Source organism: Somniosus microcephalus, unplaced genomic scaffold, assembly GCF_052327205.1.
Source record: "Somniosus microcephalus isolate GS21.2 unplaced genomic scaffold, FLI_Smic_1.0 unresolved_chr3, whole genome shotgun sequence".
NCBI lineage: Eukaryota > Metazoa > Chordata > Chondrichthyes > Squaliformes > Somniosidae > Somniosus > Somniosus microcephalus.
In genome coordinates, this window is record NW_028225181.1 from 39,678,029 (window position 1) to 39,750,117 (window position 72,089).

A 72,089-nucleotide genomic window follows, 5' to 3' on the forward strand; every position below is an offset into this window, starting at 1 on the left:
TAAATTTTGTGATGAAAAATGAGGAGATGCAATATAAACTAAATGGTATAATTTTAAATGGAGTTCAGGTAAAGGACAAATTGATAAGACTGGTAAAAATGCGTACACGATCTATGGCTTTATAAATAGAGGCATAGAGTACAAAAGCGAAGAAGTAATGTTAAACCTTAATAAATGACCATTTAGGCCTGAGCTGCAATATTGTGTCCAACTCTTGGCATTGCACATTATGAAGGACGTTAAGGTCTTGGAGAAGATGCAGAGGAGATTTACCAGAATGGTACCAGAGATGAGACGTTCAGTAATATGGAGAGACTGAATGTTTCCCCTTCGAGCAGAGATAGCTAAGTGGGGAATTTAATGGATTTGCTCAAGGATTTGGATGGAGTAAATAATGAGAAAATGTTTCCAGATGCGGAAGGGTTGGTAACCAGAAGATACAGATTGAAGATTATGGGCAACAGATGAGTAGAAATTATTGGCTGCAGCCAGTGGTTATGATCTGGAATTCACTGCCTGAAAAGGTGATAGAAGCAGATTTAATAATCACTTTCAAAAGGGAACAGGATCAATACTGAAAGTGAGGGTTTTACAGAGCTATGGGAAAATAACAGGGGAGAGGGATGAATTGAAGAGTTCCTTCAAAGAGGCAGCAGAGGCTCGATGTCCTAAATGACCTCCATCTGTGCTGTTTGATTCTATGATTCTGCGATAATAGAAACTGTCGAGACTTGTATCATGTGGAGAATCGACACTCTGCAGCTTTTGTGCCAGATTCTAATCGTTACTTGTACTCGGATAAAAGTGTTAGTGGAAAAGCAAACACAATGTGCTGGTGAGACAAGTTGTGCTGACAATTCTTTAAATACTGTTTACAAAAACTGAAGTCATGAACTAATTGTGAGACCAAAAGTAGGGGCCATGAATATGAGATACTCCCCAATAAACCCCAATAAGGAGTTCATGAGAAACTTCTGCACCCAGAAAGTGGCAAGAATGTAGAACTCGCTACCACAAAGAGCAGTTGAGGTGAATAGCATTGATCCATTTAAGGGGAAGCGAGACAAAAGTATGAGGGAGAAAGGAATAGAACTATATGCTGATAGAGTGAGATAAAGAGGTGTGGGAGGAGGTTCATGAGCAGCATAAAAGTGGGCTTGTATCAGTTTGGCTGAATGGCCTGTTTCTGTTCAGTGCATTCTATGTAATTTGTTTAGTGGAGGATGAGGCCCCACTCTGATCACAGGGGATTTAACAGAGAAATAAAAATCATTGATGTTATTCATATTACATTACTTATATCTATTTCTGCTCAGAATATCGTGTCCAGAGATAACAAAGGCAGGATGAGGGATTCAGCAGCAGATGAGATCAGGCAGGTGCGGAGAAAGGTGATGTTATGGAAGCGGGAATCAAGATAGAACTGACCATGACGCATTCCGTGGTTCAATATCAACACTCAGCACTGACCCATGAAGGAACTGCCTGAGTAACTCAGACCCCACGAGAGGCAGAAGCTTCAAGAGTTACCAGAAGGAGTTTTGTAATTACAACACTGACCAACACAAACACTCTCTCTGAGATTAATGCTCAGGAATGTGAGGCGTGGGGAATGGCAACCATCTTACTGCAACTGCCAGAGGAGCTGTTTAAATTATGGGTTAGATACCATGTAAAGCTGGCTCAACATTTTCCCATCAAACACTCCCAGGGCAGGTACAGCACAGGTAACATACCGAGTGAAGCTCCCTCTAGACAGTCCCATTAAACACTCAAATGCAGTTACAGCGCGGGTTAGATACGGAATGAAGCTACCTCTACACTGTCCCATGAAATACTCCCAAGACAGGTTCATCACGGATTAGGCACAGAGTAAAGCTCTCTCTACACGGTCCCTTCAGAAACTCTTAGAGCAGGTACAACACGTGTTAGATACAGCATAAAGTTCCCTCTAAACTGCCGCATGAAACACTCCTAGGACAGGTAAAGCCCGGGTTAGATAAAGAATAAAGCTCCCCCTACATTGTCACATCAAAGACCACCAGGGCAGGTACAGCACGGTTTAGATACAGAGTACATTTCTCTCTACACTGCCACATCAAACGCTCCCAGGGCAGATACATCTTGGGTTGATATAACATATAGCTCCCTCTAAACTACTCCATCACACACTTCTAGTGCAGATAAAGCATAGGCTAGTTACAGCATAAAGATTCCCCTACACTGTCCCATTCCCTGAGAGTGTGGGGCTCAACCCACACCAGGTGAGGTCAGCAAATGCAGCACAGGCAGCAGATGGAACCTGGGCCTTTCCTCTCTGGCAGTGTGCTTGGGGCACAGTACCACACTAGGTGAGACCAGGATAGCTCAGCACATAGCGGCGAGAGAGACTGGGCCTTTTCTGCTGTGTGTGGTGGGGGGGTGCGTGGCTCAGTCCCACACCTGGTGTGAGATCAGGCTAACTCAGCACAGGCCGGGTATGGAGCCTTAGTCTATCCTGCTGTGTGTGTGTGTGGTGCTCAGTGTGATGAAATATTCCATTCACCACTGCCTGTGACTGAGATCGGTTTCAGTGTCATTTCCCTTCCCCCAGACCTCATTGTATTGTGTACTGGAATGTGCTGTATTGTATACTGGAATGTGCTGGAATGTGCTGTGTGTAGGGCTCCGCCCATACCTGGCCCCGTTTGTAAGCTAGCTTCAGTCTGGCCTCAGTCTCCAGAAGGAAGACATCTCTCTCTCTTACGTGTTACTTTCTAATTTAATAAAAGCCTTGTTTTTGTTCTGCTAACTTCGAGTCTCGGAATTATTGAGGCACATCAATTTTATTAACTTATTTTTCAACACTATGGATCAACTCCTGAAACCCGAACGTTTGGATTTGGATCAACATGCTCCGGACGCATCAGCACGCTTCGGACACTGGTTTGAGTGTATGGAATTCTTCCTGGACAATTCCGCAGCCGTCAAAAACGCTACGGACGCTGCGAGGATGAGACTCGGAATTCTGCGGAATTGGGTAAGCCACCGGGTTTACCCCCTCATCCAAGACGCCGAGACGTACCTGGCTGCCTGCGACATCTTAAAGGCGCATTACCAGCAGCCTACGAATGAGGTGTATGCTCGGCACCTGCTCGCTACCCGCGCACAGCGACCTGGGGAATCGGTGGAGGAGTTCCTAAGCACCCTGAAAATGCTTGGCAAAGACTGCAAGTGCCGAGATGTAAAAGCCGCAGTGTACACTGACGAGCTTGTTCGCGATGCCTTCATCACAGGCCTCAGCTCCACTTACATCCGCAAAGACTGCTGGAAAAAACGGGTTTGGACCTGAAACAGGCTGCGGACACCGCGCGATCCCTGGATGTGGCCCAGAGAAACTCGGACACCTACTCTTCAGCCCGAGCCGTCCACGCCGCCACGTGTGCACCGAGGGCGCCGCCATCTTGGAAGGCATCTTCCCCGCCCGACAGCCCGACACCGGCTGGGCCCCGCTCTCCCCCCAGAAGCCCTACGACAGCCGCGACGCATCAGGGACCCAACTGCTACTTCTGCGGGCAGCCAAAGCACACCAGAAACCTGTGCCCGGCGAAAGGCACCACCTGCTTTAAGTGCGGTAAGAAGGGGCACTTCGGGAAGGTGTGCAGAGGGAACCCCGCCGGAAAACCAACCGCCGGAAAACCCGCCACCGCTGCGTGTGCGCCGTGGGAGCGGCCATCTTGGACGCCATCTTGCCCGACCTCGTGGGGTCCGCCATCTTGTGAGCAGACAGCGTGGACGCCATCTTGTAGCGATCAGGGCCCTACAGTGGCATCGGTCACAGTGGACCAGACCAGGCCGCACCCGCTATCCAGATCAATGGTGGACATCGAGGTAAACGGGTGCCAGGTTAAATGCTTAATTGACAGTGGAAGCATGGAGAGCTTTATCCACCCAGAACTGGCACAACAACTCTCCCTAAAGGTGGTCCCTACTCAGGGTACCATCTCTATGGCTGATAAAACCCAGACATCGACCATTCTGGGTTACTGCATGGTGCAATTGTGCGTTAACGGAACTGTATATGATAATTTTAAAGTATTAATCATGAAGAACCTATGTGCGAGCGTGATCTTGGGCCTGGATTTCCAGTACAACCACCAAAGCATCACGCTCAAGTACGGTGGGTCACAGCCGCCCCTCACAGTGTGCGGTCTGGCTACCCTGAAGGTAAAGCCGCCTTCGCTATTCGCGAACCTTACCCCTAACTGCCGGCCAATAGCGACCAAAAGCAGGAGGTACAGCTGGGAGGACAGGCTCCTGAAAGAGCACATTATTGAATGCAGCAACAGCCCGTGGCGCGCCCAAGTGCTAGTGGTAAGGGGTAGCGAGAAGAAACGGATGGTGATCGACTATAGTCAAACAATCAACAGGTACACCCTACTAGACGCCTACCCGCTACCCCGCGTACCAGAAATGGTGAACCAAATCGCCCAATACCGGGTGTTCTCCACCATCGACCTCAAGTCAGCGTACCACCAGCTCCCTATCAGACCAGAGGACCGCCCGTACACCGCCTTCGAGGTGAACGGACGCCTCTACCAATTCCTCAGAGTCCCCTTTGGGGTGACGAATGGGGTCTCGGTCTTCCAGAGGGAGATGGACCGCATGGTCGATGACCACCACTTGCAGGCAACCTTCCCCTACCTCGACAACGTCACCATCTGCGGTCACAACCAGCAGGATCACGACTCGAACCTCGAGAGGTTCCTGAAAACCGCACAAAAACTCAACCTCACCTACAACGAGGACAGGTGCGTTTACAACACCACGCACCTCTGCATGCTAGGCAGCGTGGTGGAGAATGGGGAAATCGGGCCAGTCCCCGACCGATTGTGCCCCATATGGGAGCTGCCCCTGCCCAACACTCCCAAAGCCCTGAAAAGGTGCCTGGGGTTATTTTCTTATTATTCCCAATGGGTCCCCAACTACTCCGACAAAGCCCGCCCCCTCTTGAAAGCATCCTCTTTCCCGCTCTCTGCTGAGGCCCACGCCGCCTTCAAAAGCATTAAGCAGGATATTGAGCGGGCCACGCTACAGGCAGTGGACGAGAAGACTCCATTTCAAGTGGAAAGTGATGCCTCTGACTTCGCCTTGGCGGCCACCCTCAACCAGGTGGGGCGGCCCGTAGCTTTCTTCTCGAGGACCCTCCAAGGTCCCGAGATCAGACACTCCTCCGTGGAAAAGGAAACTCAAGCCATCGTGGAGGCAGTGCACCACTGGCGCCACTACCTAGCCGGCAAACGCTTCACCCTACTTACCGACCAGCGGTCGGTAGCGTTTATGTTCAATAATAAACAGAGGGGGAAGATTAAAAATGATAAGATTCTTAGGTGGCGGATTGAGCTCTCCACCTTCGAGTATGACATCATTTACCAGCCAGGGGCCCTTAACGAATCCCCTGAAGCCCTCTCACGAGGGATGTGTGCCAGCGCCACCGGGGATCGGCTACAGACCCTCCACAACGACCTCTGCCACCCAGGGGTCACGTGGCTGTTCCACTTCATAAAGTCCCGTAACTTACCCGACTCGATTGAGGAAGTTCGGTCCCTGACCAGGAACTGCCGCACTTGCGCTGAGTGCAAGCCTCGGTTCTACCGCCCAGATAGAGCCCACTTAATCAAAGCTACACGGCCCTTTGAGCGGCTCAGCTTAGATTTCAAGGGCCCCCTCCCATCCGTCGACCGCAATGTTTACTTCCTGAACATTGTGGACGAATACTCCCGGTTCCCATTCGCCTTCCCCTGCCCAGACATGACCAGCGCCACGGTCATTAAATGCCTCAACAGCCTGTTCTGCCTGTTCGGTATGCCGAGCTACATCCATACGGATAGGGGGGCGTCCTTCCTGAGTGAAGAGCTACGCCAGTACATGCTGTCCAAGGGGATCGCCACGAGCCGTACCACCAGCTACAACCCTCGGGGTAACGGCCAAGTGGAGCGAGAGAACGGGACAGTATGGAAAGCAGTCACTCTAGCTCTAAGGACCAAGGGCCTCCCTATCTCCCGCTGGCAGGAAGTCCTCTCGGATGTGCTCCATTCAATACAGTCGCTATTGTGTACGGCCACTAATACCATGCCTCATGAATGAATGTTTGTCTTTCCCCGGAAATCTACCTCGGGCGTATCCATGCCATCATGGCTCTCCACCCCAGGTCCGGTACTCGTGCGAAGGCATGTGAGGGGCCACAAGACGGACCCTCTCGTGGAGCCAGTACACCTACTCCACGCCAACCCCCAATACGCATATGTCCGGCACGCTGACGGAAGGGAGGACACCGTGTCCATAAAAGACGTCGCCCCAGCCGGCATCGACAACAACCACGGCAATAGCGGCAACGACGATCACAGCAACTCTTACCCACCCACTACCCTTTCATCACCCCCGGAAGAACACCGACCAACGGCACCCCCACCAACTACCCCTCCGACAACACTGGCAGCACCACCGGCAGAGACCCAGGAGGCTACCGGGGACACCCAGCTGACACCCGTGGCACCGCAACAGCCACGTCGGTCGCAGAGGACTGTCAAACCCCTGAACAGACTAAATCTATAGAAGGGGTGAATGTGATGAAATATTCCATTCACCACTGCCTGTGACTGAGATCGGTTTCAGTGTCATTCCCTTCCCCCAGACCTCATTGTATTGTGTACTGGAATGTGCTGTATTGTATACTGGAATGTGCTGGAATGTGCTGTGTGTCGGGCTCCGCACATACCTGGCCCCGTTTGTAAGCTAGCTTCAGTCTGGCCTCAGTCTCCAGAAGGAAGACATCTCTCTCTCTTACGTGGTACTTTCTAAGTTAATAAAAGCCTTGTTTTTGTTCTGCTAACTTCGAGTCTCGGAATTATTGAGGCACATCACTCATTCCCAAACTGGGTGTGAGATCACGGTAAGTCAGCTCAGGCCTGTTATGGAGCATGGGCATTAACTGCTCTGTGCATGTTGGGCTCAGTACCGTGTGAGAGTTCAGTCTAACTCAGCACAGGACGGGGATGGAGTCGAGGCCTTACCTGCTGTGTGTGAGGCGGAGTACCACACTGGGTGTAAGTTTAGGCTAACACAGCACTGGCCGGGGATGTAACCTGGGACTTTCCAGCTGTGTGCGGGAGTCAATCCCACACCGGGTGGAAGATCAGGCTAACTCTGCACAGGCCGGGGATGGAGCCTGCGAATTTCCAGCTGTGTGCGGGAGTCAGTCCCACACCGGGTGGAAGATCAGGCTAACACAGCACAGGCTGGGGATGGAGCCTGCGAATTTCCAGCTGTGTGCGGGAGTCAGTCCCGCACCGTGTGGAAGATCAGGCTAACTCTGCACAGGCTGGGGATGGAGCCATGACTTTCCAGCTGTGTGCGGGAGTCAGTCCCACACCGGGTGGAAGATCAGGCTAACTCTGCACAGGCCGGGGATGTAACCTGGGACATTACTGCTGTGTTTGGTGCTCAGTACCACTCCGGCTGTCATTTCAGGCTAACAAAGCACAGGCCGGGGATGGAGCCATGACTTTCCAGCTGTGTGCGGGAGTCAGTCCCACACCGGGTGGATGATCAGGCTAACTCTGTACAGGCCGGGGATGGAAGCTGGGACTTTCCTGCTGTGTTTGGGGCTCAGTACCACTCTGGGTGTAAGTTCAGGCTAACACAGCACAGGCCGGGGATGGAGCCATGACTTTCCAGCTGTGTGCAGGAGTCAGTCCCACACCGGGTGGAAGATCAGGCTAACTCTGCACAGGCCGGGGATGGAAGCTGGGACTTTCCTTCTGTGTTTGGGGCTCAGTACTACTCTGGGTGTAAGTTCAGGCTAACACAGCACAGGCCGGGGATGGAGCCATGACTTTCCAGCTGTGTGCGGGAGTCAGTCCCACATCGGGTGGAAGATCAGGCTAACTCTGCACAGGCCGGGGATGGAACCTGGGACATTACTACTGTGTTTGGGGCTCAGTACCACTCCGGGAGTCATTTCAGGCTAACACAGCACAGGCCGGGGATGGAGCCATGACTTTCCAGCTGTGTGCAGGAGTCAGTCCCACACCGGGTGGAAGATCAGGCTAACTCTGCACAGGCCGGGATGGAAGCTGGGACTTTCCTGCTGTGTTTGGGGCTCAGTACCACTCTGGGTGTAAGTTCAGGCTAACACAGCACAGGCCGGGGATGGAGCCATGACTTTCCAGCTGTGTGCGGGAGTCAGTCCCACACCGGGTGGAAGATCAGGCTAACTCTGCACAGGACGGGGATGGAAGCTGGGACTTTCCTGCTGTGTTTGGGGCTCAGTACCACTCTGGGTTTAAGTTCAGGCTAACACAGCACAGGCCGGGGATGGAGCCATGACTTTCCAGCTGTGTGCGGGAGTCAGTCCCACACCGTGTGGAAGATCAGGCTAACTCTGCACAGGCCGGGGATGGAACCTGGGACATTACTACTGTGTTTGGGGCTCAGTACCACTCTGGGTGTAAGTTCAGCCTAACACAGCACAGGCCGGGGATGGAGCCATGACTTTCCAGCTGTGTGCGGGAGTCAGTCCCACACCGGGTGGAAGATCAGGCTAACTCTGCACAGGCCGGGGATGGAAGCTGGGACTTTCCTGCTGTGTTTGGGGCTCAGTACCACTCTGGGTGTAAGTTCAGGCTAACACAGCACAGGCCGGGGATGGAGCCATGACTTTCCAGCTGTGTGCGTGAGTCAGTCCCACACCGGGTGGAAGATCAGGCTAACTCTGCACAGGCCGGGGATGGAACCTGGGACATTACTACTGTGTTTGTGGGTCAGTACCACTCCGGGTGTAAGTTCAGGCTAACTCAGCACAGGACTCTGTGGAGCCTGGGCCTTACCCAACGATCACTGCCTCCCCTCTTTCAGTGATACCCTCCCTGGGATTCGGTGCTCCTGTCTCCCTGCCGGATCAGTGCCGAGATATCATTTCCTGATTTTGTCTTCCCAATGTATTTAAGTTAATCTTCTTCCTTCTTGGAACAACTCTGTCGATCTTCCAAAATGCAGCTGCTGTTTAGCTGTCAACAGCTCAGCTCTGTGCCATTATTGGAGATAAAAGGTCTGCGATCACACACAGTATTAAAACATATTTTGTCAAGGCATTATTAACTGCTCAAAGGGTCCACAGTGCAGAGGAATTTAAAGACAAAGAGGGAAAGACATCTCCCTCTGTCTATAATCTGCTTCTCACTCCACTTTTGTCTGCTATCATCTATTTCTCCTCCATGTGTCACCCTCTCTCCCTCACATCTATATCTAATAATCTCTCTTCTCTCTCTGTTCCGTCTATCTCTCCTCTATGTCTGTCTCGCTCTTTCCCTCCCATCTATGTTTAATAATCTCTCCTCTCTCTCTATCTCCATCTATCTCTCCTCTATCTCTGTCACCACACGGAGTGCAGCTGTTAAAATTACAGCTCATCACGACCTTCTCAAGGGCAACTAGGGATGGACAATAAAGACAGTCTTGCCAGCGACGCCCACATCCCAAAGAGTCAGAGAGTCATAACGCCACAGAAGGAGGCCATTCAGCCAACCGAGTCGGTGCCGGCTCTCTGAAGAGCAATCCATTCAATCCTATTCCCCCGCTCCCTCCCAGAGCCCTGCACGTTTATTTCCTACAAGTGCCTATCCAGTCTCTCCTTGAAAACATTGAGTTGCTCCGCTTCCACCACTTCCAATGGCAGCGAGTTCCAGGTCCTCACCACTTGCTGCATAATAGGGTTTTTCCTCACATCGCCCCTGTATCTCTTTCCCAAAAGCTTAAATCTGTGTCCCCTAATCCTGGTACAATCAGCTACCTGGAACAGCCTTTCCAAGTCTTGCCGATCCAAACCCGTTATAATCTTGTACACCTCTATCAAATCACCCCTCAACCTCCTTTGTTCTATTGAAAACAACTGCATCTTGTCCTTGTAGGTAAGATGCCCTATCCCCACAACTTTTCTGGTAAATCTCCTCTGCACCCCATCAAGTGCCTTCATATCCTTCCTAAAGTGTAGTGAACAGAACTGGACTCAATACTCCAGTTGTGTCCTAACCAGCCCTTTATAATTGTTCAGCTTACCTTCTCTCAATACCTCTTTTTATGAAGCCCAAGATCCCATATGCTTTGCTGACCACTCTCTCAATATGACCCGCCATATTCAGGGACCATTGCACAATAACTCCCAGGTCACTTTGACCCTGCACATTCTTCAAAACTGTACCATTAAGTGTATATTGCCTATCCCTGTTCCTTCTATATGGTACTTTGTCAAACGCCTTCTGAATACCCCTGTAGACAAGATCCATTGCAATCCCTTCAAAAATCCTGCCTGTTACTACAGCAACAAATTAAATTCGATTAGTCAAACACGAAGTGCCTGTTACAAATTGGTGTTGGCTCGCCTTAATTAGCTTAAACCTCTCCAAATGCTCGTTGGTTTTTTCCTTGATTATTGTATCTAAAACTTTACCCACCACTGATGTTAAACTAACTGGCCTGTAGATACTAGGATTACTAGGATACTCAGCAGGTCAGGCTGCATCTGTGGAGAGCGAGAGAGAAATGGGGAGAGAGCGAGAGATAGAGAGATAAGCTTTCAGGTCTGTGGACTTTCGCTAGAGCTGGAAACATTTAAATATGTATCAGATGTTAACCGGGTGCAGCGACAGGACTTGACCACTCCTGTCTTCCACCATATTACAGACAGCCCCTTTTGTTCTTTCCTCCACTCCCGACTTTCACTGCCTCTGCATCTGGTGAAAATCTGATACATCTCCAACGTTTTCCAGTTCTGACGGAAGGACTCAGACCTGAAACGTTAACTGTATTTCGCTCTGCACAGATGCTGCCTGATGTGCTGAGCATTTCCAGCATTTTCTCTTTTTATATTATGTAAAATAAAATGGCTTGTGTTATTCCCCTTTCTTTGTTCTCTCCTCAAGTGTCTTAAAGATATTTTTATGCAGACAATAAAAATTAATATGTAACTCTTGCAAATCCTCCCCTGCCCTCGCCGAAATCAACAGCATGGATGCATGTTTGTGTAAAGCTACTCATTTCAGTCCATCCTTCAAAATCAAACATTGAGAAATTTGGGAAATAAAGGTCTAAATTGGGGGAAGGACGATTTTAATATGATAAGGCAGGTTCTGGCCAAAGTGGACTGGGATAAGCTACTTGTAGAAAAATACACATCAGAGGAGTGGGAGTCATTCCGAAAGGAACTAGAGAGAGTACAGCACCAACATGTTCCCGTGAAGGTCAAAGGTGGGAGCAACAATTCCAGGGAACACTGGATGTCAAAGGATATACAAGAATGGATTAAGAAAAAAAGGCAGGCTTTTGGCAGATACATAGGAGTATAAACAGTGGAAGCCCTAGAGGACTATAGAAAGTGCAGGGTGGTAATTAAAATAGAAATAAGGAGAGCGAAGAGAGGGCATGAAAAACACTAGCGAGCAAAATAAAGAAAAATCCCAAGGTGATTTAAAACTATATTAAGGGCAAGAGGATAGCCAGAGAAACAGTAGGGCCCATTAGGGATCAAAGTGGCAATCTGTGTGTAGAGCCGGAAGATGTTGCTGAGGTTTTAAATGAATATTTTGCATCTGTTTTCACGATGGAAAAGGAGGATTTAGGCATAGAAATCAGGCAGGGGGATTGTGATATATTTGAACAAATCAGCATTGAGAGGGAGGCGGAACCAGACGTTTTTGTGGGCTTAAAACTGGATAATCCACAGTCCCAGACGAGATTTTTCCCAGGCTGCTATGTGAGGCAAGGGAAGAGATTGCAGGGGCTCCGACACAAATTTTCAGAACCTCTCTGGCTACAGTGGAGGTGCCAGATGACTGGCGGACAGCTAACGTAGTCCCATTATTCAAGAAGTGTAGTAAGGATAAACCAGGGAATTACAGGCCAGTGAGCCTAACATCAGTGGTAGAGAAATTATTGGAAAACTTCGTGAGGGACAGAATCAGTCTCCACTTGGAGAGGCAAAGATTAATCAAGGAGAGTCAGCATTGCTTCGTCAGACGGAGATCATGTCCAACTCATTTGATTGCAATTTTCGAGGGTGTGACTAGGTGTGTGGATGAATGTACTGCAGTTGATGAAGTTTACATGGACTTCAGTAAGGCTTTTCCAAAAGTCCCGCATGGGAGAATGATCAAGAATGGAAGAGCCCATGGGGTCCAAGGCAATTTGGCATATAGTATCCAACATTGGCTTAGTGGCAGGAGGCAGTGTGTGATGGTCGAAGGTTGTTTTTGTGACTGGAAGCCTGTGTCCAGTGGTGTAGCGCAGGGATCGGTGCTGGGTCCCTTGCTGTTTGTAGTGTACATTAATGGTTTAGATATGAATGCAGGAGGTATGATCAGTAAGTTCGCAGATGACACAAAAATTGGTGGAGTGGTAAATAGCGAAGAGGGAAGCCTCAGGCTACAGGATGATATAGATGGGATGGTCAGATGGGCAGGTTAGTGGCAAATGGAATTTAACCCTAAAAAGTGTGAGTTGATGCAATTTGGGATAAATAACAAAGCAAGGGAATACACGATGAGTGGCAGCAGCCTAGGACGCACAGAGGATCAGAGGGACCTTGGTGTGCATGTACACAGATCCCTGAAGGCAGCAGGACAGGTAGCTAAGGTGGTTAAAAAGTCATATCAGATACTTGCCTTCATTAGCCGAGGCATAGAATATTAGAGCAGGGAGGTTATGATGAAACTGTACAAAATGCTACTTAGACCACAACTGGAATACTGTGTGCAGTTCTGATCGGACACTAGATGAAAGATGTGATTGCATTGGAGAGGGTGCAGAGGAGATTCACCAGGATGTTACCTGGGCTGGAGCGTTTCAGATATGAAGAGAGACTGCAGAGGCTGGGGTTGTTTCCCATAGAGCAGAGAAGTCTCAGGGGGACCTGATTGAGTTGTACAAAATTATGAGGGTTATAGATAGGGTAGAGAGAAAGGAACTTTTTCCCTTAGTAGATTTGTCACTAACCAGGGGGCATAGTTTCACGGTAATGGGCAGGAGGTTTAGATGGGATTTGAGGAAAAACCTTTTCACCCAGATGGTGGTTGGAATCTGGAATTCACTGCCTGAAAGGGTGGTAGAGGCAGGAACACTCACAACATCCAAGAATCGTTTAGAAGAGCACTTAAAATGCTATAGCTTGCAAGGCTATGGACCAAGTGCTAGAAAATGGAATTAGAATAGACAGGGCTTGATGACCGGCGCAGACCCGATGTCCGAAGAGCCTCATTCGGTGCTGTATAACTCTATGACTTTCAAAAGTTTTAAGCAATTCAGAGCCTCCTTAAAAACGTTTGGACTTCAAAACCAATTTGAAACGTGTTTAGATGAGTGGAAAATTGATTTTTGCTTGTTTCTTCCAAAATCATACCAGAAACTTAGGGGAATAAAAGTGTTTTTAAGGTTCATTTTTTTCGAAAGAGTTGGTGTAGGAGGGAAGGTTTTAGTTTCCTGGATCACTGGGCCTGCTTCTGGGAAAGGTGGGACTTGTACAAGTCGGATGGGTTGCACCTGAACCAGAGCGGGACAAATATCCTTGCGGGGAGGTTTGCTAGCACTGTTGGGGGGGGTTTAAACTAACTTGGCAGGGGGATGGGATACAGAGGGGAGCTGAAATAGGGGGTGATGTGCTGCTAATTATAGAGAAAAAAACAAGTCAGCTTGGTAGACAGGGCAAATATATAAGGGCAAGGCTGGATGGCATCTATTTTAATGCAAGGAGTCTTACAAATAAGGTGGATGAACTGAAGGTGTTGATAAACACATGGGAGTGTGATATTGTTGCTATCACGGAGACATGGTTGAGGGAGGGGCAAGACTGGCAGCTCAATATTCCGGGGTACAGAATCTTCAGGCGAGGCAGAGGGGGAGGTAAAAGAGGAGGGGGTGTCACAATATTAATTAAGGAGTCAATTACTGCAGTAAGGAGGGATGATATATTAGCAGGTTCCTCTAATGAGGCCATATGGGTGGAGCTTAAAAACAAAAAGGGGGCAAGCACTTTGCTGGGAGTGTACTATAGGCCTCCAAACAGTCAGGGGGAGATAGAGGAACAGATATGTAGGCAAATCTCAGAGAAATGTGCAAATAATAGGGTAATAATAATGGGGGATTTCAACTTCCCCAATATTAACTGGGATAGTCAAAGTATGAAAGGCTCAGAGGGTGTAGAATTCTTAAAGTGCATCCAGGAGAGCTTTTTGAGCCAGCATGTAGAAAGTCCTACAAGAGAGGGGGCAGTACTGGACCTAATTCTAGGGAATGTGGCCGGCCAAGTGGAAAAAGTGCTAGTAGGTGAGCACTTTGGTGACAGTGACCATAATATGGTGAGATTTAAGGTGGTCATGGAAAAGGACAGGGATGGGCCGGAAATAAAGGTTCTAAATTGGGGGAAGGCCGATTTTAATAGGATAAGGCAGGATCTGGCCAAAAGGGACTGGGATCAGCTACTTGTAGGAAAATCCGCATCGGAGCAATGGGAGGCTTTCAGAAGGGAGATTGAGATCATACAATGGCAACATGTTCCCGTAAAGGTCAAGGGTGGTTCCAAAAACCACAGGGAACCTTGGATGTCGGGATATACGAGAATGGATTGGGAAAAAAAGGAGGGCTTTTGGCAGATACAAAAGGCTAAAGACGGAGGAAGCCCTAGAGGAGTACAAAAAGTGCAGGGGGATACTTAAAAAAGAAATTAGGAGATCAAGGAGGGGCCATGAAATAGCACTGGTGAGCAAAATAAAGGAAAATCCTAAGATGTTTTATAAGTATATTAAGGGTAAGAGGATAACTAGGGAAAAAATAGGGCCCATCAGGGACAAAAGTGGCAATCTGTGTGTGGAGCCGGAAGATGTAGGAGGGGTTCTAAATGAATTTTTTGCATCTGTTATCACTATGGAGGAGGATGATGTAGACATAGAAATAGGGCGGGGGGACTGTGATATGCTCGAACATATTAACATCGAGAGGGAGGAGGTATTGGCGGTTTTAGCAGGCCTAAAAATGGATAAATCCCCAGGCCCGGATGAAATGTATCCCAGGCTGCTGTGTGAGGCAAAGGAAGAGATTGCGGGGGCTCTAACACATATATTCAGGACCTCTCTGGCCACAGGGGATGTGCCAGAGGACTGGAGAACCGCTAACATAGTACCATTATTCAAGAAGGGAAGTAGGGAAAAACCGGGGAACTACAGGCCAGTGAGCCTAACATCAGTGGTAGGAAAATTATTGGAAAAAATTCTGAGGGACAAAATTAGTCTCCACTTGGAGAGACAAGGATTAATCAGGGATAGTCAACATGGCTTTGTCAAGGGAAGATCATGTCTGACTAATTTGATTGAATTTTTTGAGGGGGTGACTAGGTGTGTGGATGAGGGTAACGCGGTGGATGTGGTATACATGGATTTCAGTAAGGCCTTCGATAAAGTCCCGCACAGGAGGCTGGTCAAGAAGGTAAGAGCGCATGGAATCCAGGGTGCCTTGGCACATTGGATACAAAACTGGCTTCGTGGCAGAAGGCAGAGGGTGATGGTCGAAGGTTGTTTTTGTGACTGGAAGCCTGTGGCCAGTGGGGTGCCACAGGGATCAGTGCTGGGTCCCTTGCTGTTTGTGGTCTACATTAATGACTTGGATATGAATGTAAAAGGTATGATCAGTAAGTTCGCGGATGATACAAAAATTGGTAGGGTGGTAAATAGCGAGGAGGGTAGTCTCAGCCTGCAGGACGACATAGATGGGTTGGTCAGATGGGCGGAACAGTGGCAAATGGAATTTAACCCAGAAAAGTGCGAGGTGATGCACTTTGGGGGGACTAACAAGGCAAGGGAATACACAATGAATGGTAAGACGGAGGTGCAGAGGGATCTGGGTGTGCAAGTACACAGGTCCCTGAAGGCGGCGGAACAGGTGGATAAGGTGGTAAAAAAGGCATATGGGATACTTGCCTTCATTAGCCAAGGCATAGAATATAAGAGCAAGGAGGTTATGATGGAGCTGTATAAAACACTGGTTAGGCCACAGCTGGAATACTGTATGCAGTTCTGGTCGCCACACTGCAGGAAGGATGTGATCACTTTGGAGAGGGTACAGAGGAGTTTCACCAGGATGTTACCAGGGCTGGAGCGCTTCAGCTATGAAGAAAGACTGGACAGATTGGGTTTGTTTTCCTTGGAGCAGAGGAGGCTGAGGGGGGACATGATTGAGGTGGACAAAATTATGAGGGGCATAGATAGGATGGATACTGAGGAGCTTTTTCCCTTAGTAGAGGGGTCAATAACTAGGGGGCATAGATTCAAGGTAAAGGGCGGGAGGTTTAGAGGGGATTTGAGAAAGAACTTTTTCACACAGAGGGTGGTTGGAGTCTGGAACTCACTGCCTGAAAGGGTTGTGGAGGCAGGAACCCTCACAACATTGAAGAAGCATTTGGATGAGCACTTGAAATGCCATAACATACAAGGCTACGGACCAAATGCTGGAATATGGGATTAGATTAGACAGGGCTTGATGGCCGGCACGGACACGATGGGCCGAAGGGCCTCTGTCCGTGCTGTATAACTCTATGACTCTATGACTCTATGAAACGTTCATTTAAAAACTTTAAATTCTTTCAAATGCCATTGCAAATTTGACAGAATAAGTTGCTCCACATTTCTGTTTCCCTATTCAATGCTGTCGTTAAACCTGCAAAAGCAAATTGAAATAAAATGTAATTCCAAACGAAGCGCAGCTTCCTAAGATGGCGGTGATGTTATCTTTCCCCAGCCTTGGCGATCAGTTGGGATCAGTTTTCGAGAAGCTGTTTCGTCTTTTTCTGCTGCCGTTCCCCTCCGTCTCTCACAGACACTGAGGTTCAAACGGGGCCACAAATACTTTCTCCTCTCGCCTAACATTATTTAAACAACCCAAATGAACTCTTTCAAAAAGGGGACACCATCTGTCAAAATTTAACTGAAACTTAGATGGGGCATTGACTATCACTTTGCTTTAATTTTACCGGATTTAAACGATTTTCTGAATATAAAAAACAAATTCAACGAAGGCCTAAACATGGTATGCTTTAGCCTCGTTCCAAAGGCAACTGTACATGTGCTGCTCCTCCACCTGTGTTGCTCGAAAGTGCGGACACTGCACAATCCCCGGGAACAGACTACATGCGCATGGACCCTCAACCCCCCTCTCTCCCTCTGTTTCTCTATCTATTGCCCTCTCTCCCTCTCTCTCTCTATCGCCATCTCTCCCTCGCTATTTCAATCTCCTTTGTCTTTCTCTATTTATCTTCCACTGACCCTCTCTCTCTCTAACTCTCTCTGTCCCTGTCTCTCTATATCTCTATCCCGCTCAACCCTGTCTCTTGCTATTTCTCCCTCTGACACTGTCTCTGACTCTTTCTATCTCCCTCGGTCAAACCTCTCTCTCTATCTCCCTTTGTCCCTGTCTCTTGCTCCATCTCACTCTGTCATTCTCTCTCTCTCTATTTCCCACGTACTCTGTCTCTCGCTCTGTCTTCCTCTGACTCTGTCTCTGTCACTGTCTCTCTCGCTCTATCTCCCGCAGACCCTGTCTCTCTCTCGCTATCTCCCTCTGTCCCTCTTTATCTATCTACATATCCCATTCTGACCCTGTCTCTCGCTCTCACTCCCTCTGACTCTCTCACTGTCTGTCTCTGTCTCTCACTCTATTTCACTCAGAACTTGTCTCTCTCTCTCTCTATCTCCTTCTGTCGCTTTCCCGTTCTCTCTACTGCCCTCAGAAACTGTATCTCGCTGTATCTCCCTCTGTCCCTGTCTGTCGCTCTCTCACTTTATCTGTCTCTGTCCCTGTCGCTCTCTCCCTCATCCTCTCTCTGTCATTCTCTCTCTCTATCTCTCAGTTTATAACTCTCCGTCTCTTTGTTTTGCTGTCTCTCTCTGCAAAGAACATCGGAGCAAAAGGAGAAGCAGATAACCAGTGTCGGTTCAGGAGAGTGCTTTCCTCTCTTTACTTAAACTTGAAATCCTGTCAATGCTGTGAAATGAGCAGAATTCTTTCCCTCTTCGAGGAAACGTTTCATGACAATGTTTTTCTATTCGTGCTCTTGTGACAATTAAAGTGCTGTCATCAAACTCCAGCTCCAGTAAACTGTTCACAATTAACTGAATGCCCATAGTGTCCCAGCTCAGTTTAATCCTGAGCAATAACTACCTGTAAGTTGAAAAATAGATGTTTAACGGATGCCCTGTCGATGGATGTTAAAGATTGTTTTAAAGCTATTATAACATAGAAACATAGAAGATAGGAGCAGGAGTAGGCCATTCAGCCCCTCGAGCCTGCTCTGCCATTCAATGCGATCATGGCTGATCATCCAAATTCAGTACCCGGTCCCTGCTTTCTCCCTATACACCTTGATTCCTTTAGCCTTAAGAAATATATCCAGCTCCTTCTTGAATATATTTAATGAATTGGCCTCTAATGCGTTCTGTGGTAAAGAGTTCCACAGGTTCACCACTCTCTGGGTGAATAAATTCCTTCTCATCTCTGTCCTAAATGGCTTACCCCTTATCCTTAGACTGTGACCATCGGGAACATCCTTCCTGCATCTAGTCTGTCCAGACCTGTCAGAATTTTAGAAGTTTCAATGAGATGACCTCTCATTCTTCTAAACTCCAGCGAGTATAAGCCCAATCGACCCAATCTCTCCTCATACGTCACTCCTGCCATCCCAGGTATCAGCCTGGTGAATCTTCGCTGAACTCCTTCCATGGCAAGAACATCCTTCTTTAGATAAGGTGACCAAAACTGCACACAATACTCAAGATGTGGTCTCACCAAGGCCCTGTACAACTGCAGCAAGACATCCTTGTTCCTGTACTCAAATTCTCTCGCTACGAAGGCCAACATACCATTTGCCTTCTCAAACGCATGCTGCACCTGCTTGCTTACCTTCAGCGACTGGTGCACAAGGACACCCAGGTCTCGTTGCACTTCCCCTTCTCCCAATCTATTGCCATTTAGATAATAATCTGCCTTCCTGTTTTTGCCACCAAAGTGGATAACCTCACATTTATCCACGTTATATTGCATCTGCCGTGTTTCTGCCCAATCACCCAACATGTCCAAATCATCCTGGAGTTTCTCGAGATTCTCCTCACAGCACACACGCCCACCCAGCTTTGTGCCGTCTGCTAATTTGCAGATATTACATCTAGTTCCCTTGTCCAGATCATTTCTATATATTGTGAATAGCTGGGGTCCAAGGACCGATCCCTGCGGTATCCCACTAGTCACTGCCTGTCATTCGGAAAAGACCCATTTTTTCCAACTCTTTGCTTTCTGTCTGCCAAGCAGATTTCTATTCACATCAATACCTTGCCCCCAATCGCATGTGCCTTAACTTTACACGCTAATCTCATATGCAGGACCTTATCGAAGGCCTTCTGAAAGTCCAGATACACGACATCCACTGGTTCTCCCTTATCTATATTACCAGTTAGTTACCTCTTCAAAAAATTCCAGTAGATTAGTCAAGCCCGATTTACCTTTTGTGAATCCATGTTGACTTTGTCCGATCCTGTCACTGTTTTCCAAGTGTTCTGCTATTACATCTTTTATAATGGACTCTAGCATTTTCCCCACTACCGTCTTCTCTCTACCACCTTTTTTAAATAGTGGGGTAACATTAGCTGCCCTCCAATCCATGGGTGCTCTTTCAGATTCCAGCAAATGTTGGAAGATGATCAGCAATGCATCCACTATGTCTAGGTCCACTTCCTTAAGTACCCTAGGATGTAGATTATCAGGCCCTGGGAATTTATCGGCCTTCAATCCCATCAATTTCCCTAACACCATTTCCCTACAAATACCGATTTCTTTCAGTTCCTCCCTTTCATCAGACCCTATGTTCCCCGGCATTTCTGGGAGGTTATTAGCGTCCTCTTTGTGAAGACAGAACCAAAATATGTATTTAGTTGTTCTGCCATCTCTTTGTTCCCCATTATAAATTTGCCTGATTCTGACTGCAAGGGACGTACGCTTGACTTCACCAATCATTTTCCCTTCACATATCTATAAAGGCTTTTACAGTCAGTTGTTATGTTCCCTGCAAGCTTACTCTCATATTCTCTTTTCCCCTTCTTAATTAATCCCTTTGTCCTCCTTTGTTGAAAACTAAAGTGCTTCCAATCCTCAGTATTATTTCTTTTTCTGGTCAATTTATATGTGCTCTCCTTGGATCTTATGCTGACCCTAATTTCCCTTGTTAGCCACGGCTGATTCACCTTTTTCATTTTATTTTTATGCCAAACTGGGATGAACAAATTTTGTAGTTCATCCATGTGGTCTTTGAATGTTTGCCATTGCCTATCCATCGTCAACCCTTTGAGTGACATTCCCCAATCAATCCTACCCAATTTGCACCTTGTAGTTGGTGGAAAGTCTTTGTGGATTGTGGAATTGTGACACTCGCTGCAGAATACCTTGTAACTGACCAGCTCTTTCAGGCACATTATTGTGGCTAGTCCAGTTAAGTTTCTGGTTAATGTTGATACCCAGGTGATTATACTGGGGGATTCGGCGATGGTAATGCCATTGAAAGTCAAGGGGAGGTGGTTAGACTCTCGCTTGTAGGAGATAGTCATTAGCTGGCATTACTATGGCGCGATTATTAGCAGCAATTTTTCAGCCCTAGCCTGAAATTCGTCCAGCTCTTGTTGCATGAGGGCATGGACTGCCTCTGGAATTCGTCTATCTATGGAACTTCTAATTCCCCTCTTGCTGGTTCTCCTAATTCCTCAGTAACTGGAGCTCCTAATTTCCTGTTTCTGGTGCGCCTAATTCCCCTATTTCTACGGCTCACAATTTCTCTGTTTCTAGTTCTCCTAATTACTCTGTTTCTTGTGCTCCTAATTCCTCTGTTTCCGGCGGCAGCAGCGAGGCCCGACCACAGCGGCTGGACCTGGGGTAGAGCAGCAGCGAGGCGGCAGTTTAAAAACCAGCGGCAGCAGCGAGGCCCGACCACAGTGAATGGACCTGGTGGAGAGCAGCAGCGATGCGCCAGTTTAAAAACCGGCGGCAGCAGCGAGGCCCGATCACAGCAGTTGGAACTGGGGGAGAGCTGCAGCGAGGTGGCAGTTTAAAAACCGGCGGCAGCAGTGAGGCCTGACCACAGCGGCTGGACCTGAGGGAGAGCAGCAGTGAGGCGGCAGTTTAAAAACCAGCGGCAGCAGCGAGGCCCGACCACAGCGGCTGGACCTGGGGGAGAGCAGCAGCGAGGCGGCATTTTAAAAACCGGCAGCAGCAGCGAGGCCCGACCACAGCGGCTGGACCTGGGGGAGAGCAGCGACCAGCGACAGTTAAAAGCGGCGGCAGCAGCGAGGCCCGACCACAGCGGCTGGACCTGGGGGAGAGCAGCAACCGGCGGCAGTTAAAAGCGGCGGCAGCAGCGAGGCCCGACCACAGCGGCTGGAAATGGGGGACAGCAGCAGCGAGGTGGCAGTTAAAAGCGGCGGCAGCAGCGAGGAATACCAACTCAGCAGCGGGGAGAGAGGTAAAATGTAATCAGAATGTGACATCACCAGGGAACAGGTAAGTGATTGGTTGGTGAGTATTTCTCGATTTTTTAAACTTTAACTCTGTGCTTTATAGTTCCTAACGTCTTTCTGGTGTAGCGGGGACTGTTGGTAAACCATACAAGCGCCCTAGTGTATAACTTTAATTGGTGGTATTGAATTAATTTAAATTAATTAAAGGGTAAGTCATGTCAGGACAGCTCAGCCCCGTGTTATGCACCTCTTGCACTATGTGGGAATTCAGGGATGCTGCCTGTGTCCCTGATGACCATGTGTGCCAGAAATGTATCCAGCTGCAGCTATTAGCAGACCGCATTGCGGCGCTGCAGCTGCAGATGGATGAGTTTTGGAGCATTCACGATGCTGAGAGGGTCATGGAGAACACGTTTAGTGAGTTGTTCACACCGCAGGTAAGGGCTGCACAGGCAGAAGAGAAATGGGTGACCATCATGCAGAGCAGTAGAGGCAGGCAGTTAGTGCAGGGGACCCCTGTGGCGATCCCCCTCTCAAACAGATATACCGATTTGGATACTGTTGAGGGGGATGACTTACCAGTGGAAGGCAGCAGCAGCCAACTTCCTGGCACCAGGGGTGCTTCTGCTGCTCAGGAAGGGAGGAAAAAGAGTGGGAGAGCAATAGCGGTAGGGGATTCTATCATAAGGCGTTTCTGTGACCGTAGACATGACTCCAGGATGGTTTGTTGCCTCCCTGGTGCCAGGGTCAAGGCTGTCACTGAACGGCTGCAGGCATTTTGAAGGGGGAGGGTGACCAGTCAAAGGTCGTGGTTCACATTGGGACCAATGACATGGGTAGGAAGAGGGATGAGGTCCTGCAGCAAGAATTTAGGGAGCTAGGTCGCAGATTAAAGGGCAGGACCTCCAAAGGTTGTAATCTCTGGATTACTCCCGGTGCCACGTGCTAGTGAGTATAGGAATAGGAGGCTAGAGCAGACGAATGCGTGGCCAAAGAGTTGGTGCAGGAGTGAGAGCTTTAGTTCCTGGATCACTGGGCCTGCTTCTGGGGAAGGTGGGACTTGTTCAAGTCGAACAGGTTGCACCTGAACCAGAACGGGACAAATACCTTTATGGGGAGGTTTGCTAGCGCTGTTCGGGGGGGGTTTAAACTAACTTGGAAGGGGGATGGGATACAGAGTTGAGCTATAAGTCAGAGTGGAAGGCAGAGCAAATATGTAATGGCACAAGGGAGTAGGGCACGGCTAAATGGCATTTATTTTAATGCAAGGAGTCTTACGAATAAGGTGGATGAACTGAAGTTGTTGATGAACACATGGGAGTATGATATTGTTGCTATCACGGAGACATGCTTGAGCGAGGGGCAAGACTGCCAGCTCAATATTCTGGGGTATAGAATCTTCAGGCGAGACAGAGGGGGGGTGGTAAAAGAGGAGGGGGCGTCGCAATATTAATAAAGGAGTCAATTACTGCTGCAAGTACGGATGGTATATATACAGGTTCCTCTAATGAGGCCATATGGGTTGAACTTAAAAACAAAAAGGGAGCTAGCACTTTGCTGGGAGTGCCCCCAAACAGCCAGGGGGAGTTAGACAAACAGACATGTAGGCAAATCTCAGAGAAGTGCGCAAAAAATAGGGTAATTATAGTGGGGGATTTCAACTTCCCCAATATTAACTGGGATAGTCAGAGTGTGAAAGGCTTAGAGGGTGCGGAATTCTTAAAGTGCCTCCAGGAGAGCTTTTTGAGCCAACATGTAGAAAGTCCGACAAGAGAGTGGGCGGTACTGGACCTAATTCTAGGGAATGTAGCTGGGCAAGTGGTAGAAGTGTTATTGGTGAGCATTTTGGTGACAGTGACCATAATTCGGTGAGATTTAAGGTAGTCATGGAAAAGGACAAGGATGGACTGGAAATAAAGGTTCTAAATTGGGGGAAGGCCGATTTTAACATGATAAGGCAGGATCTGGCCAATGTGGACTGGGATCAGCTACTTCAAGGAAAATCCACATCAGAGCAATGGGAGTCTTTCAGAAAGGAAATTGAGAGAGTACAATGGCAACATGTTCCCATAAAGCTCAAGGGTGGGACCTACAAGCCCAGGGAACCTTGGATGTCAAGGGATATACGAGAATGGATTAGGAATAAAAGGGGGGCTTTTGGCAGATACAAAGGATTAAAGACAGAGGAAGCCCCAGAGGAGTATAAAAAGTGCAGGGGGATAATTACAAAAGAAATTAGGAGAGTGAGGAGGGGCCATGAAATAACACTGGCGAGCAAAATAAAGGAAAATCCTAAGGTGTTTTATAAGTATACTAGATGGAGTGCCCGGCGGTGCTGAGGCTTTTTTGAGGGCATGTTGTTGTTGGAAGAGAAAGAGAGAGCGATTGGGGGGAAGAGAGAGAGCGATTGGGGGGAAGAGTGAGAGCGACTGGGGGGAAGAGAGAGAGCGACTGGGGGGAAGAGAGAGAGTGGCTGGGGGAAGAGTGAGAGCGACTGGGGGAAGAGAGAGAGAGACTGGGGGGAGAGAGAGAGAGGGGGAGAGAGAGAGAGAGGGGGGAGAGAGGGAGGGGGGAGAGAGAGGTGGGAGAGAGAGAGGGGGAGAGAGAGAGGGAGAGGGAGGGGGCAGAGAGAGAGAGGGGGAGGGAGGGGCAGAGAGAGAGAGGGGAAGGGAGGGGACAGAGAGAGAGGGGGAGGGAGGGGGCAGAGAGAGAGGGGGAGGGAGAGAGGGGGCAGAGAAAGATTGGGAGGGAGGGGGCAGAGAAAGCGGGGGAGAGAGGGGGAGAGAGAGGGAGGGAGGGAGGGGGAGAGTGAGATGGGGAGGGAGGGGGAGAGAGAGAGGGGGAGGGATGGGGAGAGATAGAGGGGGAGGGAGGGGGCAGAGAAAGAGGTTGAGGGAGGGGGCAGAGAGAGAGGGGGAGGGAGTGGGGAGAGATAGAGGGGTAGGGAGGGGGCAGAGAAAGAGGGGGAGGGAGGGGGGAGAGAGAGAGGGGGAGGGAGGGGGAAAGAAAGGGAGAGAGAGGGGGAGAGAGGGATGGGGAGGGAGGAGGGGGAGAGAGGGGGAGGGAGGGGGAGAGAGAGAGGGAGAGGGAGGGGTGATTGAGAGAGGGTGAGGGAGGGGATAGAGAGAGAGGGGGAGGGAGGGGGAGAGAGAGAGGGGCAGAGAAAGTGGGGGAGAGAGAGAGGGTGAGGCAGGTGATAGAGAGAGGGTGAGGCAGGGGGGAAAGAGAGGGGGGAGAGAGAGGGGGAGAGGGCAGAGGGGAGGGAGAAGGGAGGGGAAGGGAGGGGGCGAGAGAGAGTGGGAGGGAGGGGGAGAGAGAGAGGGGGAGGGAGGGGGAGAGAGAGAGGGGGAGGGAGGTGGGAGAGAGAGGGGGAGAGAGGGGGAGAGAGGGAGGTGGGAGAGAGAGGGGGAGAGAGAGAGGGGGAGAGGGGGAGAGGGAGGAGGGGGAGACAGGAGGAGGGAGGAGGGTGAGAGAGTGGAGGCAGAGGGAGGGAGCGGGGAGAGAGAGAGGGGGAGGGAGTAGAGAGTTGCTGTTGCTCCTAATTCCACTCTTTCTGGTGCTCCTATTTCCTCCATTCCTGGTGCTCCTATTTCCTCCATTTCTGGTGCTCCTAATCCACTGTTTCTGGTGCTCCTAATTCCTCTCTTTCTGTTGCGTCTAATTCCACTCTTTCTGGTGCTCCTATATCCTCCATCTCTGGTGCTCCTAATTCCTCTGTTTCTGGTGATCCTAATTTCCCTGATTCTGGTGTTCCAATTCCTCTGTTTCTGGTGCTCCTAATTCCTCTGTTTCTGGTGATCCTAATTTCCCTGATTCTGGTGCTCCAATTCCTCTGTTTCTGGTGCTCCTAATTCCTCTATTTCTGGTGTGTCTTATTCCTCTGTACCTGGTGCTCCAAGTCGCATGTTTCTGGTGCTCCAATTTACTCAGTTCCAGGTCCTCCTAGTTTCCCGTTCCGAGTGCTCGAAAATGCCCTGCATCTTGTGCTCCCAATACCCATATTTATGGTGCTCTTTCCTAATTCCCCCTCTTCTGGTACTCCTAATTACTCTGTTTCTGGTCTTCCTCTTCAATACCTGTTTTTGATGCGTTATTTCCTCATTTTCTGTTCCTGCTAATCCAACTGTTTCTGGAGCTCCTAATTCCTCTGTTTCTGGTGCTCCTAATTCCCCTGTTTCTGGAGCTCCTAATTCCTCTGTTTCTGGTGCTCCTAATTCCCTTCTTTCTGATGCTCCTAATTCCTCTGTTTCTGATGCTCCTAATTCCTCTTTTTCTGGTGCTCCTAATTCCCCTGTTTCTGGTGCTCCTAATTCCCCTCTTTCTCTGCTCCGAATTACCTCTGTTCCTGGTGCTCCTAATTCCCCTCTTTCTGGTGCTCCTAATTCCTTTGTTTCTGATGCTCCTAATTCCTCTGTTTCTGGTGCTCCTAATTCCTCTGTTTCTGGTGCTCCTAATACCTCTGTTTCTGGTGCTCCTAATTCCCCTGTTTCTGGTGCTCCTAATTCCCCTGTTTCTGGTGCTCCTAATTCCTCTGTTTCTGATGCTCCTAATTCCTCTGTATCTGATGCTCCTAATTCCTCTGTTTCTGGTGCTCCTAATTCCTCTGTATCTGGTGCTCCTAATTCCTCTGTATCTGGTGCTCCTAATTCCTCTGTTTCTGGTGCTCCTAATTCCTCTGTTTCTGGTGCTCCTAATTCCTCTGTTTCTGGTGCTCCTAATTCCTCTGTATCTGGTGTTCCTAATTCCTCTGTTTCTGGTGCTCCTAATTCCTCTGTATCTGATGCTCCTAATTCCTCTGTTTCTGGTGCTCCAATTCCTCTGTTTCTGGTGCTCCTAATTCCTCTATTTCTGGTGTGTCTTATTCCTCTGTACCTGGTGCTCCAAGTCGCATGTTTCTGGTGCTCCAATTTACTCAGTTCCAGGTCCTCCTAGTTTCCCGTTCCGAGTGCTCGAAAATGCCCTGCATCTTGTGCTCCCAATACCCATATTTATGGTGCTCTTTCCTAATTCCCCCTCTTCTGGTACTCCTAATTACTCTGTTTCTGGTCTTCCTCTTCAATACCTGTTTTTGATGCGTTATTTCCTCATTTTCTGTTCCTGCTAATCCAACTGTTTCTGGAGCTCCTAATTCCTCTGTTTCTGGTGCTCCTAATTCCCCTGTTTCTGGAGCTCCTAATTCCTCTGTTTCTGGTGCTCCTAATTCCCTTCTTTCTGATGCTCCTAATTCCTCTGTTTCTGATGCTCCTAATTCCTCTTTTTCTGGTGCTCCTAATTCCCCTGTTTCTGGTGCTCCTAATTCCCCTCTTTCTCTGCTCCGAATTACCTCTGTTCCTGGTGCTCCTAATTCCCCTCTTTCTGGTGCTCCTAATTCCTTTGTTTCTGATGCTCCTAATTCCTCTGTTTCTGGTGCTCCTAATTCCTCTGTTTCTGGTGCTCCTAATACCTCTGTTTCTGGTGCTCCTAATTCCCCTGTTTCTGGTGCTCCTAATTCCCCTGTTTCTGGTGCTCCTAATTCCTCTGTTTCTGATGCTCCTAATTCCTCTGTATCTGATGCTCCTAATTCCTCTGTTTCTGGTGCTCCTAATTCCTCTGTATCTGGTGCTCCTAATTCCTCTGTATCTGGTGCTCCTAATTCCTCTGTTTCTGGTGCTCCTAATTCCTCTGTTTCTGGTGCTCCTAATTCCTCTGTTTCTGGTGCTCCTAATTCCTCTGTATCTGGTGTTCCTAATTCCTCTGTTTCTGGTGCTCCTAATTCCTCTGTATCTGATGCTCCTAATTCCTCTGTTTCTGGTGCTCCTAATTCCTCTGTTTCTGATGCTCCTAATTCCTCTGTTTCTGGTGCTCCTAATTCCTCTGTATCTGGTGTTCCTAATTCCTCTGTTTCTGGTGCTCCTAATTCCTCTCTATCTGATGCTCCTATTTCCCCTGTTTCTGATGCTCCTATTTCCTTTGTTTCTGATGCTCCTAATTCCTCTGTTTCTGGTGCTCCTAATTCCTCTGTTTCTGGTGCTCCTAATTCAACTTTTCCTCGTGCTCCTAATTCCTCTGTTTCTGGTGCTCCTAATTCCTCTGTTTCTGGTGCTCCTAGTTCCCCTGTTTCTGGTGCTCCCAATTCAACTTTTCCTCGTGCTCCTAATTCCTCTGTTTCTGTTGCTCCTAATTCCTCTGTTTCCGGTGCTCCTAATTCCTCTGTTTCCGGTGCTCCTAATTCCTCTGTTTCTGGTGCTTCTAATTCCTCTGCTTCTGGTGCTTCTAATTCCTCTGTACATGTTGCTCCTAATTCCCATGTTTCTGGTGCTCCAAGTTACTTAGTTCCAGGTCCTCCTAATTCCCCGGTTCCGAGTGCTCGTGATTGCCCTGTTTCTTGTGCTTCCAATTCCCATATTTCTGGTGCTCTTGCCTAATTCCCCCTTTTCTGGTGCTCCTAATTCCTCTGTCTCTGGTCACTCTCTGCAATACCTGCTTATGATGCTGCTAATTCCTGTTTCTGCGCACTTTCTGCAATATCTGTTTCTGGTGCTCCTGATTCCTCAGTGTCTCCTGCTGCTAATTGCACAGTTTCTGGTGCTCCTGATTCCTCTGTTTCGGGCCACTCACTGCATTACATGCTTCTGGTGCCCTCAATTACTCTGTTTCTGTTGTTCCTTTTTCCAATGTTCCCGGTGCTCCAAAAACCTCAGAATCTGGTAACTCTCTTCAAAACCTGTTTCTTTTGCTCCTAATTCCACAGCTTCAGCTCACTGTCTGCAATTGCTTTTTCTGGTGCTCCTAATTCCGCAGTTTCAGTTACCTCTCCTAATTTCCCCTGTTTCTGGTACTCCTAGTTCCACTGTTTCTGCTGCTCCTAATTCCTCTTTTTCTGATGTTCCTTATTCCAATCTTTCTGGTGTTCCTAATTCCTCAGTTTAGTTTGCTCCGAATTCCTTTTTTCTGATGCTCCGAATATCCCTTTAGTTGCTGCTCCTAATTCCCCTGTTTCTGCTGCACCTAATTCCTGTTCCTGGTGCTCCTAATTCCTCTGTTTCTGGTGCTCCTAATTCCTCTGTTTCTGGAGCTCCTAATTCCTGTTCCTGGTGCTCCTAATTCCCCTGTTCCTGGTGCTCCTAATTCCCCTGTTCCTGGTGCTCCTAAATCCCCTCTATCTGCTGCTCCTAATTCCTCTGTTTCTGGTGCTCCTAATTCCTGTTCCTGGTGCTCCTAATTCCCCTCTTTCTGGTGCTCCTAATTTCCTCTGTTTCTGATGCTCCTAATTCCTCTGTTTCTGGTGCTCCTAATTCCTCTGTTTCTGGTGCTCCTAATTCCTCTGTTTCTGGTGCTCCTAATTCCTCTGTTTCTGATACTCCTAATTCCTCTGTATATGATGCTCCTAATTCCTCTGTATCTGTTGCTCCTAATTCCCCTGTTTCTGGTGCTCCTATTTCACTTGTTTCTTGTGCTCCTAATTCCCCTGTTTCTGGTGCTCCTAATTCAACTTTTCCTCATGCTCCTAATTCCTCTGTTTCCGGTGCTCCTAATTCCTCTGTTTCCGGTGCTCCTAATTCCTCTGTTTCTGTTGCTCCTAATTCCTCTGTTTCCGGTGCTCCTAATTCCTCTGTTTCTGGTGCTACTAATTCCTCTGTTTCTGTTGCTCCTAATTCCTCTGTTTCTGGTGCTCCTAATTCCTCTGTTTCTGGTGCTCCTAATTCAACTTTTCCTCGTGCTCCTAATTCCTCTGTTTCTGGTGCTCCTAATTCCTCTGTTTCTGGTGCTCCTAGTTCCCCTGTTTCTGGTGCTCCCAATTCAACTTTTCCTCGTGCTCCTAATTCCTCTGTTTCTGTTGCTCCTAATTCCTCTGTTTCTGTTGCTCCTAATTCCTCTGTTTCCGGTGCTCCTAATTCCTCTGTTTCCGGTGCTCCTAATTCCTCTGTTTCTGGTGCTTCTAATTCCTCTGCTTCTGGTGCTTCTAATTCCTCTGTACATGTTGCTCCTAATTCCCATGTTTCTGGTGCTCCAATTTACTTAGTTCCAGGTCCTCCTAATTCCCCGGTTCCGAGTGCTCGTAATTGCCCTGTTTCTTGTGCTTCCAATTCCCATATTTCTGGTGCTCTTGCCTAATTCCCCCTTTTCTGGTGCTCCTAATTCCTCTGTCTCTGGTCACTCTCTGCAATACCTGCTTATGATGCTGCTAATTCTTGTTTCTGCGCACTTTCTGCAATATCTGTTTCTGGTGCTCCTGATTCCTCAGTGTCTCCTGCTGCTAATTGCACAGTTTCTGGTGCTCCTGATTCCTCTGTTTCGGGCCACTCACTGCATTACATGCTTCTGGTGCCCCCAATTACTCTGTTTCTGTTGTTCCTTTTTCCAATGTTCCCGGTGCTCCAAAAACCTCAGAATCTGGTAACTCTCTTCAAAACCTGTTTCTTTTGCTCCTAATTCCACAGCTTCAGCTCACTGTCTGCAATTGCTTTTTCTGGTGCTCCTAATTCCGCAGTTTCAGTTACCTCTCCTAATTTCCCCTGTTTCTGGTACTCCTAGTTCCACTGTTTCTGCTGCTCCTAATTCCTCTTTTTCTGATGTTCCTTATTCCAATCTTTCTGGTGTTCCTAATTCCTCAGTTTAGTTTGCTCCGAATTCCTTTTTTCTGATGCTCCGAATATCCGTTTAGTTGCTGCTCCTAATTCCCCTGTTTCTGCTGCACCTAATTCCTGTTCCTGGTGCTCCTAATTCCTCTGTTTCTGGTGCTCCTAATTCCTCTGTTTCTGGAGCTCCTAATTCCTGTTCCTGGTGCTCCTAATTCCCCTGTTCCTGGTGCTCCTAATTCCCCTGTTCCTGGTGCTCCTAATTCCCCTCTATCTGCTGCTCCTAATTCCCCTGTTTCTGGTGCTCCTAATTCGTGTTCCTGGTGCTCCTAATTCCCCTCTTTCTGGTGCTCCTAATTTCCTCTGTTTCTGATGCTCCTAATTCCTCTGTTTCTGTTGCTCCTAATTCCTCTGTTTCTGGTGCTCCTAATTCCTCTGTTTCTGGTTCTCCTAATTCCTCTGTTTCTGATACTCCTAATTCCTCTGTATCTGATGCTCCTAATTCCTCTGTATCTGGTGCTCCTAATTCCCCTGTTTCTGGTGCTCCTATTTCACTTGTTTCTTGTGCTCCTAATTCCCCTGTTTCTGGTGCTCCTAATTCAACTTTTCCTCATGCTCCTAATTCCTCTGTTTCCGGTGCTCCTAATTCCTCTGTTTCCGGTGCTCCTAATTCCTCTGTTTCTGTTGCTCCTAATTCCTCTGTTTCCGGTGCTCCTAATTCCTCTGTTTCTGGTGCTACTAATTCCTCTGTTTCTGTTGCTCCTAATTCCTCTGTTTCCGGTGCTCCTAATTCCTCTGTTTCCGGTGCTCCTAATTCCTCTGTTTCTGGTGCTACTAATTCCTCTGTTTCCGGTGCTCCTAATTCCTCTGTTTCCGGTGCTCCTAATTCCTCTGTTTCCGGTGCTCATAATTCCTCTGTTTCTGGTGCTTCTAATTCCTCTGTACATGTTGCTCTAAATCCCATATTTCTGGTGCTCCAATTTACTTAGTTTCAGGTCCTCCTAATTTCCCGGTTCCGAGTGCTCGTAATTGCCCTGTTTCTTGTGCTTCCAATTCCCATATTTCTGGTGCTCTTGCCTAATTCCCCCTTTTCTGGTGCTCCTAATTCCTCTGTTTCTGGTCACTCTCTGCAATACCTGCTTATGATGCTGCTAATTCCTGTTTCTGCGCACTTTCTGCAATATCTGTTCCTGGTGCTCCTTATTCCTCAGTGTCTCCTGCTGCTAATTGCACATTTTCTGGTGCTCCTGATTCCTCTGTTTCGGGCCACTCACTGCATTACATGCTTCTGGTGCCCCCAATTACTCTGTTTCTGTTGTTCCTTTTTCCAATGTTCCCGGTGCTCCAAAAACCTCAGAATCTGGTAACTCTCTTCAAAACCTGTTTCTTTTGCTCCTAATTCCACAGCTTCAGCTCACTGTCTGCAATTGCTTTTTCTGGTGCTCCTAATTCCGCAGTTTCAGTTACCTCTCCTAATTTCCCCTCTTTCTGGTACTCCTAGTTCCACTGTTTCTGCTGCTCCTGATTCCTCTTTTTCTGATGTTCCTTATTCCAATCTTTCTGGTGTTCCTAATTCCTCAGTTTAGTTTGCTCCGAATTCCTTTTTTCTGATGCTCCGAATATCCCTTTAGTTGCTGCTCCTAATTCCCCTGTTTCTGCTGCACCTAATTCCTGTTCCTGGTGCTCCTAATTCCTCTGTTTCTGGTGCTCCTAATTCCTCTGTTTCTGGAGCTCCTAATTCCTGTTCCTGGTGCTCCTAATTCCCCTGTTCCTGGTGCTCCTAATTCCCCTGTTCCTGGTGCTCCTAATTCCCCTCTATCTGCTGCTCCTAATTCCCCTGTTTCTGGTGCTCCTAATTCCTGTTCCTGGTGCTCCTAATTCCCCTCTTTCTGGTGCTCCTAATTTCCTCTGTTTCTGATGCTCCTAATTCCTCTGTTTCTGATGCTCCTAATTCCTCTGTTTCTGGTGCTCCTAATTCCTCTGTTTCTGGTGCTCCTAATTCCTCTGTTTCTGGTGCTCCTAATTCCTCTGTTTCTGATGCTCCTAATTCCTCTGTATCTGATGCTCCTAATTCCTCTGTATCTGGTGCTCCTAATTCCCCTGTTTCTGGTGCTCCTATTTCACTTGTTTCTTGTGCTCCTAATTCCCCTGTTTCTGGTGCTCCTAATTCAACTTTTCCTCGTGCTCCTAATTCCTCTGTTTCCGGTGCTCCTAATTCCTCTGTTTCCGGTGCTCCTAATTCCTCTGTTTCTGTTGCTCCTAATTCCTATGTTTCCGGAGCTCCTAATTCCTCTGTTTCTGGTGCTACTAATTCCTCTGTTTCTGTTGCTCCTAATTCCTCTGTTTCCGGTGCTCCTAATTCCTCTGTTTCCAGTGCTCCTAATTCCTCTGTTTCTGGTGCTACTAATTCCTCTGTTTCCGGTGCTCCTCATTCCTCTGTTTCCGGTGCTCCTAATTCCTCTGTTTCCGGTGCTCCAATTCCTCTGTTTCTGGTGCTTCTAATTCCTCTGTACATGTTGCTCTAAATCCCATATTTCTGGTGCTCCAATTTACTTAGTTCCAGGTCCTCCTAATTTCCCGGTTCCGAGTGCTCGTAATTGCCCTGTTTCTTGTGCTTCCAATTCCCATATTTCTGGTGCTCTTGCCTAATTCCCCCTTTTCTGGTGCTCCTAATTCCTCTGTTTCTGGTCACTCTCTGCAATACCTGCTTATGATGCTGCTAATTCCTGTTTCTGCGCACTTTCTGCAATATCTGTTCCTGGTGCTCCTGATTCCTCAGTGTCTCCTGCTGCTAATTGCACAGTTTCTGGTGCTCCTGATTCCTCTGTTTTGGGCCACTCACTGCATTACATGCTTCTGGTGCCCCCAATTACTCTGTTTCTGTTGTTCCTTTTTCCAATGTTCCCGGTGCTCCAAAAACCTCAGAATCTGGTAACTCTCTTCAAAACCTGTTTCTGTTGCTCCTAATTCCACAGCTTCAGCTCACTGTCTGCAATTGCTTTTTCTGGTGCTCCTAATTCCGCAGTTTCAGTTACCTCTCCTAATTTCCCCTGTTCCTGGTACTCCTAGTTCCACTGTTTCTGCTGCTCCTAATTCCTCTTTTTCTGATGTTCCTTATTCCACTCTTTCTGGTGTTCTTAATTCCTCAGTTTAGTTTGCTCCGAATTCCTTTTTTCTGATGCTCCTAATATCCCTTTAGTTGCTGCTCCTAATTCCCCTGTTTCTGCTGCACCTAATTCCTGTTCCTGGTGCTCCTAATTCCCCTGTTCCTGGTGCTCCTAATTCTTCTGTTTCTGGTGCTCCTAATTCCTCCGTTACTGGTACTCCTAATTCCTCTGTTTCTGCTGCTCGTAATTCCTCTTTTTCTGGTGCTCCTAATTCCTCTGTTTCTGGTGCTCCTAATTCCCCTGTTTCTGGTGCCCTCTCCTAATTCCCGCTGTTTCTGTTGCTCCCTCCTAATTCCCCATTTACTGGTGCCTTCATAAATCCCTCGTTTACTGGAGCCCTCCCCCAATCCCCAATTTGCTGATGCCTTCCCCAAACCACCATTTACTGTTGTCTTCCCCAATCCCCGAATTACTGGTGCTTTCCCCAAATCCCTCATTTACCTGTGCATTCCCCAGGCCCCCATTTACTGGAGCCATTCCCCAATCCCCCTTTTACTGATGCCATTCCCCAATCCCCCGTTTACAGGTGCGTTTCTCCAATACCTCTTTAATGTTGACCTCTCCAGTCCCCCATTTACAGGTGCCTTTCCCGAATACCTGTTTAATGTTGCCCTCTCCAATACCCATTTACTGTTGTTTTCTGCCAATTCCACAATCTATTGGTGGCCTCCCCAATTCTTCCATGTGCTGGTCCATTCTCCAATTTCCACATTTACTGGTGCAGTACATTGTTAACTGCATCAATCCTCCTATTTACCCATTCTCTGCTACCCTAACCAATTTATTGGTGCCGTCCTCAGATGCCCCAATTACTGGTGCCTTCCCCAATTCCAACACCTTTGTGCATTCCACATTTGGTGCATTTTTGGGTGCACTCCCCCATAACACACTTACTGGCACCTTCCTCCAATTCCCCTATTTAATGGAACTCTCCCCAATTCCACACTTTACTGCTGACAAACTCCAATAGCTCCATTTGCTGCTCCCATCTAGTTTCTCCATTTACTGGTAACTGTATCAATTATTCTATTCACTGGTGCCCTTCCTCAACATTTATTGGCGCGACTTGAATATTTTCTCAGTTCAGTGCTCATTTTTGTTCCATAAGAACATAAGCAATAGGAGCAGGAGTCGGCCATTTGGCCCTTCGATCTTTCCACTGCTTCTATGGCAAGTATATCCTTCCTTCAGTAAGGATATGTTCCATTATACACAGGCCATTGACCAATACTGATATGTCAGATATATCCTGTGAATATTCTAATTCTAATATACAATGGTCATTCATGTTCCAATATACACATGCCATTTCCCTATTTTGAACTTTAATTGTGTAACTTATAGGCTTGTTAAGAAGATGAAAGCCCGTGAAATTAAGGGGCAATCCGGGGTATGACTACAGAATTGGCCCAGTAACACGAAGCCTAGGGTGGGCGGTTGGATGTGTTTTCAGACTTTGTGCTGGTTTGCAATGTTGTTTCACAAGGGTTGGTTTTTGCTCCTTTACTATTTCCAACTTTTATAAACGACCTAGTCTCGGGTGCAGAGAGTAGCATTGTAAAAGTTGCAGCTGATGGGAAACTTGGCAATGTCGTAGATAGCGATGATACTTGCAGACATCAGGATGACATCGACATGATGAAGCAATGGGCAGAAGCAGGGCAGATGGAGATCAATGCGGAGAATTGAGAACTGATGCACTTTTGGGGAAGTAATATGAAAATATAGTCTACTATAAATTGCACGATTTTTAACAGTGTAGATGAGCAGAGAGACCTCGGTGTGCAGATACACAAATACTGAAATGTGACAGAGCAAGTTGATAAAAAGGTTAACAACACCTATGGGTTATTTGGGACTATAGGCAGTGGAATAGAATATAAATGTAAAGAGATCATTCCAAACTTCATAAATCACTGGGTCTGCATCCGCTGGAATATTGTGGTCAATTCTGGGCACCACTCTTCAGAACGGATTTAAAGGCCTTAGAAAGGGTACAGAAGAGGTTAATCAGGTTGTTACCAGGGAAGAGTGGCTTCAGCTTTGAAGAGATGTTGGAAGAGTTCTGACTGCTCCTTGGAACAGAGAGTGTGTAGAGGCGACCTAATCGATGCTTTCAGGAAGATGAGAAGTTTTCAGAGAGACAACCTATTCCCTCTGGCGAGTGGATTAATAACCAGAGGTCATAGATTTAAAATCACTGGAAAAAGATCTAGAGGGGGAATGAGGAGAATTGTTTTCACTCAGTTTTGTTGGGCTCTGGGACACTCAACTTGAAAAGGAGGCAGAAGCTGATTCCTTCAATAATTTTAAAAGGTGGTTGCATAGTTTCTTGAGGATGAGGAATTACACGGTTATGGTCAATAGGTGGGGTCGTGGTACAAAGCACCACTGCTCTTCAAGAGAGCCAGCGTGGGCATGACTCGCTGAATGGATTCCTTCTGCTGCAAGTTGCTATCATTCTATGGTTAAATTTGATTATATTGGATATACGGCACAGAAACAGGCCATTCGGCCCAACCTGTCCATACCACCGTTTATGCTCCACACGAGTCCCCTCCTGCCTTTCGTCATCTAAATCTATCAGCATAACCCTCATATGCTTGTCCAGCCACCCCTTAAATGCATCTATACTATTAGCTTCAACCACTCCCTGTGGTAGCGAGTTCCACATTCTCACCAGTCTTTGGGTAAAGAAGTTTCTTCTGAATTCCCTATTGGATTTCTTGGTGGCCTCTTATTAGGCGCTTCCTCATGTGCAAACATTCTCTCTCTATCTACTCTATCGAAACCTTTCATAATTATAAAGACCTCTATTAGGTCACCACTCAGCCTACTGTTATCAAGAGAAAAGAGACCCAGCTTATTCATACATTCCTGATATGTATAATCTCGCATTCCTGGTATCATCCTTGTAAATCTTCTCTGCAGCCTCTCCAGTGCCTCTATATCCTTTTTATAATATGGCGACCAGAACTGCACCCAGTCCTCCAAATGTGGTCTAACCAAGGTTCGATACAGGTTCTGCATAACATTCCTACTTTTCAGTTCCATTCATCTAGAAATAATTCCTAGTGCTTGGTTTGCTGATTTCAGTCCCACTTTTTCTACTGCCATTAAGTTATCCCTAATGAGAACAGCTACTCCTCCTCCCCCTTTTCTCTCCCTATCTTTTCTAAATAGGTTATACCCTGCAATGTTGAATTACCGGTCCTGTTTTTTTCTGTAACCACATCTCAGTAATACCTGATTTGCCTGGTTATTAGCAACGCATAATTTCCCCCAGCTCACCTGTTTTATTATGGACACTGTGTGCATTGATATACAGAGAGTTTAACTAATTTTAATAGGAATTCCTCTCACTTTATATTTCATCATCTTATTAGACTCCTGTTCCATAACTCTATTTTGACCCTTGCCATCAGTGTCCTCTCTCACTTTATTTGTTCCTATGCTCTCGTTTCCTGTTTTGTTTATATTTAGGCTGCTTACGTTTGTTGCAGATCTCTCCCCCCATCTTAATAGTTTAAACTCTTTGCCACCTTCTTATTTAACTTTCTGATAGAGCACGGGTCCCATTCCAGTTCAGGTGGAGCCCGTCCCCTTGGTAGAGGTCCTTCCTGTCTCAGAACTGGTAAGAGTGTCCAATGAAAATTAACCCCTCTTTCCCACACTAGCCCTTTAGCCACGTGTTAATTCTCCTGATCTAACTGCTTCTATGCCAATTTGCCATTGGCTCTGGCAGTAATCCAGAGATTATCCACTCGAGGTAATGCTTTTAATTTAGATCCTAACTCCTGATAATCTTTAAGCGGGACCTTCTCCCTACTCCTAATTATGTTATTTGTTCCAAGATGGACGAAGACAACTGGATTTACTTCGTCCGTGTCCAAGTTCCTCTACAGCTGCCGTGAGATATCCCTTACCATGGTGCTGGGTAGGCAACACACCTGTGTCTTTGGGACATCCTGCACAACTTCTCCTAAATCCCCAGTACCCACCTGCCTAACAGTCACACCCTCCCTTTCCTGAACCAGTGCTTTCCTCTGGGTTCTGACGGTATTGTGGTTAAAACTATCCAGAAATTCCTCCCCCTCCCTTAAGTGACTCTGAGCCGGACTCTATTAGTGATAAGGGAGGAATTAGTCTTGACGATATTTTGTCTCCAGCAGTGCCAATTAAAATTCCAGCTTACAGAATCATTCCCTAATACTGACAGCTTGCTCATATGGAAGAGATTAATCCCCTAAGTTTTTATTATATCACACTCTACCCATATTCCCCTTCCTACTCATAAACCCATTTCTACTGTATCTGCGCTGGGAAAAAACTCTCCCTCAATCCCTTAGCACTGCACTTTCTATTTCCCTGCTACCTCGCCTTTGGCCTACTATTCTCCATAACATCTTTGCAGCTACTGACTTATTAAATGACACTCTCTACATCGCCATTATGCCCCTTTCCTGACTAAAATCATTACAGTCTCTCACCCGAGTCATTCCCCCTGCCATTCCCCTCATCTCCGCTCCCTTACATCCATGGGATGCAGACGTGAACGTCTTTGGCGGACAACTGGTCTAATCATCCATCACCAGATTAGACTAGATCCTATAAAGCTCTCGTGGGTCATGCTGTCCATCACTAAAACCGTCCACTAACCTAATATCATCATGGGTGGCAAAAATAACACCAGTCTTCCCTTCTCCACCACTTACCATCTTCTCAAAGCACCCTCCCCTGCCTCCTCCCTCCTCACGTCCAACAATAATTGTGAGGAGCTCGTAGACTTGTTTCTTAAAATAATCGACAACATCAGTTCAACTGCTTCTGCTATTGACTCCTTTTCTTCCCCATCCCACGTTATCTTACTACCTCTCCAATAACCCCCTGCTCTAATCCTATATTTGCATATTTCTCTAATTTCTCTCATGTCTCCCCTCATGCCCTCTCCGAGCTCATCTTGTCAATGAGGCCGACCTCCTGCTCTCTCGACCCTATTCCTACTAAATTGCTGACAACCCAACTTTCCTTCCGGCTCCAAAGTTAGCGGATATTTTTAACTGTTCTCTCTCCTCTGGTATTGTCGCCCTTCCCTTAAAATCTGTTGTCATCACCCCTTGCATCAAAAGCAAACCCTTGACAAATCTGTCCTTGCAAGCTATCGCCTCATCTCACAGCCCCCTATCCTATCCATAATTCTTGAACGTGTTGTTGCCTCCCAAATGCGCACCCATCTTTCTCAGAACTCCTTCTTTGAATCTATCCAATCAGGCTTCCCCGCCTGCCACAGTACTGAAATTGCTCTTACCAACGTCACAAATGACACCCTAATTGCCTCTGAAAAAGGTAACCTATCGCTTCTGGTCTGCAGCCATTGGCATGCTTGATCACAAAATTCTGCTCCAAGGCCTCTCCACCATCATCCAGCTGGGTGCGACTGCACTCACCTGGTTTCATTTCTATCTTTCTAGCCATAACCATAGAATTACCTGCAATGGCGTCACTTCCCGACCAAGCACGCTCACCTCTGCTGTCCCACAACGATCTATCCTTGGCCCCCTCCTATTTCACATCTACTTGCTGTCCCACAAGGCTCTATCCTTGGCCCCCTCCTATTTCTCATCTACATGCTGCCCCTCGGTGACATCATCCAATAACAGAAATGTGCGTTTTCACATGTACACTGATGATACCCAGCTGTACACCTTCACTACCTCGCTCGAACCCTCCATCACCTCTATACTATCAGACTGATTGCCCGTCATCCAGCACTGGAAGAGTAGCAATTTCCTCCAATTAAATGTCAGAAAGGCCGAAGCCATTGCCTTCGGTTCACACCATAAAATCTGTTCACTTTACAATGATTCGATCTCACTCCTCGGCAACACTCTAAGGCTGACCAAGTCTGTTCGCAACCTTGGTGTTCTATTTGATTTCGAATTGAGCTTCCTACTTCCTGAAAAGCAAAATACTGCGGCTGCTGGAAATCTGAAATAAAAACAGAAAATGCTGAAAGTACTCAGCAGGTCAGGCAGCATTTGTGGGAGAGAAACAGAGTTAACCATTCAGGTCGATGACCCTTCTTCAGAACTGCAAAAAGCTGGAGATGTAACAGGTTTTTAAGCAAGTGTCGGGGCCGGGAAAGGGAGGAGGGGAGGAAAGAACAAAAGGGAAGGCCTGAGTTAAGAATGAAGGCAGGAGAGATTAAGACAAAAGGGATGATGGTGCACGACAGAAGGAGATGGTAATGGGACAACTTAAGAAACAAAAGATAGCTCTAGATGAAGGGTAAATGGCGATGGCAGAATGAAAGACAGCTGTCATATGAGGGAGAGGAAAAAAATATGGAAAAAAGACAGGGGCAGAGGTTATGGCCTGAAATTGTTGAACACAATGATGAGTCCAGAAGGGTTTAAAGTGCCTAATCGAAAGATGAGGTTCTGTTCCTCGCGCTTATGTTGAGCTTCATTGGAACAGTGTAAGAGGCCGAGGACAGTGAGGTCTGAGTGGGAATGGAGCGGAAAATTAAAGTGACAGGGGACCGAAAGCTCGGGGTAACCCTTCGGATTGAAGAGGTGTTCCGCAAAGCAGTCACCCAATCTGCGTTTGGTCTCCCCAGTGTAGAGGAGACCGCATCGTGGGCAGCGAATACAGTGTACTAAATTGCAAGAAGTACAAGTAAATCGCTGTTTCTCCTGGAAGGAGTGTTTGGGGCGCTGGACATTGGGAAAGGCAGAGGTAAAAGGGCATGAGTTGCATCTCCTGCGCTTGCACGGGAAGGTGCCGGGTGAAGGGGAAAATGTGTTGGAAATGATGGAGGAGTAGACCAGGGAGCCGCGGACAACAGTTCCTATACGTTCTATCATGAAGACTGCCCATTTCCACCATCGTAACATCGCCCGTCTCTGCCTTGCCTCAACATATCTGCTGCCAACTATCGTGTCCATGCCAGTCTCACCTCTAGACTTGACTATTCTAAATCACGCCTGGCTGGCCTCCTTAGTTCTGCTCTCCATAAACTTAAGGTCATCCAAACCTCTGCCACCCTTGTCCAAACTCGCACCAAGACTCACTCGCCCATCTCCTCTGTGTTTGCTGACCTACATTGGCTCCCAGTTAAGGAATGACTTGATTTTAAAATTCCCATCCTTGTTTTCAAATCCCTCCAAGGCCTCACCTTTCCTTACTCTGTAATCGACTCCAGCCCTATAATCCAACTAGACTTCTGCAATACGCCTATGCTGGTCTTCTGAATAACCTAATTTTAATTGGCTCCACCATTGGAGGTCTTGTCTTCAGCTGCCTAGGTCCTAAGCTCTGGAATTCCTTCCCTAAATCTCCCCATTTCTACTTCCTCCTTTTAGACGCTTCTGAAATATACATCATTGAACAAGTTATTGTTCACCTGCCCTAACATCTCCTTGCACGGCTCGGTGTCAATTATTTATTTTTTGATAACACGTCTCTGAAGCATCTTGGAACGTTTTATTACATTAAAGGTGCAATATAATTGTACGTTCTTGTTCTTTTTTTTGATGGAACAGTTGTGAGGGAGGTTTACCTTGCATATAACGTGAGCTGCACCTGATATTATCTAATCTTCATTGATTGTTATTTACCGGGTGGTACCACACTCTCTCATCTTTAGTAATACCTTCTCTATTCTTCCCTTGTTTGCGGGTACATTGTACCAGGAGCTTTATCCATTATAATCCATGATATTCCCCTCCAATTATTGCTCCGATGGGCACACCACTTGATCCCCCTGATGATCCCTTCACTTATTGCCTCTGATGCCCTTCGTGTTGCAGGGAATAGACTGTTTTCATAACACAGAATAGGTTGTAATATCCCTGCCTCAACCCAACAACAAAACCTCAAAATGCAGGAGGGAGACACACTCTCTGTTACAAAAGGAAGGGAGAATTCAGGGTGTATAAAGCGAGAGATGGACAATAGAGGCTGTGGTGGTGGCCATTAATTAATGGGACCTGACCTTTGAAGGATTGGAGGGAAAGTTCCTAAGTGGTGATTTTGGAAGTCTCTGCAAACCTGCCTGGAGTCTCAGAACATGGGAGCGGCGTCAGAGATAGGTTTTATTGTAGAACCTGTGTTCATGCCCAGTGAGACTGCACACCAGGGGCAGAGCCTGTTTAAAGTGCCCTGTGGCACCTCGATTGGGAGGGGCTCCGGCAACTTTGTGACATCGTTCCTGGCTGCTGTGTGATTGGCTCCCGGCTCCTGTGTGATGTCAGCTGGTGATAAGTCCCCTCCCCTTGTTATGGCCCATCAGTGGGATGTCAGTTTTGGAGGAGCTGGAGTGACAGCTGACAATGGGATTGTATTTAGTCCCAATAGAAAGGGGAAAGGGCAGAAAAGAACAATTTAATATTGAAATAAGTAATTCAGATACATTTATTAATTACAAATATTTTCAAATAAAATATATTCACAGTGACAAAAACAGCCCAATTGTATTCCAGGTACATATTCTGGGATTAAAATGAATCATTTCTCTATTGACACTCTCTGAGAGTCAGCAATATCACAGAAATGTGGAGAGCGAGAAGTTGAATAATCACCAGACTCACTGGGACAGGTTAAATGTTGTTGGCTTCACAGAGCAGATCGGGCGGGAATGAGACCCTCAGTTTCAGAGAGGGATAAAATGGGATGACGCATCAATGATTGGAAAGGTGAGGAACTTTACTGAGAATCCAATTAGCCCACGCTTTTGCCGAGGTGAGAGTCTAATCAGGCGCAACGAACTGATCCAGATCTGCCGTCGGACTTTGATGTAGGAAGTTGAGTGGATAATCAACAGTGTTTGACTATTGCAGGTAGAGGAATCTTCATTTTGTATTCAACACATATTGTACTTGACCTGGATGTGCTTCATTGGTAGTATCAAGTGAACTGTGCTCTCAATTGAACACCTGCGCTGTGTGTGTTTGATGGGACAGTGCAGAGGGATCTTTCCTCTGTATCTACCCCGTGCTGTAGCTGCCCTAGGAGTGTTTGTTGCGACATTTTAGAGGGAGCTTTAGTCTAACTAATCCGTGCTGTTCCTCCCTGGGAGTGTATGATGAGCCAGTGTAGAAGGAGCTTTACTCTGTATCTAAACCGTGAACATGCTGCCCTGCGAGTATTTTATGGGACAGTGCGGACGGAACTTTTCATTGATCTAACATCACTGTAACTGCTATGGGAGTGTTTGATGGAACAGTGTAGCTGGAGCTTCAATCTAAATCTAACCCGTGCTGTAGCTGCCCCGGGTGTGATTGATGGGACAGTGGTACATTATGGAATTAGGAGGCAGCAGTAAATGGTGCAATTGGGGACTGCAGTAGAACATTGTGGAAATTGGGTGACAGCAGTAAATAGTACAATTGCGTTGACAGAGCGAGAGGGAGTGATGTGGGGCATGCCAGGCGGGAGAGCGGGTGGGATTTTTCTACAGGAATCCAATGACAGTGTGTTATGTGAACAATGTGTCTCTATGCTTGTGCTAATAGTTATTGTAGGTTTGTTGGAGAGGGTCATTGCACAAAAAATGTCTCTGATAGTATCTTCATGTCTGCGCTGCCTTCTGTGATATAGTTAATATTTGAACATGGAATGGGCTAATATTTACACGGGGTTTCTATCCCTCGCATTGTAAATATGGGCTCAGGATTTGGGGGAGTATGTTATGGATTATTACCAGCGCTGGGCAGTGTAACAGCACGGTCAGAGTGTGTCAGTGAGTGTGTTAATAAAAAACTGTAAGCACTGTCAGTGTGTTAATACTGCTGAGGACCGTGGCAGTGTTTTACAGTTCAAAGGATGTCTCTGCCGCTGAGTTATGATGTACACAATGTGTCAGTCAGTGTGCTAATACTAACATGTATCACTGGCCCCGCGGGTGAGAATGGGTCGGACAGAATATGAGGCTTGATTAATTTCTGACACAGGGACTTCTTCAGGTCTTCTCATCTTTAATTAATTTTACAATTAAAGTAAAGGGATATTTCACCACATTTATCAACTGCTGTCTAAACCTAGTCTGTGTCATGGCATAAATACAAGTGATTGTGCAGCAACTCAGGAGCTGGTGCATTTGTCCCAAATCTGGTAAATATATAGGTAGAGATAAAAAATAATCTACCAATCGCCACACCCGGTTATATATAGAATACACCATCAGCACTGACCATAAAAGGATAAAATTGCACGAAACAGCAAACAGTAAAATGATGGATTTCCTGCGGCTCTCCATCTCTGTGTCTCTGGGACTCTCCCCACTGCTGGGACACCGGAGCCTCCTGCGGGCTATGCTGGACATTAAAATGTGTCTGACTGTGACAGCATTGAGCAGCAGAATCAGAACAAATGGTACCCCCGGGGTGAGAATATGATGGAGTAACTCGATTGCACCCCAGACCGGTGAAAACTGAACACCCATATTCACCTGTCAACAAAGAATACCAGAAAACGTCCTTTAAAAAGCTCAGCACAGTCACGGTTCCTAGAACCACAGCAGCCGTAGTCTTGGTGCAATAATTTGTTTTCAGCTTCTGGCAGCAAATTGCCACGCAACGATCAAAGGTGAAAGTGACAGTGAGCCAGACAGAACAGTCTGTGACTGCATAAAGCAGGACGGCGTGGATATTACACATGGGGATAGAATACACAGGAACACGCGGTTTCTAATAAGACATCGGAATGTGCCTCAGTATCAGGTCGAAGATAAAGACCAGTAGATCTGCCACTGCCATGGCCGCCAGGTAACGAGTGACACATGTGGAGAGACCGCACTTTCCCCGAGTCAGGATCACAATGGTCACTAACTTTACAGTATAGAGGGAAACAAACAGGGAAGTTTTAAATCAGGCTGGCAGCAAAAGCAGCAGTTTGATGGAATTCGGAGTGAAATCTGCAATTAACTATGGACATTCATTGATATAATCTAATAATATCACCACTGACGCTGTGAATATATATTGTAAGAATTATTAATCAATAAACGAAATGAGAATAAATACATGAACATAACAGATGTTTGCTCACTGAGATGAAATGATAGATCTACCTATAGCCCAGCATATATAAAGCACAAGCTGATGTATCAGAGCATCTCAGGAATAGTTTGGGATGAGCTGATTAGCAGATTTCAGAAAGGTAGTGAATTTACTGAGAGTGTCTGGGATAGTGTTTGTAGTGTATGTACCTTTAAGAGGAACTATGTTTTTGAAGCCCCTGTATACTGTAGTACCAGTAGTGACCACTCGGGTATATAAGCCTGTGTAGCGTCCTGTGTAGTTAGTTCACCTCCAGACTTTGTTCAGTAAACACTTGTTAAATCAACTCCTGCATTCCGTGTCTCCTTTAACACACGGATATAACAGTGGTGACGAGTTAGAAACGAACTTACCTGCAATTCGGCAGCACCTCAAGGGGATCGATTCCTCAGACGAAGGTCGAAGTCAGAAGCAAGAAAAAAAAAAACTGTGGTTTCACCAGCTAAACGGGCTGGTGGCAGGTAGTGCACTGATACTTCCTGGGCTGCGGCGGTCTAGAGCTCGATCGGGTGGCTCTGCAATGGGGCCGGGCAGTGAGTCGGGAAGCAGAAGCAAAGAGAGACAGAGGGTGTAGCACTCAGGGCGTGGCCGGTGCTGCAAAGCAGGTCGGCGTTCGGACCGAGCAGAGGGAGGGGAAAGTCCCAGAGGGTCCGCTCCATGACGGGAACGGTTCTCCAAGTAACGGAGAAACTATTGAAGCGATATATAAAGAAAAACAGAAATACCGCGAAAAGCTGCAGGTCGCAACGGGAACCGCAGAGAACAGCGTTGGCAGCGGCGGGAATGCGCGGGAGGCGCCATCTTAACTCGGCGGTGAAGAAAGAAAAGCGTGGGAGGCGCCATTTTCATCCATCGGGGATGGAGGAAAAGCGCGGGAAGCGCCATTTTAGATTTTCAAGATGCCGAAGACTGGCAATATTACTGCTTTCGATAGTGATATAGAAGATTGGACCACATATGTGGAAAGAGTGGAGGTATATTGCAAGGCGAATGATGTAGCGGATGATAAAAAGGCATCGGTACTTCTAAATCTGATGGGCGCAAGGACATACGGGCTGTTACGAAACGTGATCACTCCAGCCAAATTGATGGACAAGAATTTTAAGGAGATTGTTGATACCTTACAGGAGCACTTAAACCCAACACCGCTGCTGATAGCGGAACGATTCAAATTCTTCTGGAGGAATCAGCACAAGAATGAAAGTAACGCTGATTACCTCACCGAATTATGAAAGCTGTCAAAGCACTGCCAATTCGGGGCACGACTGGCAGATTGTCTAGGAGACAAATTCATCTGCGGTCTCCTAAGTGAAGGAACACAGAAAAGACTACTTTCTGAGAAAGATTTGAAACTGGACAAGGCTTTCAGTGTGGCTGTATCATATAATGCAGCAGCAAGAGGAGCTGCAGAGATACAGCAAAAGCCACAGGACCTCGGCACCCATGAAATGACATGGGGTTTCGAGAGATGTTATCGCTGTGGCAGATCTACCCATGACCAGAAGGACTGCCGGTTCAGGGACAAATCATGCAGGCAATGCCGAAAGATGGGACATATTGCACGTGTGTGCAGATCTGGAAAGAAATCCACTGACAGTAAAAAGGTCAATAAGGAAAAGTACAGAAAGGTACAAATGATGATGGACAGTAGCTCTGAAGAGCAGAAGAGTGATAGTGACTCCGGAAACAAGAGACTAAGCTGTCTCAAATTACATAATGTTATTGCCAAAGAAGATTACCAGACCATTTGGGTTACCCTCATGATCGCGGGGTCCCCAGTCAAAATGGAGCTAGATACAGGATCAGATCTGACGGTTATGATTCGACGGGATTACGAGCGGCTATTTCCGCATATACCTTTGAAAGACACATCCATTATCTTGAAGACATATACGAGGCAGAATGTATACCCCAGAGGGAAAATAGGGGTGCCTGTTGTATACAACGGCAAGGAAATACAGAAGTTGTATTTATACGTTCTGCAAGATGGTGGTCCACCGTTGTTGGGATGTGAGTGGATCAGAAAGATACGTTTAGACTGGCACTCCATTCAGGCACTGACGGTGACCAGTAAGAAAAAAAACAATGATGACGCCATACCTGGACGATTAAAAGAAATCTTGGCTACCGCCAAAGAAGTATTTCAACAGGAACTAGGAACCCTGAAAGGTGCCACCGCCTCAATAAAAGTGGAAGATGCGGCAATTCCCAAGTTTTTTAAGGCAAGGCCGGTGCCATACGCAATTCGTCCCGCCGTCGAGGCAGAGCTGAAGAATTTGGAAAAAGCAGGCGTGTTATCCAAGGTAGATTGGAACGAGTGGGCAACACCCATCGTCCCGGTCATGAAGAAAATGTTGAATAATGATAAACATGAAGAACAGAGAAAAATTCGCATCTGTGGGGACTTCAAGGTAACTGTAAACCCGCTTCTTCACACGGTACAGTATCCTCTTCCGAGGATAGAAGATATTTTCGCCTCACTATCCGGAGGGAAACGTTTCACCAAAATTGACTTAGCACAGGCATATCTGCAGATGGAGGTTGAGGAGGCCTCTAAAAAGTATCTCACGATAAACACACACAAAGGCCTGTACCAGTACAATCGACTGGTTTTCGGAGTGGCATCAGCTCCGGCTATCTGGCAAAGAGCTATGGAGCAAGTCCTGCAAGGGATTCCGGGGGCTCAATGCTACCTAGATGACATCCTTGTAACAGGAGAAAACGACAACGAGCACCTTGCCAACTTGGAGCAGGTGCTCACGAGGCTGAGTGAACGGGGCCTACGAGCAAATCGCCCCAAGTGCGAATTTTTCCAGAAACAAATATCACATTGTGGCCGTGTCATTAACGAAGAAGGGTTGCATAAGTCACCTGAAAAAATTGAAGCGGTCGTAAAAGCCCCAGCGCCTGAAAATGTCTCACAATTAAGGTCGTTCCTGGGATTAGTAAATTACTATCATAAATTTTTACCAAACTTGTCGACGGTTCTGCACCCTCTTAATGCACTGCTACAAATGGGAGTAATTTGGAAATGGAGCGAAGACTGTAAACGTGCCTTCCATAAATGCAAAGGCTTGATCACGTCCAGGGAAGCGTTGGCTCATTACAACCCATCACTGCCAATCAGACTGGCGTGCGATGCATCCCCTTACGGCGTGGGAGTGGTATTATCGCATACATTCCCTGATGGCTCAGAGCGGCCGATAGCTTTTGCGTCACGCTCATTGAACTCAGCTGAGCGTAACTAAGCCCAGATCGACAGGGAGGCACTCAGCCTGGTGTGGGGAGTGAAGTAATTCAATCATTATCAACACGGACAAAAATTTACCTTGTTGACTGACCATCAACCCCTCGTCTCCATATTCAACCCTAAAAAGTGCGTTCCCATTATGACAGCACAAAGGCTACAGAGGTGGTCCCTTTTCCTAGGGGCACACCAATATGACATAGAATACAAAGGAACAAAACAGCATGGGAATGCTGACGGGTTATCGCACCTCCCATTGCCAATGGTGGAAGAGGCGCACCCAATGGAGATGTTCCACTCGACCATAATGGAATGTCTACCGGTGACAAATTCTACCATTGAAAAGGAAACGCGAAATGAGCCGACTCTCTCACGAGACTACGATTTAACGGTGAAGGGATGGCCAGCACATGGTGAACCACTGTTGCCAGCATTCTCGCAAAGAAGAGAACAGCTGTCAGTGTGCCGAGGAACCTTGATGTGTGGATCCAGAGTGGTGATTCCACCCAAACTCAAGGATAGAGTGCTAAAAGAGCTTCACGAGGAGCATCTGGGTGGAGTGAAAATGAAGAACTTAGCCAGAGCGTTTGTGTGTTGGCCAGGTATCGATGGAGACATCGAAGAAATGATCAAGAGCTGTCTAGGATGCCAGAAGGTCCAAATTGCCCCACCACAAGCCCCTCCACATCCATGGGAGTGGCCCTCATCTCCATGGCAAAGGTTGCATATCAACTTTGCTGGTCCATTTATGGACTCAATGTTCTTAATTGCGGTGGATGCACACTCCAAGCGGCTGGAGGTAATAAAGATGTCCTCCACCACCACGGAAAAAACCATCACAGTATTAAGGACCATATTCGCCAGGAATGGGCTGCCTGAACAAATCTGTTCTGATAATGGACCGCAATTTCTATCCGAAGAATTCAGAAAGTTCTTAAAAAACAATGGGGTTAAGCACTACACGTCCGCCCCATACGATCCCGCCACCAATGGATTGGCTGAAAGGTTTGTCCAGACCTTCAAGAAGGCCATAAAGGTCATGGGTAATGAAGACATAAATCTACAACATAAGGTAGATAACTTCTTTTTTGCGTACAGGAGTGCAACACATGTGGTTACAAACCAAACACACGCCATCATGTTTTTCAATAGAAGCCTAAGATGCCAGCTGGATTTGGTCAAGCCAAACGTCAGAAGGGGCATAGTGAACCGGCAATTTCAAAGCATGAATGAAAGGCCAACTAGAACCTGCCAGATAGGTCAACCAGTTTTGGCCCGGGACTACCGTACCGAGAAATTGCAGCCTGGAACTATTTGCACATGACTAGGACCGCTGATGTATACCGTGGACATTGGAGAAAGCATAATAAGGCGCCATGCTGACCAGATCATAGAGTCATCCGAAAAAGGACAACCTGCACCACAACTCTATATGCCTGGTAATGAAGCAGAGATACCCATAGTATCTACCTCCGATCCGGTGATATTGGAACCAGATGAACCCGACACTGGCATTGAAGCCGAATCGACCTTGCCAAAAGAACCTACCACACCACCGAAACCTACTACACCACTGAGGCGTTATCCGGACCGAGTCAGGAAGCCTCCAGAGAGACTGAATTTGTAATTGATTAACTTCAGCAAATGTGTATATTATTATTCTTGTAAAAATGTTATTTAATGATTACTTAAAATGTTATGTACTATTTATCTAAAAGGGGAGGAATTGTAGTGTATGCACCTTTAAGAGGAACTATGTTTTTGAAGCCCCTGTATACTGTAGTACCAGTAGTGACCACTCGGGTATATAAGTCTGTGTAGCGTCTTGTGTAGTTAGTTCACCTCCAGATTTTGTTCAGTAAACACTTGTTAAATCAACTCCTGCATTCCGTGTCTCCTTTAACACACGGATCTAACATTGTTCATTAACAATAGGTTCTATAACCAACAAGGGGCATGCCATGTTATATTTAGTAATGAGTAATGAGCCAGATTTACTTAACAGCCTAACGGTGTGGAACATGTTTCTAATAGTGATCAGAACATGATCGAGTTCAATGTAGAGAAACACAAAAAGCTACTAAGATTCTAGGTTTAGTTAAGGCCGACTTCAATGGGATGAGGCAGAGACTGCCCGCAGTAAACTGGGCTATCCTGTTAAGGAGTGAAACAACAGACAATCAGTGGGGATGTTCGAAATCCAATTTCAGCTGATACAGAAACAGAGCTCCTGAGGGGCAAGAGCTCTATTTGCAAAAAAAGCCCTGGACGACTAAAGACGTAATCAAATGGAAATAAATGATAAAGCCTATAAATTGGAAAAAAATAGCACAGATCCTGGCGAATGGGAAAGATACAAAGAACAGCAAAGGGTCACAAAATAGATATTAAGAGCTACAAAAGGGATTCTGAAAAGAAACTTGCAAGGTATAACAAAATAAGCACAAAGATTTTTTATAATTATATCAGGAAAATAGGTTAGTCCAGAGAAATGTTGAACCCTTAAATACTGAAAGCGGTGATATTGTCCATGATAATAAGGAAATGGTGGGCAGGTTGAAAACAGACTTTGTGTCAGTAATTACAGTAGAGGAAGAAGCATGCCAGAAATCCCAAGGAAAGTAATATTTAATCTGAGACAGGGACTCAATAAAATTAACGTCAATAAACAAACAATAATAAAAAAATAATGACTCAAAAGGGTGACACATTCAAAGGACCAGATGGGACCTCCACTATTCACAGTTTTTATTAACGATGTAGATAATTGCATAGAACGCCATATATCCAAATTTGCGGATTACACAAATCAAGGCAGCAATTTAGGCAGTGTTGATGACAGGATGAAATTACAAAGGGATATGGATACATTAATGAATGGACAATACTGTGGCACATGGATTTTATCTCAGTCAAAAGTGAGGTTTTCAATTTGTACATAAACATGATAGAACAGTGTATTTTCCAAATGGTGAAACGCTAAAAAGAGTGGCGGTCTAAAGAGCGAGCGGTGCATCGACATAGTTCTTTAAAATGCCATCAACAGGTACAGAAAATAATCAAAAATGCTAATGGAATGTTAGCCTTTTTATCAAATGCACAAGAATACAAGCGGCTAGACGTTATGCTGCAACTATACAAAGCCCTGGCTAGACCAAACCCGGAGTAATGTGAGTATTTCTCCGCACCACACCTTAGGAAGTATACATTGGCCTTGGAGGAAGTGCAGCGTAGGTTTACCAGAATGAAACCAAGACTCCAAGGGTTAAGTTACGTGGAGAAATTCCACAGGTTATGATTGAATCCCTTAGAATTTAGAAGGTTAAGAGTTGATCTGATCGAAGCTTTAATGATATTAAGATGAGCAGATTGGTACAAAAATTAGAGCCATACATTTTCAGGGGAGAAATTAGGAAGCTCTTCTACACACACAGTTGTTTGGAACTCTCTTCCGCAAATGGCAGTTTTTGCTAGATCAAATGTTAATTTTAAATCTGAGCTTGATGGAGTTTTGTTAACCAAAGTTATTCGGGGATATGGGGCAAAGTCGGGTATCTGGAGTTAGGTCACAGATCAGCTGTGGTGAAACAGGCTTGAGGGGTTAAATGATTTACTCCTCTTCCTATGTTCCTATGTTATTAAACTCTCACAGAACGTCGTGTCCCGAGATCAGTCAGCATGTTGAGCTGTGCAGTTCACTTCAGTGCCTTATGTTAGGGATTTGGAAATCCTACTTGGATTCCTGATTTGTTTTGAATATCCATTATATATAGAACAGTAAAAGCATGCAACAGCAACATACAGAAAATGCAACCTTGGCCTGCATTAATTACAGGCAATTTTATTTAAAATGTACGGATGTAATACGACAATGTAAAGATAAATACAAGTGAACTGCAATTATATATACAACCAAGCTGTTAGAAGTGCTTTGAAGATTGAGTTTATCTCATATTTGTTCAAATACACAAATTGTAGCTCATTAAAATGAATATTTTCCAAATAACTTTGCAAAGAATGGACTCTGAATTATAATAAGTAGTTATAATTGAGAGTGTATGTCTCACTAAATGCATTTATCAACATCGAATTCAGCCAAATCATCCAACAGGCAAAGTGCTGCTGAATGCTTTTGTAAAGTATCTGTGCACAAATAAAAGATAGTTGTCCTTGTACTTTTCACATGTTGGTTTCCAACGTTGTGCTGAGAATGTTAGATGAGAAAACATCCAAGGATTGTCTTAACTTCAGCTGGGATTCCTAATCCTGAAGTACAGCTGGAGGCAATAGATACCCACTCTGTGTCTCACTGAGAGATCCACTGCACTATACCAGCCGGGTATGTGACACAATTGTAAATTCAAAACGAAGATTGCAAATAAAATTTGAAATCTGGCTAAATGAGCATTTTATGAGAATGTAAATTATCCTTATAATCCTATTCCAACCTTCAGAAGCAGTGCCACTCATGCAGAACTGGAGATTGTGGAAAAGGAGACAATGACTGCAAATGAATGATTAGCGAATAGTTCACACATTTAAAGATATGTATGTGACCTGCCAGGATTTGTTCCTGTGACAGTGTAAATAACCTTCACGCGCATTAGACAAAAATAAAAGCAAAATACTGTGGATACTGGAAATCTGAAATTAATTCAGAAAATGTTGTAAATACTCAGCAGGTAAGGCAGCACCTGTGGAAAGAGAGAAACAGAGTTAACGTTTCAGGTCGATGACCTGTGCCATTAGGTGCCAATTCTCCTAAACCAAGAAAACATTCCTCTGATCTGCTAGAAATGTTCAGTGCGGATAGCAGACGGAAATTCGTTAAATATAGTGTCTGGAACGGACAAGGAATATGGGAAGAAGGAAATAAATAAGTTAAGCATTTTTTACAGAGGTAAAAGCTGGATACAGAGACTTCCCAGGGAAACCAACAGCCGCGAGGATGGATGGGAAGGGGAGTAAATTAAAAGAAGAGTAAACCTATTAACCATAATTTAGTGAATTAATTATTAGATATAGAGTCTTAACAGTATTTTATTCAATAACCCATGCATTAACAACGATAAAAATAAAGAAAGACTTGCAATTATACGAATTAGACGATTAAACAAATTGGAACACCTACTATCATTAATAAATGAACATTCCTCTGTAAATAGCAAGAATAATATTGCAGTGTAACATGGTTTATGGAATTCATTACTAGATATTGATACTTACTCGGAACACCAACAACAGAGAGGATGGGATAGTAAATTTTTCGTATTTCATAAAATAATTATTTTTGCCGCAAATCATCATGCCAATTATCAGGAAGGGGCAGGGGCGGTGGTGGAGGCACAACCATGCCTTCCCTTCTGTGAGTCGCTGGTGGTCTTTGTGCTGGAGGCAGCGCGCTGACTGTATGAGGTGACACAGTGAAGGGAGCTCCTTCTTTACAGCAGAGAGAAATCGCCAAGTGACATCATTAGGCCTCACTGTAACTGGCATTAATTACAGTCACTGAACAAACAGACTCATTGAACCATTGTCACCGCAACACGTTACTACAACACAATCTAGCTTAGCATGTTGTACACAGTTTTAAATAAAAAGTGAGTGAATGCGCAATATTTCACCCGACCATAAAATGCAGACATAGAACAAAGTGAAAGAAATTTCTCTTCCTGTATTGAACAAAACCTGAGAATAAAAGACGAGAAAGGGACATAAAACAGGATGAATAAAATAAGAAAGTAGGCTGGTTTGCCCCAATCCTGTTATCTGAATTATTCAAACCCAGTCCATCAGGATAAAAATAGTCACCATCAAAAAATATTCCTAATCTTAGCGATGAACCCAGTGATGGAAAGATTATAATCTCACATGACTTTGTTCCCACCTCAGTCCAGGAAATTTATTCACTGGACCGCCTGGATTACACTCTTGCTGCCACAGTCCAGGAATATCATTCCCAGGCATGCTAGATTACACTTCTCCCACCTCAGTTCAGTAATTTCATTCCAAGGACAGCCTAGAATACATAGTTTCCACCTCAGTCCAAAAATATTATTCCCCGGGCCGTCTAGATTACACTGCTTCTGCTTCAGTCCAGAGTTTTAAATCCCTGCACCACCTAGATTACACTCACCCACCTCAGTCCTGGATATTCATTGCCAGCGAGGCTTACATTACACTGCTCCTATCTGAGTTCAGTTATTTTATTCTCTGGACCAGCTAGACTGCACTGTTCCCTTCTCAATTCAGGTGTTTAATTCCCTGGGCCGCCTAGATTACACAGATGCCTCGTCAATCAAGGAATTCAATTCCTCGGGCAGTCTACATTACACTGCTCCCGCCTCAGTCCAATTATTTCATTTTCAAAGCCGCCCAGATTATACAGTTCACATTTGAATCCAAATGCAATTCCATGGACAGCCTATATTTCACTGCTCCCGCCTCAGTCAAGGTATTTTAACCAAAGGGCTGATTATCTTACACTGCTCCTGCCTCAATCCAGGAATTTCATCCCCTGGACAGCGTAGGTGTCGCTGCTCCGGCCGTAATCCTGGAATTTCAATGCTAGGTTCACCAAGATTTATTTCATTCATTACATGGATGTGGGCGTCGTGATCAACGCCAGCATTTATTGCCCATACCTGCTTGTCCTGGAGACGATGGTGGTGATCCATCTTATTGAAGCGCTCGAATCTGTGCGGTGAATGTACTCCCACAGTGCTGTTTGGGAGGTAGTTCCTGGATTTTGACCCAATGACAATGAAGGAACAGCAATATATTTCCAATTCAGAGTGGTGCTGAGGGGAGCTTGGTGGTGATGGCTTTGCAAAGATCCTGTTGTGCGAGTCCTTCTAGTTTGTACAGGTCGTGTGTTATATAGGTGCTGTTGAAGAAGCCTTGGCGAGTTGATGCAGTGCATCTTCTAGATGGTACACACTGCAGCCACGGTACGACGGTGGTGGAGGGAGACAATATTTAAGGTGGTGGATGGGGTGCCAATCAAGCAGTCTTCTTTGTCCTGGATGGTGTAGAGCTTTTTGCTTGTTGTTGGTGTTGCACTCATCCAGTCAAGCGCAGAATATTTCATCACACTCCTTACTTGTGCCATGTCAATGGCTCTGGGGAATCAAGAGGCGAGTCACGCGCCGCAGAATACCCAGCCGCTGACCTCTTCTTGCAGCCACGCTATTTATCTGGCTGTTCCAGTTGTGTCTCTGATCAATGGTGACCTCCAGAATGTTGGTGGTGGGGAATTAGGCGATGGTAATGCTGCTGCCTGTCAAGGGGCGATGGCTAGGCTCTCTCTTGTTGGTGGAAATCATTGGCTGCCACTAGGGTGGCGCAAATGTAATTTGTCGCTTATCAGCACGAGCCTGAATCTCGTCCAGATTTCACTGCTCCCATCTCAGTCCAGGAATTCCATTCCAAGGTCTATCCAGATTACACTGCTCCCGCCTCTGTCCATTAATGACATTCCCAGCGCCTCCTACATTACACTGCAAACCCTCAGTCCAGGGATTTTATTCCGTGGGCCGTCCTGATTTCACTGCTCCCGCCTTAGTTCATGCAATTCAATCGCAGGTCTGCCTAGAGTACAATGCTATCACCTCAGTCCAGGAATTTTATTCCCAGGTTACATAGATTTGCTGCTCCTCCCACAGTCCAGGACTTTCATTCCCAGGGCAGTCCAGATTTAACTGCGCCCGCCTCAGTCAATGAATTTCATTCCCAGCGCCGCCAAGATTAAACTGCTGATGCGTCTTTCCGGGTATTTCATTCGCAAGTCCGCCTCGATTACACCGTACCTCCCTGAGTCCTGGAATATAATTCACAAATCCACACAAATTACACTGCTCCCGCCACAGTCGCGCACTTCGAATCATAGGGCCGGATAGAATACATTGATCGTCCCATTGTCCAGGAATTAGATTCCCTGGACCACCTAGATTTCCACACCCCTGCCTCAATCCGGAATTTTCATTGGCAGAGACGCCACATAACACGATTCCTATCTGAGTCCAGGAATTTAATCCTCTGGACCACCTAGTTTGCATTGCTCCCGTCTATGTCCAGGACCTTCATTCCATAGGGCGAGTGGGTAATGCAGCTCTCTCGTCAATCCAGTAAATTCAGTCCCAGGGAAGTCTAGATCACACTGCTCATGCATCATCCCACGAATTTCAATCCCATGTTCACTAAGATTTTGATTTATTCATTCAAGGGGTATGGTCTTCACTGACAAGACCAGCATTTATTGCCCATCCCTAACTGCTCTTGGGAAGGTGGTGGTGAACCCTTTATTGAACCGCTGCAGTCCGTCCGGTGATGCTGCTCCCGCAATGCTGTTAGATATTGTGTTCCAGGATTTTGACCCAGTGGCGATGATGGATCGATGATAAATTTCCAAGTAAGGATGATGTGTGACTTGGAGGGGAACTTGGAGGTGATGGTCCACCCATGAGCCGAATGCCCTTGTCCTTCTCCGTTTAAGAGGTCGTCAGTTTGGGAGGTGGTGTCGAAGAAGCCTTGCGAAGTTGCTGAAGGCCCTTAGTAGAGATTACACACTGCAACCATGGTGCGCCATTGGTGGAGGGAAGGAATGTTTAACATGGTGGATGGGATGCCAATCAAGCGGCTTGCTTTTCCTGTATGGTGGAATATGAGAGTAAGCCAGCCAGGAGCAAAAAAAGTTTCTGTAAATGCTTTTATAGATATGTGAAGAGAAAAAGATTGGTGAAGTCAAGCGTAGATCCCTTACAGTCAGAATCAGGGGAATTTATAATGGGAAACAAGGAAATGGCGGGCCAACTAAATACATACTTTGGTTCTGTCTTCACAAAGGAGGACACAAATAACCCCCCAGAGATGCCAGAGAACATAGGGTCTAATGAGAGGGAGGAACCGAAAGAAATCAGAATTTGTAGGGAAATTGTGTTAGGAAAATTGATAGGACTGAAGGCCGATAAATCCCCAGGGCCTGATGGTCTACATCCCAGGGTACTTAAGGAAGTGGCCCTAGAGATAGTAGATGCATTGCTGGTCATCTTCCATAACTCGATAGACTCTGGAACAGTACCCATGGATTGGAGGGTAGCTTGTTACCCCACTATTCAAAAAAGATGGTAGAGAAAAAGCGGGGAATTATAGACCGGTAAGCCTGACATCGGTACTGGGGAAAATGCTAGAGTCTACTATAAAAGATGTAATAGCAGAGCACTTGGAAAGCAGTGACAGGATCGGACAAAGTCAACATGGATTTACAAAAGGTAAATCATGCTAGACTAATCTACTGGAATTTTTTGAGGATGTAACTGGTAAAATAAATAAGGGAGAACCAGTGGATGTGGTGTATTTAGACTTTCCGAAGGCTTTCGATAAGGTCCCACATAAGAGATTAGCGTGCAAAATTAAGGCACATGGGATTGGGGGCAAGGTATTGACTTGGATAGAGAACTGTTTGGCGGACAGAAAGCAAAGAGTTGGAATAAACGGGTCGTTTTCCGAGTGGCAGGCAGTGACTAGTGGGGTACCGCAAGGATTGGTACTATGAACCCAGCTGGTCACAATATATATTAATGATCTGGACGAGGGAATTGGATGTAATATCTCCAAATTTGCAGACGACACAAAGCTGGGTGGGAGGGTAAGCTGTGAGGAGGATCTCGTGAAACTCCAGTACGATTTGGACAGGTTGGGTGATTGGGCACTATAATGTGGATAAATGTGAGGTTATCCACTTTGGTGGCAAAAACAGGAAGGCAGATTATTATTTGACTGGCAATAGATTGGGAGAAGGGGAAGTGCAAAGAGACCTGGGTGTTATTGTGCACCAGTCGCTGAAGGTAAGCATGCAGGTGCAGCAGGCGGTTAAGAAGGCAAATGGTATGTTGGCCTTCGTAGCAAGCGGGTTCGAGTACAAGAACAAGGATGTCTTGCTGCAGTTGTACAGGGCCTTGTTGAGACCGCACCTTGAGTATTGTGTGCAGTTTTGGTCACCTTACCTGAGGAAGGACGTTCTTGCCATGGAGGGAGTGCAGCGAAGATTCACCAGGCTGATACCTGGGATAGCAGGAATGATGTACGAGGAGAGATTGTGTCGATTGGGCTTATACTCACTGGAGTTTAGAAGATTGAGAGGGGATCTCATCAAAACCTATAAAATTCTGTCAGGTCTGGACAGACGAGATGCAGAAAGGATGTTTCTGATGGCCGGGGAGTCCAGAACTAGGGGTCATAGTCTAAGGATAATGGGTAAGCCATTTAGGACTGAAATGAGGAGGAATTTCTTCACCCAGAGAGTGGTGAACCTGTGGAATTCTCTGCCACATAGGGCGGTGGAGGCCAGTTCATTAAATATATTCAAGAAAGAGTTGGGTATATTTCTTGAGGCTAAAGGGATCAAGGGATATGGGGAGAAGGGAGGGATAGGGTTCTGAATTTGGATGATCAGCCATGATCTCATTGAATGGCGGAGCAGTCTCAAAGGGCCGAATGGCCTACTCCTGCTCCTATCTTCTATGTTTCTATGACAAGGTTCTTGAGTGTTGTTGGAACTGCATTCATCCAGGCAAAAGTAGAATATTCCAGCATACTCATGAATTGTGCTTGTACATGGTGGAAAGGCTTTGGGAGTCAAGAGGTGAGATAGTCCCCGCAGAATACCTCTGTTGTGGCCACAGTATTTATGTGGCTGGTCCAGTAAAGTTTCTGGTAAATGGTGAACCCCATAGGATGTTCATCGTGGGGGATTTGGCAATGGTAATGCCGTTGAATGTCATGTTGTGGTGGTTAGATGCTCTCCTGTTGTTGGTAGCCATTACCTGGTATTTGTGTGGCGTCAATGTTACTTGCTACGTATCATCCCAGGCCTTAATGTGATGGAGATTACACAGCTCCTTCCTTAGTCCAGGAATTGCAATCCTTGGTCCGCCTTAATTAGACTGCTCCCGCCTCTGTCCCGGAACATAATTCCCTAGAGCGCCTGGATAAAACTGCTCCCTTGTCGATCCAATAATTTAATTCCAGGAGCAGCCTACATTACAAAGCTCCTTCCTCAGTCCAGGGATTACATTCCCTGAGCAGCCTTGATTACACTGCTCCTACCTCAGTCCAGGAAATTCATTCCCAGGGCAGCCTACGTTACACTGTTCCCGCCTCAATCCAAGGAATTTAATTACCTGGCCTGCCGAAATTGCACTTATCCCGCCTCAATCTATTACTTTCATTCCCACGGCCACCTAGATTGCTGCAGCCTCAGTCCAGGGTCTGCATTCCAAATGCGCCCACCTAAAACAGCTACCATCTCAATCCAGCTATTTCATTCCCATGGCCGCCAAACTTATGGTGCTCCTGCCTTAGCCCAGGAATTTCATTCCCAGGGCCGTCAAGTTTAAACTGTTCTCGCCTCAGTGTAAGAATTTAGTTCCCTGGTTCACCCAGATTGCGCTGCTCCCGCCTCATTCAAGGAAATTCATCACCAGTGCCGCAGCCCAGAAATGTAATTCCCGTGCCGCATACATTGCAAAGCACCCACCTCAGGCCTGTTTCATTCTGAGAGCTGCATTAGTTACACTGTTCCTGCCTCAGTCCAAGAATTTTTTTCCACAGACCGCCTAATTGACACTGCTCCCGCCTCAACCCAGGAATCAGATTCCCAAAGCAGCCTATATTACATAGCTCCCGCCTCACCCCGCGACTTCTATCCCAGTGTCACCTAGATTGCATTGCTCTCATCTCAGTCCAGTTTCATTCCCAGGGCCACGTAGATTATACTGCTCCCACCCAGATTACTAATTTAATTCCCAGGTTCACGAAGATTGCAATGAAGTGCCTCATTCCAGGAATTTCCTCATCAGGGCTGCCTACATTACACTGCTCCTCCCTGCAGCCAAGAATTTCACTGACAGTGCGGCCGAGATTGCAACGCTCCCGCCTCAGTCCAGTTTCATTCCAGGAGCTGCACAGAATTCACTGGTCATGCCTCAGTCCAGGAATTTAATTCCCAGTGCCAAATAGATTGCAATGCGCACGCAACTATCCAGGAATTTTACTATCAGGGCGGCCAAGATTATACTGTTCTCGCCTCACACCAGGAATTTTATTCTCAGGGCTGCCAAGTTGATGCGCTATCAATTACTCATAAAAACTGAGAATCAGAAGAGTAACTAAAGGCTTTTATTAACAACAGAATGGAGGTCTGCCTCGCGTGGTCGACCAGCCCAGGATACAAAGGGCTGGGCAGCAGTCACCTTTATCCTAGGATGTGTGGGAGGAGTCAGCCGAGGCATGTCCAGGCAAGTACACAGTGGAATACAAACAGGACAAACAGGAATACAAACAGTGGTTTACCACATTCACCCCTTGTTTAAAATTGAGTCCGGCGGGGTGAAGTGTATTAAACGTTAGTGTATTGGAGTCTCTCCGGAGGTCTTGTCTGCTGCTGTGATCAGCGTGGCGACGGCAGGGGTAGTGAAGCTTCCGGCGTCGAGTCCAGCGTAGGCTGTGGCACAGGCGTGTCGTCCTCGTAGATGTCGAGCGGGTCACGGGGCCCAGGCCTGCCGTCTGCTGGGGCTGGATATCGGATCGTGGGGGGGGTGGTAGTGGGTAGTGGGTTACTGCGGCCCCCGAGTGTGCAAGGTCTCTTATGGAGACTGTGTCCTCCCGCCCGTCCGGGTATGCGATGTAAGCATACTGGGGGTTGGCGTGGAGGAGGTCGACCCTCTCGACCAGGGGGTCCGTTTTATGGGTCCTCACGTGTCTTCACAGTAGGACCGGCCCTGGGGACGTCAGCCATGGTGGTAGCGATGTCCCCGATGTGGACTTCCTTGGGAAGGCAAACATTTTCTCATGAGGGGTGGCATTAGTGGCAGTGCAGAGCAGTGATCAAATAGAGTGGAGCGCATCGGGGAGCACATCCTGCCAGCGGGAGGTTGGAAGGCCCCTAGACTTTAAGGCTAGCAGGACGGCCTTCCAAACTGTCGCATTTCCTCTTTCCACCTGCCCGTTCCCCCGGGGGTTGTAACTGGTGGTCCTGCTTGTGGCAATACCCCTAGTTAGCAGGTACTGACGGAGTTCGTTGCTCATAAACGATGAGCCCCAGTCGCTATGGATAAAGCTGGGGAAGCCGAACAGGGTGAAGATGTTGTTCAGACATTTAATGACCGTGGCACTGGTCATGTCCGGGCAGGGGAAGGCGAACGGGAAACGGGAGTACTCATCAATAATATTGAGGAAGTACACATTGCGGTCGGAGGAGGGGAGAGGCCCTTTAAAATCAACGCTCAGGCGCTCGAAGGGGCGAGTGGCTTTTATCAGGTGGGCCCTGTCTGGTCTATAAAAGTGCGGTTTGCACTCAGCGCAGACTTGGCAGTTCCTGGTCATGGCCCTGACCTCCTCAATAGAGTAAGGCAGGTTGCGGGCCTTGATGAGGTGGAAGAACCTGGTGACCCCCGGGTGGCAGAAGTCATTGTGGAGGGCCCGCAGTCTATCGATCTGCGCGCTGGCGCAGGTGCCACGCGATAGCGCATCCGGGGGTTCATTTAGCTTCCCAGGCCGGTACAAGATCTCGTAGTTGTAGGTGGAAAGTTCGATTCTCCACCTCAAGATCTTGTCATTTTTGATTTTGCCCCTCTGCTTGTTGTTAAACATAAAAGCAACTGAACGCTGGTCAGTGAGCAGGGTAAATCGTTTACCGGCCAGGTAGTGCCTCCAATGATGCACAGCCTCCACAATCGCCTGGGCCTCCTTCTCAACAGCGGAGTGTCTGGTCTCCGGGCCTTGGAGGGTTCGTGAAAAGAAGGCCACGGGTCTCCCTGCCTGATTGAGGGTAGCGGCCAGGGCAAAGTCGGACGCGTCGCTTTCCACCTGGAAGGGGATGGATTCGTCCACTGCGTGCATGGTGGCTTTGGCAATGTCCTCCTTGATACGGTGGAAGGCTAAGCGGGCCTCTGCTGTCAAGGGAAAAGAGGTGGACTTGATCAGCGGACGGGCCTTGTCCACATAGTAGGGGACCCACTGGGCGTAATAGGAGAAAAACCCTAGGCACCTGTTCAGGGCCTTGAGGCAGTGGGGCAGTGGAAGTTCCATAAGGGGACGCATCCGGTCGGGGTCGGGGCCGATGACTCCGTGTTCCACAACACAGCCAAGGATGGCAAGGCGGTTTGTGCGGAATATGCACTTCTTCTTGTTATATGTCAGGTTTAGGAGTTGGGCGGTGCGGAGGAATTTTTCGAGGTTTGCGTCATGGTCCTGCAAGTCACGGCCGCAGATGGTCACATTGTCCAGATATGGGAAAGTGGCCAGCAACGCATTTTGATCTACCATCCGGTCCATCTCCCTTTGGAAGATGGAGACCCCGTTGGTGACGCCAAAGGGAACATTAAGGAAGTGATTGAGGCGGCCGTTTGCCTCAAAGGCAGTGTACTGGCGGTCCTCAGGGCGGATGGGGAGCTGGTGGTACGCTGATTTCAGGTCAATGGTCGAGAAGACGCAGTACTGCGCGATCTGGTTGACCATATCAGCTATACGGGGGAGTGGGTAGGCGTCCAGCAGGGTGTAGCGATTTATTGTCTGGCTGTAGTCGATGACCAGGCGCTGCTTCTCGCCGGTCTTAACGACTACAACCTGGGCTCGCCAGGGGCTGGTGCTGCCCTCAATAATCCCTTCTTTCAGGAGCAGCTCCACTTCGGTTTTAATGTAAACCCTGTCCCCGACACTGTATCGCCTGCTCTTTGTGGCGATGGGCTTACAGTCGGGGGTGAGGTTAGCAAACAATGGTGGGGGGGTGACTCTGAGTGTGGAGAGGTTGCACCTGGTGCGCGGCGGGCAATTTGGAAGCTGCTGGCTGCGGACTGTGAGTGGTGGTAGGGGTCCACCGTACGCCATTGTAACACTTTTAAGGTGGCACTGAAAATCTAACCCCAGCAGGACGGCAGCGCAGAGGTCAGGCAGGACCAGAAGTTTAAAATGATCATACACGGTCCCGTCTACTACGAGTGTCACCACACAGTAGCCGCCGATATCCGCCGACTGGGACTCGGAGGCCATAGAAATCCGCTGTTGCGCAGGCAGGACTGGGAGAGAGCAACGCCGCACCGTGTCAGAGTGGATGAAGCTCTCTGTGCTCCCAGAGTCAAAAAGGCAGATTGTATCGTGACCATTTACCTTAATGTCCATTGTGGAACTGGCCAGTTGTTGCGGTCTCGCTTGGTCCAGTGTAACGGATGCCAGCGTAGGGGTCGGTGTGTCGCTGCGGGTGTCAGATGAGGCGGTGTCGGGGGCCTGCTGCATCCCGGCTGTCATCCAAGATGGTGGCGTCCATGATCCCCATGTGGCTGGAGGCGTCCAAAATGGCTGCTGTACCGGTGATTCGCACATGGCCGGGGAGGTCCAAGATGGCGGCCCGCATGGCCCACACGCGGCGCTGCTGGGGTTCGGGGTGGCTTTGGCCCTGCAGATGCTAGCGTAGTGTCCCTTCTTCCCGCAGCCCGAGCAGGTCGCGTTTTTCGCTGGGCAGCACGCTCTGGGGTGTTTTGCCTGGCCACAGAAGTAGCATTTCTGGCCTTGGGGCACTGCTGTCTGGCCTTGGGACACTGCTGCGGTAGTTGGGCCGTTGTTGGGGTGTGGCTGGGGTGGCACGGTGCTATGAGGCGGTCCTACCGTGTCCCAGGCTGTCATTCCCCGCGGCATCCATGGTGCAGAGGAGTAGGCATCCATGCCCCGGTAGGCTGCATCCAATGATAGTGCGAGTTCAGAGGCCTTGTTGAGGTCGAGGTCACTCTGCTCCAACAGTCGCTGCCGGGTGTAATTGGATCTGTGGCCCGCTACAAAAGCGTCCCGGACAAGTTCCTCTGTGTACACGGCGGCCTTTACATCCTTACAACCACAGGCCCGGCCAAGCACAGACAGTGCCTGAAGGTATTCCACGGTCGATTCCCCAGGTTGTTGTTTACGACTCCCCAGGAGGTGCCTGGCGTACACTTCGTTCACTGGGCGTGTGTACTGGTCCTTGAGGAGCTTGATAGTGTCCGCGTACGAGGTCGCATCTTGGATGACCGAGTACACTCGGTGGTTCACTTTGGAGGTCAGGACATCCAGTTTGTCCTCGTCCGATTTGATTGCTTCGGAGGCGGTCAGGAATTTTTCAAAACACTTAAGCCAGTGAGTAAACTTGATGGATGAGCCCGCCTCCCGATGATCTAAGTCCAGGCATGCTGGTGTGAGGATCTTCTCCATTATAAAAATGTTGTTAATAAAATTGATGCGCTATCAATTACTCATAAAAGACTGAGAGTTAGAAGAGTAACTAAAGGCTTCTATTAACAACAGAATGGAGGTCTGCCTCGCGTGGTCGACCGGTCGGGCTGGGGAGCAGTCACCTTTATACAAGACCTGTGGGAGGAGTCAGCCGAGGCATGTCCAGGCATGTACACAATGGAATACAAACAGGACAAACAGGAATACAAACAGTGGTTTACCACACAAGTTTACAGTGCTACTGCCTCTGACCAGGAATTACATTCCCATGGCAGCTTCGTTTACACCGCTCCTGCCTCAGTCCATGAATTGCATTCCCAGGGTCGCAATGTTACAATGTTCACACCTCAGGCCAGTTTCATTCCCAAACCGGCATATATTAGATGGCTACCGCCGCAGCCCAGGATTTGCAATGGCAGGGCCACCAAGATTACGCTGCTCCTCCCTCAGTCGAGAATTTCACTCCAAGCTAAGCCTGGATTTCACTGTTCATGCCTCAGTCCAGGGTAGGCATTCCCAGCTGAGCCTAGATTTCACTATTGACTCCTCAGTTCAGAAAGGCATTCCCAGGCCGACTAGATTATACTGCTTCCGCCTCAGTACAGTAATTTCATTCCTTGGGCTGCCTAGATTACATTGCTCCTGCCGCAATGCTAGAATTTCATCCACGCTGTCACCAAGTTTGCAGTGCTCTCAACTCATTCCAGCAATTCCATTCCCAGCAACACCTACATTGCACTGCTCCCGGCTCAGTACAATTATTTGCTTCGAGGGAAGCCTTGTTCAGACTGCTCCCACCTCAGCCACAAACACCATTCCCAGGGCCGCATAAATACACTGCTTCTCCCTCAGTCCAGGAAATTCATACCCAGGGACACCAAGATTACACTGATCCCGCCTCATCTAAGGAATTTCACAACCAGTGACCCCTACATTACACTGCTCCCATCTCAAACCAGCAAATTCAATGCCAGAGCTCACCATATCACACTGCCATTGCTTCAGTCCAGCTATCGAAATCCCAGAGTTGCCAAGGATGCACCGCTCCCGCACCAGTCCAGGAATTGCAGACTGAGGACCGCATGGATTACACTGCTCCCACCTCACGTCAAGAATTAAATTTCCAGGCTCACCTCGATTACACTGCTCCCACCTCACGTCAAGAATTAAATTTCCAGGCTCACCTAGATTTCACTGCTCCCACCTCAGCCCAGGAATTTAATTCCTCGTGTTTCCTAGATTACAGTGCTTCTGCCTCATTCCTGGAATTTCATTCCATGGACGGCCTATTTTTCACTGCTCCCGCCTCAGGCCAGAAATACCATTCCCAGGGCCACGTAGTTTACATTGCTTCTCCCTCACTCCAGCAATTTAATTTCCTGTGCATAGTTGATTACACTGCTCCCGTCTCTGTCTAGGAATTTCACTTCCTGGACCGCCTAGATTGCGCAGCTCCCGCCTCATTTCATTAATTTGTTTCCTCCAGCCGCCTAGATTACATTGCTCCCGGCTCAATTCCATTCCCAGGATCACGTAGATTATACTGCCCCACCCACCCTCAGTCCTGGTATTTCCTTCCCGTGATGCCTAGATGGCACTGCACCCATCTCCGCCTGAGAACTTCCTTGGCAGGGATGCCTAGATTACAAAGCTCCTATCTGAGTCCTGGAATTTGATTTTCTCGGCCAACTTGATTACACTGCCCCCGCGACAATCGCGGAATTGCATTCCCAGGGCTGCAAAGATTACACTGCCGAAGCCTCAGTCCAGGAATTTCATTCCAAGGGCAGCCTAGATCATATTGCTGCTGCGTCAATCAAGGAAATAAATTCCCATGTCCACCTACATTACAAATCTCCTGCCGCAGTCCAGGAATTTCATTGCCAAGGCCGCCGAGATTAAACAACTTCTTTCTGCATCCAAAAAATAAATTACCTGGACGGCCTAAATTAAGCTGCTCCCGCCTCAACACAAGAATTACATCCCCTGTATAGTGTAGATTACATGGCACCCGCCCCAACACAGAAATTACATCCCCTGTATAGCGTAGATTACACTGCACCCGCCCAACACAGGAATTTCATCCACTGTATAGTGTAGATTACACTGCTCCCGCGTCAACACAGGAATTTCATCCACTGTATAGTATAGATTACACTGCTCCCGCCTCAATCCAGGAACTTCATTTGCTCGAAAGTGTAGATTTCACTGATCCTGCCTTAGTCATGGAGATTAAATAGAGGGTCACAAAAAAAATTGCTTTATTCCTTCCTGGGATTTGGACGCCACTGACATTCCAGCATTTATTGCCCATCACTAATTGCCCCTGAGAAGGTGGTAGTGAGCTGCCTTCTTGAACCGCCGCAGTCAGTCTGGTGAAGGTACTCGCGCAGTGCTGTTAGGGAGGGAGTTCAAGGATTTAGAACAAGCAGCAATGAATGAACGGCGATATACTTCCAAGTCAGGATAGCGTTCCACTGGAGGGGAAATTGGATGTGGTGTTGTTCCAATGCGACTGCTGCCCTTGTCCTTCTAGGTGGAAGATGTCGTGGATTTGGAAGGTTTTGCTGAAGATGCCTTGGCGAGTTGTCGCAGTTTACTTTTTGGATGGTACACACTGCATTCAGGCTACTCCGGTGGTGGAGGGAGGAAATGTATAAGCTGTGGTGCCAATCAAGCGGGCTGCTTTGTCCTCGATGGTGTCGCGATTCTTGAGAGTTGTAAGAGCTGCACCCATCCAGGCAAGTGGAGATTATTCCATCACATTATTTACTTGTGCCTTGTAGATGGTGAAAAGGCTTTGGGGAAACAGGAGGTGAGACATTCGCCGCAGAATACCTAGCCTCTGACCTGCTCCATTTGCCACAGTATTTATATGGCTGGTCCATTTCAGTTTCTGGCCACTGGTGAGCCACCAGGATGTTGATGCTGGGGGATTCGACGACTGTAATGCCGTTCAATGTCAATAGAAAAATGGAATAGAAAAATAGGAGCAGGAGTAGGCCATTCGGCCTTTTGGCACTTCGAGCCTTCTCCACCATTCAACATGATCTTGGCTGATCCTCTATCTCAATACCGTATTCCCGCTCTTTCCCCATACACCTTGATGCCTTTTGTGTCTAGAAATCTATCTATCTCCTTCTTAAATAAAGTCAGTGACTTGACCTCCACAGCCTTCTGTGGTAGAGAATTCCACAGATTCACCACCCTCTGAGTGAAGAAATTTCTCCTCAGTCCGAAATGTCCTTCCCGTATCCTAAGATTATGACTGCTAGTTCTAGACCACCCAGCAAGGGTAAACATCCTCCCTACATCTAGTCTGTCTAGCCCTGTCAGAATTTTATACGTTTCAATGAGATCCCTTCGCATTGTTGTATAATCTAGTGACCCAAACTCTCTTCATACGTCAGTCCTGCCATCCGAGGAATCAGTCTGGTGAACCTTCGCTGCATTGCCTCTATTGCTAGTATATCCTGTCTTAGGTATAGGGACCAAAACTGCACACAGTACGCCAGGAGTGGCCTCACCAAGGCCCTGACGAGCTGCAGTAAAGCATCCTTGCTCCTGTACTAAAAATCCTCTAGCAATAAAGGCCAACATAACATTTGCCTCCATTACTGCTTGCTGCACCTGCATGTTTGCTTTCAGTGACTGGTGTACAAGGACACCCAGGTCCCTTTGTACATCAACATTTCCCAATCTATCGCCATTTAAAGAAAACTCTGCCTTTCTGTTTTTCCTACCGAAGTGAATAACTTCACATTTATCCACGTTATACTGCATCTCCCATGTATTTGCAAACTCACTCAACTTGTCTAAATCGCCTTGAAGCCACATTGCATCCTCCTCACAAGTCACAATCCCACCTAGTTTTGTGTCATTAGCAAACTTGGAAATATTACTTTTGGTTCCCTCATCCAAATCATTGAAATATATTGTGAATAGCTGAGGCGCAAGCACTGATCACTGCGGTACCCCACTAATCATCACCTGCCACCCTGAAAAAGAGCCATTTATTCCTACTCTCTGTTTCCTGTCTGTTAAACAATTTTCACGCCATGCCAGTATATTACCCGCATTCACGGGTCCCTTTAATTTTGCAAATTAGCCTCTTCTGTGGGTCTTTATCAAAGGCCTTCTGAAAATCCAAATACACCACATCCTCTGGTTCTCCCTTATTTTTTTACCATTACAACCACAAAAAACTCCAGTTGGTTTGTCAAGCACGATTTCCCTTTCATAAATCCATGTTGAATTTGTCTAATCACGTTGATATTTTCTAAGTGTTCTGTTAGCACATCCTTTAAATAGACACTAGCATTAGCCCTACCACTGTTGTAAGGCTAACCGGGCTGTAGTTCACTGTTTGCACTGTCCGTTCTTTTTTTAAATAGTTGGGTTACATTTGCCACCCTCGAATCTACAGGAACTGTTCCATAATCTATAGAATTTTGGATGGTGGCAACCAATGCATTCACTATTTCCATGGCTACCTCTTCCAGTACCGATGCAGATTATCAGGCCCTGGTGATTTATTAGCATTCTGTCCCACTAATTTCTCCAGCACATTTTTTTACGAATACTAATTTCCTTTAAACCCTCCTGCTCACTAGAGCCTTGGTTCCCTAGCATTTCTGGGAAAGTATTTGTGTCCTCTTCCGTGAAGACAGAACCAGAATATTAGTTCAATTGCTCAGCCACGTACTTGTTCCCCATTATAAATTCTCCCTTTTCTGACTGTAAGTGACCTACATTTTTCTTCAATAATCGTTTTCTTTTTACCTACTTGTAGAAGCCTTTACAGGGTGTTTTTATGTTCCTTGCAAGTTTACTCTCTATTTTTCACCTCTTAACCAATCTCTTTGTCCTTTTTTGCTGAACTCTAAACTGCTCCCAATCCTCAGGCTTGCTATTGTTTATGGCAACTTTATATGACTCCTCTTTGGATATAATAGACTCATAGAGTCATAGAGTTATACAGCACAGAAAGAGGCCCTTCGGCCCATCGCGTCCGCGCCGGCCATCAAGCCCTGTCTAATCTAATCCCATTTTCCAGCATTTGGTCCGTAGCCTTGTATGCTATGGCATTTCAAGTGCTCATCCAAATGCTTCTTGAATGTTGTGAGGGTTCCTGCCTCTACCACCCTTTCAGGCAGTGAGTTCCAGATTACAACCACCCTCTGAGTGAAAAAGTTCTTCCTCAAATCCCCTCTAAACCTCCTGCCCCTTACCTTGAATCTATGCCCCCTTGTTATTGACCCCTCTACTAAGGCAAAAAGTTCCTTTAAACTACCCTATCTATGCCCCTCATAATTTTTTACACCTCAATCAGGTCCCCCCTCAGCCTTCTCTGCTCCAAGGAATACAACCCCAGCCTGTCCAGTGTTTTGTCATAGCTGAAGAGCTCCAGCCCAGGTAACATCCTGGTGCATCTCCTCTGCACCATCTCCAAAGCAATCACATCCTTCCTATAGTGTGGCGACCAGAACTGCACACAGTATTCCAGCTGTGGCCTAACCAGATTTTTGTACAGCTCCATCATAACATCCCTGCTCTTATATTCTATGCCTTGGCTAATGAAGGCCAGTATCCCATATGGCTTTTTAACCACCTTATCCACCTGTTCTGCTGCATTCAGGGATCGATGTACATGCACACCAAGGTCCCTCTGATCCTTTATCTTTCCTAGGGTCTTACCATTCATTGTGTATTCCCTTGCCTTGTTAGACCCTCCAAAATGCATCACCTCACACTTTTCAGGATTAAATTCCGTTTGCCAATATTCCGCACATCTGACCAACTTATCTAAATCGTCCTGCAGACTGAGGCTACCCTCCTCGCTATTTACCACCCCACCAATTTTCGTGTCATCTGCGAACTTACTGATCATATCTTTTCCATTCTCATCCAAATAATTAAGGTAGACCACAAACAGCAAGGGACCCAGTACCGATCCCTGCAGTGCCCCACTGGACACAGGCTTCCAGTCACAAAAACAACCTTCGACCATCACCCTCTGCCTTCTGCCACTAAGCCAGTTTTGGATCCAACGTGACAAGCCACCCTGGCTCCCATGGGCTCTTACCTTCTTGACCAGTCTCCTATGCGGGACTTTATCGAAAGCCTTACTGAAATCCATGTATTCCACATCCACTGCACTACCCTCATCCACACACCTAGTCACCTCCTCGAAAATGTCAATCAAATTGGTCAGACATGATCTTCCCTTGACAAACCCATGCTGACTATCCCTGATTAATCCTTGCCTCTCCTAGTGGAGACTAATTCTGTCCCTCAGAATTGTTTCCAATAATTTCCCTACCACTGATGTTAGGCTCACTGGCCTGTAATTCCCTGGTTTATCCCTACTACCCTTCTTGAATAATGGTACTACGTTAGCTGTTCTCCAGTCCTCTGGCACATACCCTGTGGCCAGAGAGGTTCTCAAAATTTGTGTCAGAGCCCCTGCAATCTCCTCCTTTGCCTCACACAGCAGCCTGGGATACATCGCGTCTGGGCCTGGGGAGTTATCCACTTTTAAGCCTGTTAAAACCGCTAGTACCTCCTCCCTCTAGATGCTAATATTGTCAAGTATAATACAGACCCCTGCCCGATTTCTATGTCCACATCGTCCTTCTCTATAGTGAACACAGATGCAAAAAACTCATTCAAAAACCCCACCTACATCTTCTGGCTCCACACACAGATTGCCACTTTGGTCCCTAATGGGGCCTACCCTTCCCCTAGTTATCCTCTTGCCCTAAATCTATATATATAAAGTGGCTCTTCTGTCTGTCTGTCTGTCTGTCTGTCTGTCTGTCTGTCTGCCTGTCTGTCTGTCCGCCTGGTCTCGATGCGTTTGGAAGTTACAGAGCGTACCGACGCGTGCATCGCCTCAAAAGAAAGCTTGCGATTCCGGACCGGTCATCGGAGCATTTACGTTTTGGCTGGACAAAAATCCCACCCGCGGTATCCCAAAAACGTTCAGCGTTCCGCTCATTAGCATCTCATTAGCGACCGTGTGACGTCGAGGTCTTCCGACAGTTGAGTGTCGAGTGACTCGACAATTGACCAATCCTACGCTTCGGTGACCTGACCGGTCGACCAATCGGTGCGTGTGTGGGCGGGCCGTATCCTTCTGAACCGAGGTGAGTGGCCGCCATCTTGATTTTCCACAATTTTTTCCCCCACACTTTCTGTGTGTTAGGGAACTAAGGTAAATATTTGAATTATGTGTTAGGGAATTAATTAACAATTTATTTCAGTTTTATATTGTGTTTAGCAACCCCCCTCCCTCCTCCTCACCCTCGCGCAGGGGGGACTCGGTGCTGGTCTCCAGGCCCGATGCAGGCAGGCCTGAAGCTCCAAAAATTTCTCTATCTCTCTCTCTTCCCTCTCTCTCTCTCCTTCTCCTCTTCCCTCTCTCTCCTTCTCCTCTTCCCTCTCTCTCCTTCTCCTCTTCCCTCTCTACTTCCCCCTCTCAGGTTTGACGGTGTCGGGGCCCGAAGTGAGCCGCTCTAACGGCCGCCAGCCCGCGGGGTTTCCCTGCCTACTCCCCGCGGGCCGCCTCGCGCCGCTGGCACTGACCGCGCATGCGCCGCCCGCCCGCGAGAGCCCGCTCTGGCTTTTTTTTAAACGGCAACCACGCATGCGCACGGCCGTTGCGCAGCCGCCTTGACGCCGGCACGCATGCGCACGGCCCCCGTGACACCAGCACATAGCCTCGTGAGATCGCGGGGCGGGGGAGAGCCTCGGGAAATCGCGGGTGAGAGAGCCTCGGGAAATCGCGGGGGGGGAGAGCCTCGGGAAATCGCGGGGGGGGGAGAGCCTCGGGAAATCGCGGGGGGGGGGAGAGCCTTGGGAAATCGCGGGGGGGAGTGCCTCGGGAAATCGCGGGGGGGGAGAGCCTCGGGAAATCGCGGGGGGGTGGAGAGCCTTGGGAAATCGCGGGGGGGAGAGAGCCTCGGGAAATCGCGCGGGGCGGGGGGGGAGAGAGCCTCGGGAAACCGCGGGGGGGAGAGCCTCGGGAAATCGCGGGGGGGAGAGCCTCGGGAAATCGCCGGGGGCGGGGGGGAGAGAACCTTGGGAAATCGCGTGGGGGGGGAGAGCCTCGGGAAATCGTGGTGGGAGAGAGCCTCGCGAAATCGCCGGGGGCGGGGGGGAGAGAACCTCGGGAAATCGCGTGGGGGGGGGAGAGCCTCGGGAAATCGCGGGGGGAGAGAGCCTCGGGA